Source organism: Plectropomus leopardus, chromosome 13 (assembly GCF_008729295.1).
Source record: "Plectropomus leopardus isolate mb chromosome 13, YSFRI_Pleo_2.0, whole genome shotgun sequence".
Lineage (NCBI taxonomy): Eukaryota > Metazoa > Chordata > Actinopteri > Perciformes > Serranidae > Plectropomus > Plectropomus leopardus.
The window spans coordinates 520,686-591,243 of record NC_056475.1 but is presented as its reverse complement, the minus strand read 5'-3'; the positions used below and the strand labels follow the sequence as shown (position 1 = coordinate 591,243).

Here is a 70,558-nt window from a genome sequence, read left to right as displayed (position 1 = left end):
GTCTTCTGCTTCGTCCATCTGAGTGTTCAAGAGTTTCTGGCTGCTCTTCATGTCCATCTGACCTTCATCAACTCTGGTGTTGATCTCCTGACAGAGGAGCAGTCAGCCTTTCAGAGTGTTACACCAACAGCAGACAAATCTGCAGTGAAACACCTCTACCAGAGTGCTGTGGACAAGGCTTTAGAGAGTCCAAACGGACATCTTGACTTGTTCCTCTTTCCCTGCAGACCAATCAGGATCTCCTACGTGGCCTGCTCACTGGGACAGCAAATAGCTCACGTACCAATCAGGACACAGCTCTGTACATCAAGAGGAATATCAGGGAGAATCCCTGTCCAGCAAGAAGCATCAGTCTGTTCCACTGTCTGAACGAGCTGAGGGACCATTCTCTGGAAGACGAGATCCAACTGTACTTGATTTCAGGACGTCTCTCCACAGACAAACTGTCTCCTGCTCAGTGGTCAGCTCTGGTCTTCATCATACTGTCATCAGAAAAAGATCTGGACTTGTTTGACCTGAAGAAATATTCGGTTTCAGAGGAGGCTTTTCTGAGGCTGCTGCCTGTGGTCAAAGCCTCCAGCAAAGCTCTGTACGTGCACAGATAGTTAAATTGATTATATGGGTTTTTTAAATACAGAAGTGAGTTACTGTTTCATTGTTGTTTTTCCAGGTTGAGTGTTCGTAGGCTTTCAGAGAGAAGCTGTAAAGCTCTGTCTTCAGTTCTCAGCTGCCAGTCCTCTCATCTGAGGGAGCTGGACCTGGGTAGCAATAACCTGCAGGATTCAGGAGTGAAGACATTGTCTGCTGGACTGAAAAGTCCACAGTGTAAGCTGGAAACTCTGAGGTGAGATTAAGTTACACGTATTATTTTTGGTCTACCAGAGAAGAAGCCAAAAAGCCCAACAGTAGCATGTAAGACAGGATCATTGTGGGTCAGTTTGACAGTCTGCTGTAAGTCCTTGGGTCTATATCCAGTTAGTAAAACATTAGAAAGTAAATGAGGCAACAATCTGTACCATTAGGTCTTGCAGCTTGCCTGAGGCGATGTTGAAAGTGAGCTGACATTAATTTAACCCAAACCACGGATGCTGCACTTGTTTTCGCCACCACAGCAAGTCGCCTTTCAAGTAATCTCAAAGGCCTATTGAAAAAACAGCAATGACATTGGGCGCTTTTCCTATCTGAGTTGAAGTTTATCCAACAACTCAATGTAAAAACAACTGTAAGATATTAGAAAAAGCTGCCCCAGTCCACAATCACACACTTTGTATGATCGGGGCCTTTTAGTTCAAGGCTTGGTCTCCTAAAATAGAAAATATTTCTATCTTTTTAACAGGTTATATCAAACCAGCCGCACAGAGGACTGCTGTCAGGAGCTCACTGCTGTTCTCAGCTCAGAGTCCTCCACTCTGAGAGAGTTGGACCTGAGTAACAACAACTTGCAGGATTCTGGATTGATGCAGCTCTGTGCTGGACTGGAAAGTCTGCACTGCAAACTGGAAACTATGAGGTCAGATCTTCAAGTTTGTCTCAATGGATTTGCAGCGTTTAGTTTTTTAAAAGTCCATGCTGGTTTCAGTGTTATATCCAATTTTAGTATCTGGTGTTTTTGATTCCTTCTAGGACCTGAGTTACATTTGGACCCCCTAAGGTCAAATCTTTGGGCCCTCGGTCTGTCCTTCATTCTCATTTTTTTCTTTACCTTTATTGATCCAGACTCAGCATCTGCAGTCTGTCAGCGAGAAGCTGTGAAGCTCTGGCCTCAGTTCTCAGTGCCCAGTCCTCCAGTCTCAGAGAGCTGGACCTGAATGGAAATGACCTGCAGGATTCAGGACTGAAGCTGCTCCTTGCCGGACTGGAGAGTCCACACTGTCAACTGGAGACTCTCAGGTTGGATTAATTTATTCATATGGGTTGTCACACTTTTTGAAAGGGTTGAGTGCCATTGTTGTTTAAGCATATTCTTTGTTATGGGCAACTTATTTTGAACACAGACATCTAATTAGAATTACTGCCTTGCAGTTGTATGCCTTTGCGAACCAGTCAAATTGCAGTTAGTTTCCATTCATGCATAACTGTAATAAATACATATCCCATACTGTCAGCTGCTACACTCACACACTGAGCATGTATATAGCAGGTTGGAAAGCAGGTTTCATGTACAGAGCTGTATTCATGTGAATATTGGACAGTGCACAAAAAAATAACAATGTTTAAAAATCAATGTTGCTGCAAATCATTGCCATGTCCCAGGCTGTAATAAGCAAAAAAATAAAATCAAATCTATTCAGCCTGTAGTTTCTTGAAAATAATCCCCTTTTTTTATCTACAAACAAAGTGGCATAACGACAAAACCCTGTCACTTAAAGGGTTAAAATCCTGAAAATTAGTGAATATTTTCTTTTTATGATTAGGGCTGATAAATTAAAAAAAACAACTGAATAATGTCATGTGCCCAGATACATATGGGTCAAACAGTAAATACTGAATTCTGGCGCTCCTCCACGTTGTGTGGGGATGTAGCTCAGTGGTAGAGCGCATGCTTCGCATGTATGAGGCCCCGGGTTCAATCCCCGGCATCTCCACTTTTTACAGTTCCGGAGCGTCACAGATCACGTGGCCGATCACTTAAAAAAAAGTTGCATTGTTGAGCATCAGTCATTCAACAACATCACTGTCTTACTGTGTTGGTATTAATTGTACAATAATTTAGTCCTTAATCACCCGGATTTAAACACAGAATCAGAAACTTTTCCATATTTACGGTTTTAAATGTTTCTTTATAGCCGCCCTGACTTCACCCGCTTTTATTTTGAAGGTTACACAACCAAACCGGAAATCGCGTTTCCACATTTCTTTGTTCATTTTAGTTTCTGTTTCTCCTTTGGATTCTTATTTTAACTTGGGTTTTGACGGAATTTTGGTCGTACTTTCGTTTCCGATGTCGAAATAAATATTTTCCGTTAACGAAAAAATGGAAATGTAATGGTTCCACTGGGGCTCGAACCCAGGACCTTCTGCGTGTAAAGCAGACGTGATAACCGCTACACTATGGAACCTGCTGGCCTCCCAACACACTGCAACAAGTTTTAAACACGTTTAATACGTATTCTTTCAAAGAAGACGTTTTCATCGCACAAAGTCAGACTATTTCAACATGTTGGTGCTTTTACTGAAAAGAGAGTAAAGTTAAGTAAGAAAAAAATCTGCTTGTTTGTGGAAAACGTGTCAGACTTAAACTAACAATTAACTCCAGCAAGGTTAAATTTCACGCATTTTTCGCACATTTTTACATTGAAGCCAGAGAAAATAAAGTGTACTCACATATTAACGGCTGCAGACGAGCTCCTTTAAACAGGCAACTGAATGAGTTTCATCCCCAAATATTTCCATCAACCAGCAACCAAACTGAGCCAGCAGTTTAACCTTTAACCTTTAACCTTTAACCGCTTCACCTCTGAGCTGATTGGCTCCTGACACACCCCGCTGTCCAATCAGAGGGAACATAAAATATAAGTATTCCCTAAAAAAACAATTAATTCATTTATTTCTGATATAAATAAGACAATAATACATTTTTAAAAAATTGGCAAAAAGAATTAGACAAAGAGAAAAAAAAGCCAAAAAGTTTTTAAGGAAAAAAATCTTCCAAAATTTTAAGAGAGAAACAAAAAGGCAAAAAGTTTTAGACAAAAAGTAAATTGGCAAAAAAAAGAAAGAAAGAATTGTCAAAAAAAAGTTTTGAATTAAAGAAAAAATATTGCCAAATGATTTCTTTAAAAAAAAAAGAAAAAGAAAAATGGCCGAAATTCTTCAAAGTAACTCACTGACACAATAATTTACTCTGAACTTTGGAGGAGGAAAAGCGTCAGTGGAAACTGTCTAAACCAGATCCATGATATAAACTCTGTGCAGCGCTGAGTTACCTGCAGGAAGTGATGTCAGGTGTTGATTAACTAACAGGAAGTGGAGGTGTTGTGGTGGGCGGGGCTTTAAATACTGAGAGGTGTGCTGTACCTGCAGGTGTCATTCAGCAGAGTCAGGAGAGGAGAGGAGGCGTCGCTCTGCAGGTAGGCTCACCTGTCCGTCTCTTTATGTTTATGTTTATGTTTATGTTTATGTTTATGTTTATTCAGAGCTGTAATCAGCATTTTTTAAATACTTTACTGTTTTCAAAAAATGTTCTTTATTTCATTCAGTTCAACAAACAACACAGTCATGCCGTTAAAGGGTTAATCAATCCATCAGTTCATTGGAAAGTACAAGACAAGACCAGACAAGACAAGACAAGACAAAACTGGATAAGATACAATAAGATGTGATAAGATACAACGAGACAAGACAAGACTCAAACAAAACGCTGAGAAGACAAGAAACGAGACACGATAAGACAAGACAAGACAAGACACGAAACAACAAAATGACGAAATGAGACGAGACACAATAAGATCAAGTAAGATGCGATAAGACAAGACGAGGCAAGACACAAACAAAACGCTGAGACGACACGAGACGAGACACAATAAGATAAGACAAGACAAGACACGAAGACAAGACACAATAAGAACAGGTCAGGTCAGGTAAGATAGGATAAGATAAGAAAAGAAAAGATAAGATAAGATAAGATAAGATAAGATAAGATCAGACAAGACAAGACAAGACAAGACAAGACAAGAAACAACGAGATGAGATGAGAAAATATTTGATCAGATAAGAAAAGATAAGATCAGACAAGACGAGATAAGGTAAGACTAGATAAGACTAGATAAGACTGGACAAACCTTTTCTGATCCCTACAGGTTAAGTTCAGTTAATGTTTCAGCACAAAGACAGAAATAAAGCGAGACAAAAACAGAGAGTGACAGATACATAATAAGAGGAGCATTAACTAAAATGAGAGCAGAATAAAATATAAACAGTCAGAGTATTTGGAGGTAAAGGACATGTTTAGGACACGTAAACAGAGGACAGATCTGAGAGGAAGCAGCAGAGATATTACTGACAGTCACATAAAACCCAATCTGTAACCTGAGAGCAGGAAGTATCGTCCTCAGTAAAACAGCGAAAGTCAGACGTGACCTTTAAGATGAAAGGGTGCAGTGTAGTTTCCCTCTGTGACCGAGTGTCACGTGACCCGACGCCCACGCTGTCACTAACTCCAGCTCATTTCCAAGTCAAATCACAGAGCGGTAACCAAATGAGCTGATACAGAGACACAGAAGACAGACACTGTTCTTCAGACACCATGGCCTCCTGTCCTGAGTTTGAGGTGACCGTCCACACCTCACCTGGACCCACCTGTGGAACCTTCAGCTGCCTGTGGATCAACCTGATTGGCTCTCAGGGGGAGACTCCGCCCATCAGCGTGGACGACCACCTGCTGCCCGGATCAGTGAGTTTCACCCCGTTTCCTTTGTTTCAAAGAGGCGCTGTGAAGGATTGAGACTGATACTCAACTTACGGCCAAAATCTGGCCCTGACAGGGCCCCTGACAGGGCCCCTGACAGGGCCTCTGACAGGGCCTCTGACAGGGCCCCTGACAGGGCCTCTGACAGGGCCTCTGACAGGGCCCCTGACAGGGCCTCTGACAGGGCCCCTGACAGGGCCTCTGACAGGGCCCCTGGTGGCCCCATAGACATAAAACAGCATCAAAATAGAGCTTGTTGATCAAAAAAAGAGCCAGAGGAGGATCCCCCACACCCCCGACAGAGGACACAGCTGAGACACTAATGTCCTAAAATCATATAAACGTCCTAAAATCCTAGAAATGTCCTAAAATTGTAGAAATGTCCTAAAACCCCATAAACATCATAAAAACCTATAATCGCCTTTAAATCCATTAAAATTATTAAATCATCAAAATGTCCTAAAATCCAGAGATGTCATAAAATCCTAGAAACATCCTAAAATCCTTGAAATGTCCAGAAAGCCTAGAAATGTGTCAAAATCCTGGAAACATCCTCAAATCCTAGAAATGTCTTAAAATCATAAAAACATCTGATAATCAAAGAAAAGTCCTAAATATAAGAAATGTCCTAAAATCCTGACAATGTCCTAAAATCCTTGAGACATCATCAAAATCTTTAAAATGTCAATCAGAGAAATGTCCATAATTCCTAGATACATCCTAAAATCTTAAAACTGTCCTAAAATCCTTAAAACGTCCTGTCATCCCTGATCACTGTCTCCTGGTTCCCATGGCAGTAAACGTCTCTCTTCAGCAAGTGCTTTTCAGAGTATTTACAGAGGACGATGTCTGTGTCCTGTCCTCACAGTCCTGTGTGGTTCAGGTCCGGGCCAGCGCTCCTCTGGGTCCTCTGGTTCTGGTCCGGCTTCGTCTGGAGGCTCGGACCGGATTCCCAAACCTGGACTGGCACTGCAGCCGGGTGGAGGTCCGCAGGCTGGGCGACGGACACGCTGAAGAGGGAGGACGAGACGGAGACACACCTGAGACAGACCCAGACGCACAGGTGTTCCTGTGCGACCGCTGGCTGCGACCTGCAGGAGGCGCCGTGGAGCTGCGGAGCGAAGACCGTAAGTTAGAAACGTTTTTTATTGTAGAGTAACAATACTCAACTCGCTCTGCTCAGGGGCCACTTTGTGACAGGACAGGGGCCAGTCCCAGACGTGTCTCTATGATGTTAAGACGCTCCCAGGATTTTAGGACACTTCCAGGATTTTAGGACATCTCTAGGGTTTAAGGACATTTCAAGGTTTTGAGGACATTTTGAGAATATGAGGACATTTCAGGGATTTTAGGACATTTCTGAGATTTTATGATGTTTGAGTATTTTAGAACATTTCCAGGATTTTAGGATGTTTCTTGGATTTTAGGACATTTATGGGATTTTAGGACATTTCTGGGATTTTAGGAAGTCTCGGGAATTTCAGAACATTTCCAGGATTTTGGGCTGTGAGTCGAGTTACACTGTTGTGAACATTTTATTCAGTGACTTGAGGAGACGTTAATTATCACGATGATTTCTCTGCAGTGTGTTTGCTGAAGGACGAGACTGAAGAGACGCTGAAGCAGCAGCGACTCAAACAGCTGCAGCACCAACAGAAACTCATCAGGTAAAACACGTTCCGTGTCTCTGGGATCTCCGTTCGTTTGAACAGATAAACACACAAACCTCTCCCCGCTGCAGGTGGCGTTTGTTCGTGGATGGCGCTCCTCACTGTGCAGACCTGAAAAGTTTGTCTGAGCTGGGGTCGAATCTCAGCTACACACACAGGAGGTGACGTCCGCTCATCCTCGTACGCTCTGACCGACGTTACGCGGAGTCTGATCTGTCGTCTGTTTCTGTCCTCAGTCCAGCCGTTAACGTGCACTATCTGAAGGGCTTCGCCGACCGAGCCGAGGCCTGGACCAGTTTCTCGGAGCTGGAGACGCTTTTCTCCCTCAGCGGACGCCAGAACGACACCGCCAGTACGGACGAAAACAACCCACAGACACAACGATATCAGTCGAGAGCGCGTCAGACAGAATAACGTGTCATCTTTGATTCAAACACAACAAACAGGAAGGAACACCTGAGCAAAACTCGCTTCTTGCAGAGGAGCCTTAGCAGATTAACCCTTTAAATCCTGAGCATTTTTTTTTAAAATTGTGGTAAAAAAAGATGAGACATGTCCTCCAAACCGCAAGAAACTAAAAAAGGTTACAAGAAAATTAGTTTTAAATAAAGAGGGGAGGATTTTAAGAAAATTATCCAAAAAAACATGGAAAATTTCCAGAAAACTACATTACATTAATTTTATATTTAGAACTATGTTACAGAAAAAAGAAACTTATATTTCTTCAATTCTAGCACTTTTTGGGACTCTTTTTGTGCTTATTTTATTATAACTTTAAAAAAGATTTTGCAAATTTTTGGGCCATGTCTTGTAAGTTGAAAGAAATCACAGCAGTTTGCTCAGGCTTCAGAGGGTTAATGAGGCGTTTTCCTCTCTCAGGGTTCGTTCGGGCTCACTGGACGGAGGATTGGTATTTCGGCTACCAGAGTCTGAACGGCTGCAACCCTCTGCTGCTGCGTCGGATCTGCCTCCTCCCTCCCAACCTGTACGTCACCTCTGACATGCTCCGCCCCTTCCTGTCTGCAGACTCCTCCCTTGAGCAGGAGCTACAGGTGTGCAGGTTGTTTTCTGTTTTCCGGCCTTTTTTAAAAAAACAGCTGTTCTCTCATGATGTTCTGTCATGTGACAGAGAGGCAACATCTACCTGCTGGACTACGAGGTTCTGGACGGCGTCCCGGCCAACACGATTAACGGGAAGCAGACGTACCAGTCCGCTCCGCTGTGTCTCCTCCACCTGAACCAGCAGGGACAGCTGCTCCCCATCGCCATCCAGGTGAGTTCCAGGGCTGCATTCAGAAAACGTAACGTCTGTTTAAACAGAAACAAGGGTGCGTTAAACATCTTTTCATCATCTTTTCTAGCGAAGCGTCTCAGTGTGATCAGCACTTTAGTCTGCAAGGTTAAAGTTTAAAGAGGAGACACCCACACACACAGAAAAGACACTCGTCTGCTGCAGAACCGTGTACACGGTACACAGCTGTACTAGCAATAAAAAGGAGTCTGTAGCCTATTTTTAGTGGGTTTAACTGTGTTTAAAAAAAAAACTGCATTCACTCATCACTTGCTCTCAAACAATCACACAAATTTTGTAGAAAAGCATGAAATCTGGTATTTCAGGCTGCAACAATCCCAAAAACAGTGTGACATCCTGGAGGTCAGTCCATGTCTGTCCTTGTTCAGCTGCAGCAGACGCCCAGCCCGGAGAACCCGGTCTTCCTGCCCTCTGACCCCGGCTGTGATTGGCTGCTGGCTAAGATTTGGGTTCACAGCGCAGACTTCCAGTGTCACCAGTTGGTCTCCCATTACCTGAGGACTCACATGCTGGGAGAGCTGTGCTGTGTGGCCACGCTGCGCCAGCTGCCCGAGCCACACCCACTGCACCAGGTGAGCCACCGCAACGTCATCCTACATCCTTCATCCAACGTCCTTCATCCTACATCCAACATCCTACATCCACCACCCTTCATCCAACATCCTTCAGCCTACATGCAACATCCTACATCCAACAACCTTCATCCAACATCCTTCAACCTACATCCAACACCCTTCATCCTACATCCTTCAGCCTACATGCAACATCCTACATCCAACAACCTTCATCCAACATCCTTCAACCTACATCCAACACCCTTCATCCTACATCCAACATCCTACATCCTTCATCCTACATCCAACACCCTTCATCCTACATCCAACATCCTTCATCCAACAGCCAACACCCTTTACCCTTCATCCAACATCCCTCTCTCTTCATCCTACATCTCTCACTCTTCATCCAACATTCAACATCCTTTGTCCTACATCCAGCATCCTTCACCCTTCATCCAACACCCCCAATCTACATCCAACATCCTTCATCCTGCATCCAACATCCTTCTTCCTACATATAGCATCCTTCACCCTTCATCCATCATCCCTTACCCTTTATCCAACATCCTATATCCTTCACCCTACACCCAGTATCCAACTTTCAACATCGTTCATACTACATCCTCCACCCTTCATTCTTCATCCAACATCCCTCACCCTTCAACCTTCATTTGTCATCCTTCATCCTTTGTCCCTCACCCTTTATCCATCGTCCATCATCTTTCATCCTTCATCCTTCGTCCGTCGTCCTTCACCCCGTACTCCTGAACACGTGTTTTGAATCAGTGCTGTCTGATTGGCTGTTTTTGTGGACAGCTGCTGATGCCACACATCAGGACGACGCTTCAGATCAACTTCCAGGCGCGAGCGACGCTGCTGACAGCGGGCGGGGTGTTTGACAAGGTATCAGTGACGCAGGTGTCAAGTCTCTGTGAGGGGGCGGTGTGGTGCAGTCATCTGTTGCTGTCTCGTCCCTCCAGGCGACGGCATCTGGCCTTGAGGCGATACCTGTCCTCCTGTCCCGGGCATCACAGAGGATTCATTATCGGTCTCTGTGCGTCCCTGAGGACCTGATGGACCGTGGCGTGGACAAACTGCCACAGAGCTACTACGCCCAGGACGCTCTGAGAGTGTGGGGCGCGCTGCACAGGTAAATACTCCGAGATTTAAATCGCAGGAGGTAATGTCTGTGCTTATGTATGTTTGTGTGTGTTTATGTGTGTTTACGTGTGTTTTTGTGTGTGTTTTTGTGCGTGTTTACGTGGGTTTATGTGTATTTATGTGTTGCAGGTTTGTGGTCCGCTGGGTTGATCTGTATTACGCAGCAGATGATAAGGTCCAGCAGGACTCTGAGCTTCAACACTGGATCACTGACATCAACACGCACGGCTTCGGCCAACACTCAGGTGACCGAAGCGGTCTACAACAGGGAGATTATATCCAAAGGGCCAAATCTGGCCCCTGACAGGGTCCCTGGTGGCTCTCCAACCATTTTCTAATTCTCAATAAAAGTAAGGTGATGGACTCTGTGAACAGTTTTTGTCCTTTCAGTCTCCATAAGGTGTCAGAGACATAAAACAGCATCAAATAGAGCTTGTTGATGAAAAAAAGAGCCAGAGGAGGATCCCCCACACCCCCGACAGAGGACACAGCTGAGACACTGATGTCCTAAAATACTAGAACGTCCTTAAATCCAAGTAATGCCTATAATCCTAGAAACGTGTTTGAGGCTGCTGCAACTGGCTCTTGGTTTCCTGTAATTTTTCCTCAAGTTGCGGCGAGCTTGTCGGCTGCATCTGCACCCTCTCATCCAAATACGGTCACTTCTGGCTCTAAAAATCCAAGATGGCAATCACCAAAATGCCAGAATCAAGGCTTGAAAGCTCAAAGTCACCACAGGCTGACGTCATGATGACTCCGTCCATTATTTCATACAGTCCCTGGGTGAAACAGAGGATGACTCTCGTTGCCCTCTGAGGCAAACCATGTTTTGTGATAATGGGCTCTATAAATAAAATTGACTTGACTTGCGTCCTGTGTGCGCTCCCGCCCTCCAGGTTTCCCTCCATCCTTGAACACCAGAGCAGAAGTGTCCAAGTTTGTCACCATGATCATCTTCTCCTGTTCAGCTTTACACGCTGCCGTTAACTTCTCTCAGGTCAGGACCATCATTGCCCTGATGTCATCACACACACTGTAAAACAAGGAGTTAAAAGATCAGAAGATACGTGTTTTAAAAAACTGTTTTGAGGGTTTCTGAAGTCTGGATAGGTGAAATACGTAGAAACAGGATGTTATTTCCTATATATGACATTTTATCTCCTACCTTTGGGATTTTATCATCCATATGGGATATAATCTCCTAAATATTAGATATTATCTCCTACATACAGAATATTATCTCCTACAAAGGGGATTTAATCTCCTACATACATTTTATCATTTCATATTGAAGAGTCAGATTTTCTCAAATGTGTCTTTGACTGGACAGTTTTTGTTTCATCAACAGAGATATTTTGACATAAATTTAAAGAATTTTAAAGCGAACTATGTTTTCCTCTCTCCTCTCTTTCCGTTGTCCTCCAGCTGGATTTCGCCCTCTGGATGCCGAACTGTCCCGCCTCCATGATGCGCCCCCCTCCGAAGGTCAAAGGCTCGGTGACGGAGGACGACATCTTGTCCTACCTTCCGGATGTGAACTCGACCTGTCGCGTCCTGACGGCGCTGACTCTGCTGTCGCAGCCTGCCGTCAACTTTGTGAGGCCCCACCCACTCCATCCTGCTCGCACGAAAACATCAAACGCACCTCATTTAAAACGTTTGTGCCGTGTGCCAGAGAGCTCAGCGCGCTGCCAATTTAGAAAACATCTTTACCAGTTATATATTTTTCTGTATTAATATATAAACGCTCAGACTTTGCTGACTCCCAGTTGTAAGTTACATTTTCATCACTTTTAGCGTTTTAGCGAGTTTAATTGCTCCTGAATAATTTCTATTTTAACTTGTAATCATTCATTTTTTCTGTTCTCCTGCTGGAGATCAGTAAAGATGAATCTATCTTAAAGTGCATCCGCAAACACGATGATCTCAACATAGCACGGGCTAAACGGCCGCACAGTAACGTTAGCTAACTGTACTTACGGTGAGTCTGCGTGTCTCCCTCTGCAGGCTCCTCTGTGTCACTACAAGGAGGCGGTGTTCAGAGACGGCGCCCGCCGCAGGCTGGTGGAGGAGGTGCAGGCCGAGCTAAAGGCCATTTCTGATGACATCACAGAGCGCAACAGCCAACGGGAGCTGCCGTATCCTTACCTCTGTCCTGGAAACATCGAGAACAGCGTGGCCATTTAAAGCTGCTTCTTATCCAGCAGCAGGGATTACTGTTATCGATGAGATGTGAGCGGCTGGATGTGATTATTAATTATAAATCTTAAATAAGATTCATTCTCTCCAACATTTTGTTTTTTAACTATTGTAAAAGTTAATTACTTTAACTTTCTGTTGAAAAGTAAGTAATCAGCTGTTATGTTGATGTTTTACTTCTTTTCTTCAGTAAATTTTAAAAGCCCTGAAAGGCAAGATGATTTTTTTTAGCAATGCAAAAAAGCAAAAATGTTAGTCCATGCCCTACATACAAGTCGTTATTTCCTACACGCGGGATATTCTCTTCTATGTACAGAATATTACCTCCTACATACTGGATATTATCTCCTACTTACAAGATATTATCTTCTACCTACGAGATATTATTTCTTGCATATCAGATATGATCTTCTGCCAAAGGGATAATATATCCTATATCTGGATTATTATCTCCTACTTTCGTGATATTATCTCCTACATATGGGACCAAATGTCCTACCTATGGGATATGATCTTCTACTTACAAGACATTATCTCCTACATACGGGATATTATCTCCTACGCGCAAGACATTATCTCCTACCCACAGAATATTATCACCTACCTGTGTGGTAATATCACCTACACACAGGACAAAATCTCCTACCTATGAGATTTTATCTCCTACTTAAAACAATGTATTATCCTACTAACAAGATATTATCTCCTACCTACGAAATACTATCTCCCACTTGTTGGATATTGTCTCTTACATACGGGATACTATCGTATACGTATGAGATATTATCTCCTACATACGGAACAGACAATTAAAAAGATAATTCCTCCCGCTCATTTTGACACATTTACAAATCAAACGCCAGATTTTGAACATATGAGCGCCCTCTCACACGTTTACCTGTAATTCATGAAAGTTCAGGTTTGTTTCTTCAGGGTCAAAATCAGCATTTGAGTGTGATTTAAATATGTTTATTTGTTACATGCAGTAGATTTGTTGTGTGTTTCTTCGTATTGGCTTAAAACGTGAAGGCACAACTGTCCAAGATGAAAACATTAATAATACTGCAATGATACTTAATGCACAATACTAAAAACTACAATCAAATGAAAAAAATGGTCCACTGATTTCAAAATAGTGAGTCTTTTTTATAATTACGCGTCTCGTCAAGGAGGACCGCCTCTTGTTCCGACGGCCAAATACTCCGAAAAATGTCTGAAAGTCCATTTGTCCGACAGCTCGGTATACTGCGAGAAGAAAAGTCCTAATTGTTCAGTTGTGAAATGAAGGAAAATGAAATCTTTGATCATATTGAACGTTCGTTGAAACCTGACTGTGAACGGACTGATAACACTGAAATAAAAGGTGAATTTACCAAAGTCAAGAATTTTCCTGTCACCTTTAAATAACACAGAAACATGACATACATTAAAATATTATATTTAACCCTTTAAAACCTGAGCAAATTGGTTTGATTTCTTTCAGAAGTAAAAGCAGTGAGCAACATAGTTTGACACTGCCTAAAAATAGCAAGAAATTAGTAAAAAGGTACAAAAAAATTACCTGAAAAAAAGCAAAAACTAAAACAAACAAGGAAATGACCTGAAAAAAGTGCAGAAAATTACAAAATAAAATAAATAAAAAATATATACTATTTTTTTTCTGCAAAATAATTTCATAATGACTATAAATAAAAATGTTCTCTTTGTTTCTTTTTCTTTTTTCACCATTTTCTTTGGCATCTTTTTTGAAAGAAATCAAACCAAGTTCAGTTTTAACAAAAATAAAGAGGAGCTCATCTTCATCGGGTGTTTCTCTTTCTGTCCTTCGTTTCCTTTTTTCCTCCCACTGATTCAATTTCCAAAGTAAACAAAAAGTATTTCCTTCCTTTGAGGTTTCTCCTTGCTGTTTCCTTGTCCTTTCATCTCCTTCCTCCTTGCCTCCTTGTTTCCTTCCCTCCTAGCTGACAGGATCCACCACCAGCACTTTACACTCCCGCTTGGCGATCTTGTCCAGCGACAGCAGCGTCTTGTCCTGCGGTGGCAGGTAGAGTGGCCGGCCGACCGGAGAGCCAACGGGAGGAGTGATAGCCCGCCGCTCCATGGCGCTGCCCGTCCTGACACACACACACACACACACACACACAGATTGACTCACTAAAGCCTCTAAATGATGTCGTCTAACGCTCAGTTTGTGCCGGCAGTGCGTCCTGGCTGTGACTCGAGGTTGTTTCGTCCTCTGTCGTGCGTTTCAGAGGCGGAGCATTTTTCCCGCCACATATTGTAGACCGGCAGATTTAGTTGATTTCGGTCATTTCTCTGTGATATTTGTGCTTCTCACACCAGTAAGTAAGCAGTGAAGTCAACGCCGCTTTCCACTGTACTCGGACCTCTGGGAAAAAACGACCTCCGACTCAAGTTGCGATTCCAAGTTGGAAACTCGGGATCCGTGTAGAACGAGTAGGTTGAATTGACGTCAAAGCAACAAGGCGGCACACGCGGTGTGTGTTTGCGTTGTGAAACGTGTTTTAACAGCTTTTTAGTGGTTTCATTTCCATTCAGTTGATTTGTGTTTAACAAAAGTTTTTGCAAAATTGCCAAAAAGTTTTCTCCATAAATGTTTTTCTAACAGATGCACTGAAACATATTTAGATCAGAAGGCAGAAAAACCCGGACACGGAATTACTGACTTCAGATTTGCGATGAAACGCAGCACGAATTGTGTCTTTTTGTGTCTGTTTAGTTTGTGTTTATTGAAGTTTCCCTCTTTGTGTTGCTGCAGCCGACAGACAGTTTCTTCTGTTTAAGTTCAGTAATTTACAACACGGATCACAAATTTGTGACCATGTTTCAGTTTTGTAAAATCCTCATGGTTATTTTGTGTCTTTATTCACATTTATATTTATATTCATATATATATTTGCAGGGTGTTTTTGACGGTGAGTAACACCAAAAAAGTGTTTTTGCAGAACATGATGAAGTTGAGCTTTAGGATATAAAATATCAACACTTCATCATTTTATTCTATCAGACATTTGTGCGAAATTTTTCCACAATTAGCATATGAATTCAGGCGGAGAGACAGTGTCCTTTGACCACCAAGTTCTGATTAATTCATATTTGAGCCCAAGTGGACGTTTGTGCCAAATTTGAGGAAATTCCCTAAAGGCGTTCTTGAGATATTGGGTTAAAGAGAATGAGATGGATGCAAGGTCACAGAGACCTCGACTTTGGACCACTGAATTTGCACAGCTCATTATTGAGTCCAAGTGGACGTTTTTGCCAAGTTGTGCCAAGAAATTTCCTCAGTCCGTTCTTGCAGTTTCGCGTCCACAAGAACGAGATGGATGCAAGGTCACAGGAACCGTTGACCACCAAGTTCTAATTAGTTTCTCTTGACTGAAAGAAGATGTTTGTGCCAAATTAAAAAAAAAACAACAAACAATAAAAACTTCCTTAAGGTGTTCGTGAGAAATCAAGTTCACAAGAATGAGATGGATACAAGGTCACGTTGACCTTTGACCACCAAAGTCTGATCAGTTCATCTTTGAGTCCAAGTGGATGTTTGTGCCAAAATTGAAGAAATTCCCTAAAGTTGTTCTTGAGAAAGAGACGGCCGGCTGTAATCATAATACGCTGTAATTGCCAGCGTGGAGGCAGAAAAACACAATAACTACACAATAATACTATCTATCATAGTTTGTTAAATACAAGTACTTTGACTTAATCGTGTCCCCACAGGACTGAAACCAAACCTGCTCAGGATGTTTCTGTCCACCTATTGTCCAAAAATCCCCCAAAATAAATGATTAAAACAAAACAAATTTGCGTATAAAAACAAAAACTTGTGTCATCAGAATTGTCTGAAATGTAAAAATGCCACGACTCGACAGAAGAAAACAGCGTTACGTTTGACTTTTACCTCATGATGTGGGATCGAGACGGCTGCTGGTGGGAGAACGACTGCGATCGACCCAGACTGGCCTGGTGTCGGTCCAGCAGGTCTCGAACCGCCGGGCTGGACGGACTGTTCTTACCTGGACGGTGACGAGAGGACGAGACACGATCAGCACAGAAACCTGATTCACACATTAACATGCTGAAATGTCCCAAACCAGCGACACTCAGCTGGCTTTGCTTTTGGGGGCCACGCTCCAAACTGACAGCAGGCCAGGGGCCCCTCACAGCAGAGCCGAACATGCTTCTAGGATTTTAGGACATTTGTAGTATTTTTGGACTTTATTAGAATTGTAGGCTGTTTCTAGGATTGAAGGGGACTATTAGGATTTGAGGACATTATTAGGATTTGAGAACGTTTCTTGACTTTTAGGATGTCTCTCTGATTTAAGGTGGTTTCTAGGATTATAGGATGCTTTTAGGATTTTAGGACGTTTCCCGAATTTTAGGACATTTCTAGGATTTTAGGTAGTTTCTAGGACTTTACAACATTTTCAAGATTTTAGGACATTTTCCAGGATTTAAGGTTGTTTCTAGGATTATAGCACTTGTCTAGGATTAAAGGGGACTATTGGGATTTTAGGACATTATCGGGATTTGTGGCAATTTCGCAGATTTTAGGATGTTTCTTAGATTTTAGGATGTTTCGCAAAGGACGTGTCACGGATTTTAGGACATTTCTAACATTTTAGGATGTTTCTAGGATTTTAGGACATTTCCAGTATTTTAGGACATTAGGAGCTAGGACCTCTGCCTCTGGCACCTTATGGACACTTAAAGCACAAAAACAATTTACAGTGTCAATCACATTATTTTTATTGTGACTTAGAGAGCGTTTTTTGTAGATACACAGATTACCACACAGATTTTGTTTTAGTCTGAATTAAAATTATTGGTGGACAGACGTTAAGCTCCGTAAAGCTGGACAGATAAAAACTGACACGCTGACAGACGTGATAAAGTCAGCTGAGAATATCCTCCATACCATAATCTGCCCGTCTGCTCTTTGACATTTTCTTCAAAACTAAAATCACAAACAGATGCAAAGTGTTGTCGTTCTTACGTGAGAGCGGGCGGGCGTCCGGCGGCGGGTTGGACACGGAGGCGGTGAACTGCAGCTTCAGCTTCATGTGTTGACTCAGCTGCAGACAGACGGACAGAGACCATGAGACGAGAGGAGGAGGAGTTCAGCGTGTCCCGACTGGCATCAGAGTCCTACCTCGTACAGTCCCGGTTTGAGGATCTGGAAGGCCACGCTGAAGGACAGCGTGCTGCCTTTCCGACAGTGACCGAGGTTACTGAGAGGAGTGTGACAGACCACGGCGGCCAGCGACGCGTCCTCGCCCTGACCTCGACCTCAACACACACACACACACACACACACACACACACACAGGTTCATGTTAAATGATGACGTCACAGCTGAGTGTGATCCTGGCGCTCAGGTGTGCTGCGTTCAGGAGCAGCAGGGTTCTGCTCTGTTTGCATGTTTCATGGTGATAAATCGCTCTGATCTGATCGTTTTAAAGGTGTTTTATCTGGTTGTTTTGGATAATTTGTTTTTGGCCTAACAGATGTTTAGCGGACGTTTTGTAGTCAAAAAATGATTCTGGAAAAACAATAAGAACATAAAAGCATTTCAAAAGCTCGAAGATCACAAGAAAAATCTGAAAATCTACAAAATAAAATCAGCAAATCGATCACTTACACCCTTTCAGCTGCATTAATCAAATCATTTACAGTAAAGCTTCAGATTTTGGGGGTTTAGTGGCGTCTGGCAGTGAGGATTGCAGATTTTAATCAGCTGAAATTTTTCCTCGTTAAAATTCCTTCAGTGTTCATTGTTTAGGAGATTTTTACTGAGAGCTGAAAAATGTTCTTAAATCCTAGAAATGGCCAAAAATTTTAGACAAGTCCTTAAATCCGTCATATGTCCAAAATCCCAGAAACTGTCTAAAACCCTATAAATGTCCGTAAATCATGAAAATGCATGAAGGATCCTAAAATCCTAGAGACGTCATTACGTCCTTGAAACATCCTGAACTACTAAAAATGTACTACAATCCTAAAAATGTCCCAAATCTGGGAAATGTCCAAGATTCTCAGAAACTTTCTAAAATCCTAAAAGTGCCCCATAATCCTAAAAATGTTTGGAGATATATAACAATCTTAAAAATGACTTTTTTTCCAATCCTAGAAATGTCCCAAAATATTGGAAACATGCTAAAATGCTGGGGACATCCTCAAATTCTAGAAAAGTCCTAAAATCCTAGAAATGTACTTAAATCCCAAATATGTCCTAAAATCATAAAAACGTCCTGAAAGTTAAGAAACGTCCTAAAATCCTAGAGACTTATATTTGGCCCCCAAGCAAAGCGAGTTGAGTCCTTGAGTCCATTATCAGTTTTTAACTTTTCGGGTCCAGGACAGACAAACCAAACTCTGGCTCTAAAAAGGGACATTCCTGTTTTCATGTCAGACGCCGTGTGTCTTCTACACACTCAGAAATCTGCAACCTCGACAACAGAAACCTCTAAATCCCCCACACCCGACCTTTACAGGGTGAAGACAAAATGTCTCCAGTTTGTCTTCTCAGAACTGTCCTCACAGCAACACAAAGAGTGAGACGGCACACTGACCCTCCGGAGTCCACACGAGCCGGACGGCCAGGAAGTCCTGCAGGTTGTTGAGCAGGACGTATTTGACCTTGAAGTGTTCCTTCACCCTGACGGTGCTCGGACAGCTCGCCGTCATGACGAAGCGAGGACGGTCCAGACGGATACTCGGCAACCTGAGAGGGGGACAATGTGTCTTACTCCTCCTGCTGGCGTCGCCAAGGTTACCGCTTAAAATGGTTCCTGCTGGCTCTTACCTGTAGTGGGTGTAGATACAGTTGGTGAAAGGCATCTTGGGAGTTGACCACTGCAGCACGGCGACCAGAGGAACCTCCAGCCCCTGGACACAAAACACACTCTGAGAACTGACACACACTTTATGCTTTTAACCAGATTATTCATCAGATTTTAAAAATGTTCGTGTCCGGACCCCGACAGCGAGTTTCAGATTAAAGCCGAACACAAAAACCCTCAAAGTTCATCATGAAACTGAACGCAGCCGTCAACAAACGTCAATAAGACAAACACAAAAGGTCGTGAACCTCGTTGGAGTCGTCTTGCGGCATGTCGTTGAGGTGCAACTGGAACAGGAAGTCGTGCTCCTCCAGGGCGCTGAGCATGCTGGGAAGGCGGCAGGCCAGGCTGTCCACCCTGCAGAAGGACGCCATGCCAACCTCGCCGGACTGGTGGCTGCAGAGCGGGACAGGAAGCAGCAAGAGCGCCGTCAAACTCTCAAACTGCCGAGGACGGCGAGCATTACCTCGCAGTGCGACAATTTAACTGCAGCCAATCAGAATCAAGCATTCGCTCAGACTATGATGTAATGCAGGGACCAGGGGCCAGTCACAGCAGCCCCGTACATGTTACTAGGATTCTAGGACATTTTTAGGATTTCAGGACATTTTTAAGGATTTTAGGACGTTTCTAGTATTTGAGGACAATTCTGTGATTTTAGGACATCAGTGTCTCAGCTGTGTCCCCTGTCGGGGGTGTAGGGGATCCTCCTCTGCCTCTTTTTTTGATCAAGCTCTATTTTGATGCTGTTTTAGGTCTCTGACACCTTATGGAGACTAAAAGGACAAAAACTATTCATTTTATTTTTATTGTCAATTAGAAAACAGTTGGGGGGCCACCAGGCACCCTGTCAGGGGCCAGATTTGGCCCACGGGCCGTGGGTTGAGTATCACTGATGTAAATGTGTACGTACCACACGTTGTCCACCAGCAGCACGGAGCCATCTGGCATCATGGGAAGGTAGGAGGCGTTGAGGTTCGGTAAAATCCGAACTTCCCGAACACTCACCTCCTCCTGAGACGACTCGTTCAGCACTGAGACAAACACAGAATTAGGAAAATAAAAGTTCAGATGTGTGGGATAAAATACATTTTCTGATTTGACTTTTTCAGTCAAACCTCAAAACCTCTGAGGAGCACTTTAGTGATGAACAGAGACAAACGTGATCGCTGACTGGATGAAGAGAGAAGGTTCAGGTTTCGGTCATTTCCTGTCTTCACCACAATAAAATCGTCTCCTCCACCGCGTTACACCACGAAGCCGCCGGCTGCCGTGAATATCGATAACAACACACATGAGGCATGACCTCTGACCTTTGAGGACGGCGAGGTGTCTCCCGGAGACGGTCATCTGTTTGCAGCGGACGGTGGGAGGTGGCAGGACGGTCAGAGTGGTGCTCACTGTGGACGGACGGAGACACAAATCAACCAACCGACGATTATTATCGTCATCTATAATCACTCAGTCTGTGAAATGCTGCACAAATAACAGCACTTTTAAAATTAAGGGTTCCAAAAAGGTTCTTCCTGAGGGGCCGATGTTCCACCCAGAACCATTTGACTCTGAGGAACCCTTTTGTGAAGAAAGGGCTCTGCAAGGGTTCTTTTAAAATGAAACCACAGGAATATAAAGGGGTTCTCAGAAGAACCAAGAAAACATCATAAAGTCCCAGAATGTCCTAAAATCATAGAAACATGAAAAAATTCTAGAATCTCCTTAAAATTCGAATAATGTCTTAAAATCCATGTTTGTCATAAAAAACAAGAAATGTCCTAAAGTAGTAGAACTGTCCTCAATTCAGAAAAACGTCCTAAAATCCTAGAAATATCCTAAAATCCAACAAAAGCCCTAAAATCCTAAAAAACAGCTTTAAATCTTACAAATGTCCTAAAATCCACGCTTGTCAACCTTGAAACCTTTTAAAATCCTATTAACATCCTAAAGTCCTAAAAATGTGTGTGTGTTGTACCCTGAGCCTTGAAGGTGTTCAGGTCGTGTCTGAAGGTGTGTGTCGGCTCTCGTTGCTGCAGGACGCTCAGGTAGCCGAGCTCCTGCACCTCGGCTTTCTCCGCCTCCTTCTTCCAAACTGTGACCATCACCTGAAATCACACACACACACACACACACACACACACACACACACACAGAAGAAAAAACACATAATAGTTCACACACAAAATGAACATTTGTATTTCAGTTTCTGTGTTACCTGGAAACGAGGATCCAAAAAGCTGAACGTTTCACATTTAACAGCAAAACTTAATCAGATTATCTGTTAACGGACTGAATAATCCAGGTCTCGTGTGTCCTGTCGATGATCAGTACTTAGCAAAAATATTTAACACTGTGTGGATATGAGTATCCTCTGGGGACAAACTTGTGTTTTAGGGGGAGGGACATACGACTTTAAATGGCTGTTTTTGTATTTATTGTACTGCTGGTTTTTAAAGAAAACTCACCCACCAAACCCCGAAGGTCTTATTTTCTTAAATTATCTTATTTTTTTAAATGGCGATTTTATTTTTTTTTTAAAACATTTTGCCAATTTTTTAAAGAATAAATGTTGGGAATTTTATTTTGATTTAAAAGAAAAATTCTCTGAAGAATTTCAACATTTATCACAGCCAGAAATTGTAATTTAAAAAAAAAAAATCTAAAATCGGACAAATTTGAAATTTCGAAATTTGAGTTGAGCATCTCTGCTGCACATTGAGGACCTGTCATTCTTGGGACACTAATTCTTTCCAGTTTCCAAACTTTACCAACAAACTGATGGAGGCAGACAGACTGACAGATGATCCTCCTGACCTTGACTTTCAGGGTGCTGACCGGGAGTTTGTCCAGAGACACGGTGAGGGGGAAGATCACTTCATCGGTCAAAACCACCGGCTCGTCCAGAGGAGACTGACGGGGACACAGAGACACACAGACAGTGAACTCATACAGCCACAACTCCAAATTTTTATAATCCAGCCAAATGATGTTGAGATATTGCACCAGATAATCGAAAACTTTGATCTTTGATAAGTCAGGAGGGCACAAAAGTCTGCAGGATTCGTCTTCTGGGGATTATGACTGTTTGCCCAATACTTCACAGCAATCTGTCCAAGAGATGTTGAAATTTTTTATGAATAATGGAAAACATTGACCTTTTGAGCTTTCTTGGGCACCAAAGTCAGTAGGGTTCATCCTCTGGGGATCATAAATGTCTTTACAAATGTTCATAGCAATTAATCCAATAGTTGTTGAGATATTTAATTGGATAATGGAAAATTCTGACCTGCCGGTGACACTAAAGGATATGTCAGGTGGGCACCAGTGTATGTAGGATTAGTCCTCTGGGGACTATATCTGGGGGTATATTTCAACCTCTGAGGATCATGAATGTGTTCCCAAAATTTCACAGCAATCCATCCAAAAGATGTCAAAATATTTCCATTGATGATGGAAAACTTTGACCTGATAAAACCTCCTGAGCACCAAAGTCAGAAGGATTCGTCCTCTGGAGATCATGAATGTCTGTACAAAAACTTATAATCCAAAAGAAGTTGAGATATTTCACTGGATGATGGAAACTCTGACTTGCTGGTGACAGTCAGGGGTAGGGAGGATAGGAAGAGCACGAAAGTCAGTAGGATTCATTCTCTGGGGATCATGTATGTGAGCACAAAATTTCATATTAAATTTTTATAATTGTTGAGATATTTCTTTGATTAATGGAAAGCGTTTTGACCTGCAGGTAACACTGAAAGATGAGTCGAAAGGCGACCTCTGAGGATCCTGAAAGTTTAACCAAAATTTCACAGCAATCCGCCCCATAGTCGCAGAGATATTGAGGTTCGCCCTCATTGTGAGTATCGTTGCCAGTGTACCTGAACAGGCGCCCTGCGGAACTCCCTCGCCGCTGTCCCAGATGAGTTGTGGATGAGCAGCGGCTTGCAGTCCCTGAAGCTCCGACAGCGGGAGTCCACCCTGCTGCCGAGCGCCGCGATGGCCGCCTCCGCTGCGGCGATGTAGTCCTCCTCGCCGTCGTCATTGGCCTCGTCCCCGCTGCTCTGGTAGTCGTGGTGATGCTGGTGGTGGTTCCCACGATGGCGGCTACTTTCACCCGGACTGACGCTGGCCACGGCGCACAGAGAGCCGGCCAGCTCCCTCCACGCCCGGCTGCTTGCAGACTCCGTCCCAAAGCCGGCGGCAGTGCCGTCTGCGCCCCCTGTTGGAAAATCATGTGAACGCACAGCAAAAAAATCTGTAAAAAGGAATACAAAAAAAATTTCCTGATAAATATGCAGACAGGAAAAATTAAAAAACATATGTAACATATGTAAACAAATGTATTTTTCTGAATTATTTAAATATATACTTATTATAATTATAAATATAGTTTTCCCATTTATTTATTTTTAATTTTGCCCATTTTAAAAACAATTATTTTTAAAGTTATTTTCTTGTCACCTCTTAGGAATATCGTGCAGTTTGTGGGACACTTCTTGCCAAGTTGCTCGTTTCCCCCATTTTCAAAAGAAATCAAACCAATTAACTCATCTGAATGCAAGAAAACTGGTGTCAGTCCAGGTTCTGAAGGGTTAAACCCGTCAATACTGTATCATTAATCTGAGTATTTTTTAACCAAATTTCATATACACAAATCCATATCTAGGCCCTCTTTTTTATTGTTTAAGCTCGAAACCGAATAATATATCAACTCTCTCCTCCCAGAGCGAAATCAAAATGATTCATTTGATTTCCATCGTTTTTTATTTAAATCGATATTCCTGAGAGAATAACAAAATCTCTCTGTGTTTGTCTCCTCCTCCTCCTCCTCTTACCGGGGCCGGGCTCGGTCGGCGTCGCCCCTGCAGCGTCCCTGCAGCGGAGCACCAGCAGGAAGCGCACCGTCTCTCCCAGGTACAGGTGGCTCCTGCGGGGCAGCGTCCGGTAGCGGGCCGGGTCCGACAGATCCGTGATGGGCACCGCCGGGAAATACATGAAATACTCGCACTGAGACTCCATCATCTGCACCATGGCGACGACCGGAGGAGGCTGAGGAGGAGGAGCAGCAGCAGCAGCAGCAGGAGGAGGAGGAGGAGGAGGAGGAGGAGGACCGGAGTCAACCACGGACACAATACACACTTCCTGTCCACATTTTCAAAGTAAAAGCACGGACAGTTATCGGGGTTAAACATAGAGATAAGAGCACGGCGCCCCGCAGAGGACACTTTATTAACTGACACAGTCAGACTGCACCACAGACGCTATATACATCTTAATATAAATTAAAACATAAAGGAAACATATAACTGATATTCCCTACTGTGCCTACTTTTTGCTTATAACCCTCTTTGTTTTTCTGTTTTTATATGCTGATTTTCTTTTGTAGTATGTGTGTATATATATACACTCCCTGTCCACATTTTCAAAGTAAAAGCACGGACAGTTATCGGGGTTAAACATAGAGATAAGAGCACTAATAATAGTTATTATTATTAATTATTTTTTTATCAATACTATTCCCATTATGTTATTTTTGTTGTAGTTGTCCTAGTAATCACTATTTTGTTTTGCTGATTAGGTATTATCTATCTATCTATCTGTCTATCTGTCTATCTATCTAAAAAAGGTTCAGGATAACTAAAGATCCAGGGTGCATTAAAAGGCATAAAAATGTGACCTGATTACCTCATTAGAAAAACAAACAAACACACACAAACAACAAAAAAATAACATGCATGCTTTTTTCTTTTTGTTTTTTTCACTGGCGATTCACATTTTTGTTTGTTTTTTTTTATTTGATGATTTAAGAGAATTAGACAATTTTCTTGTCAAATGTTTGGGTAATTATTAAAATGGGAAACTGAGAGAAAACCTCTTATTTTTAAGAGAAAATTGTGAGCGGGGGTCAGTCAGAAACGGGGGATCCTGCGGATTATCTGGCAACCCAAAGCGCGAAGTGGTTCTCAGGCTGGTTTTAGCGAACATTAGGGCCCCAGACCGTCGGTGTTATGAGTCGAGTCGGTCGTGAGTTACGTCGGTTGTTCGCTCGGCTAAAGACGTCAGGTCGACGGTTGGGAGACGGGTCTGTTTTGACAAGTTACATTAGTGTAGTCTCTACTGCCGCCATTTTTGTTTAAATTCGGAAAAAAAACGCGGGACGTAACCTCCGGTAGAAAGTCAGTTACAGCCAGTGTAAAGTAAAACTTTTTATTCTGAACTTGTTTTCCGAAAATGGAGGACTCCAGGTCACCTGAAGAAAAGTAAAAATGTGAGTGAGAACATGAAGTTGCATGTTTGTAACTTAGGTCACATTCAGTGTTAGCTAACATGTTTAAGTTCACATTTAACATTAGCTAACATGTTTAAGTTCACATTTAACATTAGCTAACATGTTTAGTTCACATTTTAACATTAGCTAACATGTTTAAGTTCACATTTAACATTAGCTAACATGTTTACGTTCACATTTAACATTAGCTAACATGTTTAAGTTCACATTTAACATTAGCTAACATGTTTACGTTCACATTTAACATTAGCTAACATGTTTACGTTCACATTTAACATTAGCTAACATGTTTACGTTCACATTTAACATTAGCTAACATGTTTACATTCACATTTAACATTAGCTAACATGTTTAACTTTTCATGTAACATTAGCTAACATGTTTACATTCACATTTAACATTAGCTAACATGTTTATATTCACATTTAACATTAGCTAACATGTTTAAGTTCACATTTAACATTAGCTAACATGTTTAAGTTCACATTTAACATTAGCTAACATGTTTATATTCACATTTAACATTAGCTAACATGTTTAACTTTTCATGTAACATTAGCTAACATGTTTACATTCACATTTAACATTAGCTAACATGTTTATGTTCACATTTAACATTAGCTATCATGTTTAAGTTCACATTTAACATTAGCTAACATGTTTATATTCACATTTAACATTAGCTAACATGTTTAACTTTTCATGTAACATTAGCTAACATGTTTACATTCACATTTAACATTAGCTAACATGTTTAAGTTCACATTTAACATTAGCTATCATGTTTAAGTTCACATTTAACATTAGCTATCATGTTTAAGTTCACATTTAACATTAGCTAACATGTTTAAGTTCACATTTAACATTAGCTAACATGTTTAAGTTCACATTTAACATTAGCTATCATGTTTAAGTTCACATTTAACATTAGCTAACATGTTTAAGTTCACATTTAACATTAGCTAACATGTTTATATTCACATTTAACATTAGCTAACATGTTTACATTCACATTTAACATTAGCTAACATGTTTAACTTTTCATGTAACATAGCTAACATGTTTACATTCACATTTAACATTAGCTAACATGTTTATACTCACATTTAACATTAGCTAACATGTTTAAGTTCACATTTAACATTAGCTAACATGTTTATATTCACATTTAACATTAGCTAACATGTTTAAGTTCACATTTAACATTAGCTATCATGTTTAAGTTCACATTTAACATTAGCTAACATGTTTAAGTTCACATTTAACATTAGCTAACATGTTTAAGTTCACATTTAACATTAGCTAACATGTTTAAGTTCACATTTAACATTAGCTAACATGTTTACATTTAACATTAGCTAACATTTTACGTTCACATTAACATTAGCTAACATGTTTAAGTTCACATTTAACATTAGCTAACATGTTTACATTCACATTTAACATTAGCTAACATGTTTAAGTTCACATTTAACATTAGCTAACATGTTTACGTTCACATTTAACATTAGCTAACATGTTTACGTTCACATTTAACATTAGCTAACATGTTTACGTTCACATTTAACATTAGCTAACATGTTTACATTCACATTTAACATTAGCTAACATGTTTAACTTTTCATGTAACATTAGCTAACATGTTTACATTCACATTTAACATTAGCTAACATGTTTATTCACATTTAACATTAGCTAACATGTTTAAGTTCACATTTAACATTAGCTAACATGTTTAAGTTCACATTTAACATTAGCTAACATGTTTATATTCACATTTAACATTAGCTAACATGTTTAACTTTTCATGTAACATAGCTAACATGTTTACATTCACATTTAACATTAGCTAACATGTTTATGTTCACATTTAACATTAGCTATCATGTTTAAGTTCACATTTAACATTAGCTAACATGTTTATATTCACATTTAACATTAGCTAACATGTTTAACTTTTCATGTAACATTAGCTAACATGTTTACATTCACATTTAACATTAGCTAACATGTTTAAGTTCACATTTAACATTAGCTATCATGTTTAAGTTCACATTTAACATTAGCTATCATGTTTAAGTTCACATTTAATTAGCTAACATTTTAGCTTTAACATTAGCTAACATGTTTAAGTTCACATTTAACATTAGCTAACATGTTTAAGTTCACATTTAACATTAGCTATCATGTTTAAGTTCACAACATTTTAACATTTAGCTAACATGTTTATATTCACATTTAACATTAGCTAACATGTTTAAGTTCACATTTAACACTAGCTAACATGTTTATATTCACATTTAACATTAGCTAACATGTTTAAGTTCACATTTAACATTAGCTAACATGTTTATTCACATTTAACATTAGCTATCATGTTTACATTCACATTTAACATTAGCTATCATGTTTAAGTTCACATTTAACATTAGCTAACATGTTTATATTCACATTTAACATTAGCTATCATGTTTAAGTTCACATTTAACATTAGCTAACATGTTTATATTCACATTTAACATTAGCTAACATGTTTAACTTTTCATGTAACATTAGCTAATATATTTTACATTCACATTTAACATTAGCTAACATGTTCGACTTTTCATGTAATGTTAGCTAACATGTTCAGCTTTTCATGTAATGTTAGCTAACATGTTAAAGTTCACATTTAACATTAGCTAACATGTTTATATTCACATTTAACATTAGCTAACATGTTTATATTCACATTTAACATTAGCTAACATGTTTACATTCACATTTAACATTAGCTAACATATTTAACATTTTCATGTAACATAGCTAAACATGTTTACATTCACATTTAACATTAGCTAACATGTTTATACTCACATTTAACATTAGCTAACATGTTTAAGTTCACATTTAACATTAGCTAACATGTTTATATTCACATTTAACATTAGCTAACATGTTTAACTTTTCATGTAACATTAGCTAATATGTTTACATTCACATTTAACATTAGCTAACATGTTCGACTTTTCATGTAATGTTAGCTAACATGTTCTGCTTTTCATGTAATGTTAGCTAACATGTTAAAGTTCACATTTAACATTAGCTAACATGTTTATATCACATTTAACATTAGCTAACATGTTTATATTCACATTTAACATTAGCTAACATGTTTATATTCACATTTAACATTAGCTAACATGTTTAAGTTCACATTTAACATTAGCTAACATGTTTATATTCACATTTAACATTAGCTAACATGTTTAAGTTCACATTTAACATTAGCTAACATGTTTATATTCACATTTAACATTAGCTAACATGTTTACATTCACATTTAACATTAACTGACATGTTTGAATTCTAATTAAATGTTAGCTTACATATTTAAAGAAATATTTAATGTTACCTGACATTAAATTAACTTGACAATAGCTAACATATATGAATAAACATTTAATGTTAAGTAACATGTTTAGCTCACTTTTAACATTAGCGAACATGTTGAAATTATAATTTAACGTTAAGTTACATATTTAGATAGATATTTAACATTAATTGACATGTTTGTATTTAGTTAACATTTAATGTTAGCAAAACATTTACATTGTGCATTGTATGACCTTCATAAGTATTATACTCATTCCTCTTACAATAAGGCAAGTTTACTATTGACAAAGTAAATGACAACTTAAGGGAAAAAACTATGTTGGATCTTGGAGGAAAAACTTAAATTGTAAGGAACTGGTGCCGTTAGTAATTCTATCATAATTTAATACATAAATAAAGTAATAATATAATAATATAACAATATAGCATAGACCTACTATGTGCAATGTTACATATCATATGTCTGAAAAGCTGTAAGATGTTTATCAGTGATCTGTTAGCTTCATATTTTCAGAATTACCCAGAGTACATGTATGTGATATTTTTGTGAAATCTGTTATCAGGCAGCAGCAGCAGCAGTTGCAGTGGCAGGAGACTGGAGACAGGTGGAGCTACAGGCTCTCAGGGAAGTGCTCAGTGGTTATGGCTGTAGGTTCATGAACTGGTTAAAATATCATGAGTCAATCAGAAAGTTTTGGAGAAATTGTTAAGATACAGTATGTTACAGGTAAGTGTATATTCATCATATAGTTAATATAAACACTGTCTGCTGTCAATTTTACAAGTTTTCTTAAGTATTTAGAAAATGTGATATACAACAGAATGTAGGTCTATGACCTTCTTCAAGAGTTTTAAACACATTTTTTTACAATACTGATCCGAACAGATAATGCTCTGCCTATGTCGTGTGCGCAGGTGTGAGACAATGAATCACCTGTGAGTGTGTTTCTTAACAAATAATGACAGTAACTGGTGTACCACCCATCCTCATATAAGAAAGAGAAAACAAGCGTCGTCTCATTTCACAACATTTTCTGAAAGAGTCTTAAAAAATAAAAGAAAATACAATTTCATGCCATAAAAACAACATACAACATTACAGCAACACAACAAAGCCAGACAGACTTCAGCTATCTGTCTTTTCCCCCATTCAGGTCTGTGTTGTTCACTCTAACTGCACAAAGAAGTCCAAAAATAAGTAATCGCTCATGTAGAAATGACTTCACATCAATGACTCCAGTATGGATAAAGTATATAAAAAATAAGAAATAAAATATAAAATTAATATAGTAAAAAGAATAAAATAAAACAAAACTCCAATAATAAATTAAATTTAAAATTTAAATCATCCAAGAAGCTAAAATACCACCATACAGTAAAAGACAGTAAACCAAATCAATAATAAATATCAGTTAATAAAAGTCCCGTCCCCACACGTGTGTCACCATAATCTAACCCACAATCATCACAGTAACTCTCAGGCCCATAAACAAAGCTCCTGTGGTGTTTTTGCTGTGAGCTTTATATCAATATTAAATATGAATGTCCTCAGCAGGACATGAGTCCAGAGGACATTTATGTGTCCAAACAGCATCCTGTTGGCCTTTAAACGACTACACGTTCAAACGGCCGCCGAACGAAGATTTACTCCGTTTAACGTCAAATACGAATCAAACCAAAGTGAGGTCGGCCCACGATCACGGCGGAGTGAAATCCGTCGACCTTTCTGAACGATGTTTTCATTTCATTTCATGATTTCATTTTCATTTTCTGCTTCAGAGAGCGTTTTCCCCCTGAGGACCTGAACCCAGATGAAGACCAGCATTTATCCTCTCCCTCACTGCTTCAGGGCTTTTTATGGAGGTCGTGCACGTGCCGAACTTAGAGTGAACACGCTCACAGCTGATTGGACAGATTCAGATCAGCTGATCTGGACCCCAAAATCAGCTTTAAAGTTAACTTAAAAGTTTCCTCCAGAGTGCTCGCCAAGGTAAGTTCTTTAAATCAAAAATGTTTTGTGAAAAAACATCTGCACATATAAAAATAACAGTATTAATAGGGAGGCACAAGACAACAAAATCAACATTAAAAAGCAGCTTAAAAGTTACACAAGTGTCATCCAGATTGCTGGCTAAGATAGGTTCTTCCAATCAAAAAATGTTTGTGAAAAAAATGCGATTTACGACTTTGAATGGAAGGCCTAAACCCAGATGACGGTCAGCAGTGCTCTCCAAATGGCAACTCATTAGCACCCTCACTGGTAAGTTGATGAAATAACATTTTTGACCTCTCATGAATCTATTCAATAGTGGTAACTTATGTAGCCAGCTTCAGCCAATGTTGATAAGAAAATAGGTAGTTAGATTGTAGTTAGTAAGGTAAGGTAAGCAACACCTTTCTAGCTTCCTTAACTAGATGTACCGTTACATTTACCTCAAACTAATTCCTCATTTTTTGTTTTTGTTGGCATACAAAGTTTATCTTTAGCCCTAAGATTTACTAATAAAGTTACCAACACTTAGTTGCAGCCGTATTACTGCGTCTGATTACAGTGACTTATAATAATACATTTTATTTATGGGCACCTTTCAGGACACTCAAGATTACCTTTCATAAAACAACAGCAATAAAACAACATAAAATCACATACGAATACATAAAAGTTATGGACAGCTCAGCTAGATGCCATGGGTAGCTTGTGTCTTGCATGGCTGTTTCTTGTTTATGCACTCATAACTAAGGATTGGTATCATTTTTAATAAATTATGATATCAGTACCTTTAAAGTGATACTGATACCAGTAGAGTACTTGATTCAATACCCATAATGTGAATGGAGTGGCTTGTATACTTTAAAACTTTAAGATAGAGGGAGCACATTATAGCAGTTGTTTTATGGCACCTGAAGATTACTGCACCCAGTTTACCAACACAACACCTCTCAATATCCTCTTAAAACAACCCAGCTGGCCACCAATGGTGTTAGACTTAGATATTTTGTTGGATTTGGGTTGTGACGTGTGGTTACCAAAGAAATTTAAGCTACTGCTGCCCCGGCTGCTGTGAGCTTTGCCCTGGATAAAGTTGTGACAGTCTGCCTGACCTATTGACTGTATATAAAGATGGACGACTCGCCCCCACTTCTCCCTGCTAATATGTTTGAGTGAGGCTGAATTATGCACGGTGATTATTATTATGGTGATATCCAGGGTGGGGGAGCTTCCTCCAAAACACCCGTCCAACCAAATCATGAGCAGCCTCATTGAATGTGAATGCATGGATTGGCTGCCACAGCTGTCAATCATGGCAGAAAATCCCCTTTTTGTAGAATTAAATGCTGCTTAAAACCAAGCTTACATAAAAACAAACACTTGAACAAACATCAGGGTGATGAGAACTACCTTCAGTGACAGAGACCATCTTTGGGAAAAATTTATTTGGCGTGAATTTTGAGTTCTTAGTTTGGTCTGTGCCCATTAACCAACATGGAGTGGCAGGCTTTATGACCTATACTGCAGTCAGACACCAGGGGGCGATCCAGATTTAAAAGCTACACACTGGGGGAGCTGTCATGTTGTCCATCTTTATATACAGTCTATAGCGTGACCGCACACACACAGTAACGGGGCTATTTGTTAGCATCACACAGCTTTTCATCAACGCTATAAACTAAACTTTTCTTTGCTGCTTCCGGTTTCCTCATGGCGTGGCATTGAATGTTGGCTGCTGCTGCACCTGTGTAGCTTGTGCTCAGCAGGCAGACGCTGAACTGACTGTTCTCCAAAAGCATTAAGTCTTCTGATACGGCAGGGAGACAGGATCAGACCCCCAATGCAAAAAGGATCAAATTCAGGTATCATTTGACTGTAGATGTTTGGATACTACTTAGCAGTGAGTTATTTTGGTCAGTACCTTAAAGGTATCAAGTACCAAGTTATTACATATATAATTTGTTAAGCAGGACATTAATGGCAGGTGATAAGATATGCAGCATAGATGTGGATGATCACAGTAAAAAGTTTTGCAGGTAGCCTATTGCTTAACTTTTTTGAAGAGCCGAAGACTGCCCATTCAAGGAAACCCTTTGACCCAACTTTCTTGGCTTTAATCAAGCACATGTGGGCATTCCTTTGTGCTCACTTGTGCATGTTTACATGAATCCTATCATAAGGTAATATTACAATGTGAGTAATTAGGACCATGGAACACAAGACAAATATTAATGCATACATACTGTAAATGTATTCTGTATTATGGAAACAGTCAATCATCAGAATCATCAGAAAAAAACTGTTATACTGAATTTAAGTGTAGTCACCAAGATAATCACTGCATATTATGCATTAATATGTCCCCATATTTACTGCAGATATACCTGATGCTGCTGTCTGTCCCTCTGGAAACCATTCAAACAGATCGACAGCACATTTGTCTGGAATAGCTACGTGAACAATGTAACCACGTGGCAGTGAGATCAAAGTGTCTTCTTCAACGGATCTGATGGTACTGAAAACACCAAAGCACTGTCCAGAAACGTCCAAAGAGCGAAAAGCAGCAGAACTTGTTTTACCTGGACATGAAAACTTTGAAGACTGGGTCTGCTTAGCGAAGGTGAGTCTACCTGTTGGCCTGATAGCTATAGGCTACCCAGCCAACAACAGGCAAGCATTATTTTCCGTTTTTCCATCTGTCCGTGCGTCTGTCCCATCCCTGTGATAACAATATCTCAAAAACCCCTTGAAGGAGTTTCTTCAAATATGGCATGAACGTGTACTTGGACTTAGAGATGAGCTAATTGGATTTCGGTGGTCATAGGTAGGGATGTAACGATTCACTCAACTCACGACTTTATACCATGAGAATATTACTCCAGAGATCTAGGTGGTGTAGTGCCAGTGAAATTAATGCTTCTGCAGGAGTTCATACCCTCCAAGCTGTTTTGAGGAACTTCATGTATAAATTTATATGCCGGCTTGGTGGCTCTGAGAATGAGATAATAGTACCTCTATCCAACATAAGGTATAACACAACACGTCACCAGTCCCAGCTGTGGAGACACTGGTGTAGATGTCTCTTTGTTGGCATTGATTGAACTATTTTTATGACATGATTTTACTTTATATATTATATGTGATGTTTTGTCTTTTAATTTAACCCTGAGTTTGAAAAAAAAGGATTGATTGATACGATTCATGATACTGGGCTCACGATTACAGAAAAATTATAACTGAAAAATATTCTGTTAATTATTTCAAACAAAAATTACACAAAATACTGCAATTTCTCTTCTTTTCTATGTGAAATTTAAGAATCCCTTTTTATTTCTGAGGTAGGGTATAAACACAAACAATGTAATGAATGCATTTCTGTACATTCAAAATGTTCTCTGCTGTTAAAAAAAAGCCCTTTCACTGGGACAGAGGTGGCTGGTATGGAAAGACTTGCTTTTTCTAGAGGGGAAAGCAGAGAGGGCGAGTTTGAAGAGCTAAGTTGACCATTTCCCACTCCTGGTTGATAATTCGGGCTCTCTCTTTGGCTCTTGTACTCTTGTGGGTGAGCGGGGTTGCAAATGTGCTTGTCAGTGTGGCTTGGACATGTAGTTTTTGATATTTTTTGGCCGTTTAGTTGTTTTTTTTTTGTTTTTGTCGTTAAGGAGTAACGTATGTAGGCAGGGCAGATCGGAGCTCCTCACTATGATGCTGGCTCACATGCTGCATCATGTTAGTTGTACTATTTGTGTAGTTCAACTTCCTCTTGCAATATTTGCAGACTGTTTTTGTCTTTTGTTGTCTTCTCATCTATTTCTTTTTGACTTGAGGAAGCTCAAATGCCACCACACTCCAGACTTATTTATGTGGTCGAGGTCACGGACATGATGTAAGATGTTGAACACATAGTGACGTAGCACGTTGAGCAGGCAAAGGCATAATTAGATTACTCCCTCTGCTCGTCAAAAAGTGTCTTGTGGTTCATTTTTCATTTCACTGATTTGAATCTCACACATACTTTTTATTGATTTTTAACTGCCTAGTGGTGCATCGTTATATCCGTAGTCATAGGACAAATTTAGTACAAACGTCCGCTTGGACTCATGAATGAACCAATTACAAATTGGTGGTTGAAGGGCAGAAGTCAAGGTCACTGCAACTTCATGAAATAAGTTTTTGGCCATAACTTAAGAATGCATTTGCTAAAATTTCACACAAATGTCTAAAAAGATAAAATAGTGAATAATTATTTAACACAACTAGTCTTTGGCTTTGAGAACATCATGCATTTATTGAACATTAACTCTGATATTTATTTTTAACACTGAATGTCTTTACTTTAAAAGCAATTTAACTGAAAAACAATGAAACATGACAGAAAATAAAAGTGAAATAAATTTTTAATCTATCGTTTGCATATTGAGGATGTCAAATGCTTATTTGCATACAGTAGTATGTGGATGATTCATGCAAAAGGAGGATAGGGGGTTGGGTTAAGTGTTCATTATATTCCTAAAAGAAATCAAAGCAGTTTTGGTAAATTAAATGTAACAGAAATATCCCAAACAAAGTCTTTGTATGAGAGCTATGGGGTAAAATTAGTGATTCTGGCAACTGTGGACAGGGGCTGCAGCAAAATACATTTTATCTACGCACAAATAGGACCACCTAAAAAAAAATCAACACCACTCTAAGTTTAGGTTTACACTATAGTTTGACTATTTTCACCGCTCAACTAGAGAAATCATGATTGAAGATTAAATCTGCTTAATCACCCAGCCCTACATCTGACATTGCATTTAATCATTTAATTTAATTTCTGCTTGCCCAATTGGACAACTGCATGAATCATTCTAATATCCTGAAAACAGAGTTCACTGACCCTGGGAAAGCGTTTAATTCGAGCCCTGCTCTATCTTCCACTATCTCGTCTGTTGTATCTGTTGGACTCAGTCAAGCAAACCAACTCTGTGATGTCACAGGCTATAGCACTGCCATATTTCGCACTCTTGCTACAAAAGATATAATAGAACTTCTTTTTTCTTTTTTATACTTAAGTCAATCATGTTTGTGGTATAATTGTTTATTAGAGTGGAAATCCATTTAGTTAAACATGTTTAACTAATCAAATCAATGTACATACCTTAAATGAAGCAATTGAAAATAATACCTGAATAATTCAAAGGAACCAGAGGTGAGACCTCAGCCTTGGCTGGGATGACTGATAGTTTCAATTGACAACACAGATAGTACATGAGGACTGATCTGATGGTCTGATCTCTGATGCCATAGATGAGAGTGCTCAGACATCTGGGTAAAAGGATAATGCAAACATAAAGAACACTCATGATACGGAATACGGCCAATCTGTCATTGACTTTTGAAATAGCTTTACCCAAGGGGTTGTGTATAGTTGACATGAGACTGAGGCCCAGCTGCACCAGATGCAGCAGCAGTGTGTTACGAGCCTTTCGGGCTGAATCTTTGTCTGTGGAGGCCGACCTGGCTGCTATCAGCACACCAATATAGGAGGTAATGACTGCCAAACCAGATGATACAAACAGAAAATAAGTGTAGGCTTTGTCATATTCATCAGAGACTGGACCAAGAGGCAGGTTTTCTTTGTTACAAAAATCTTTCATCTGCAGTCTCTCCAGTTCCTCAAATGGAAAATTTAACAGTGAAAGAACTCCAGTGAGAATATTAAGTGAACTGAAGGCCCAAATCACAATGATAGACACAGCTGTGTTTCTGATGGTGATGATGGTAGAGTGCCTCAGTGGGTAGCACACCGCCACATATCTCTCCAGAGACATCACCATCAGTGTGAGAGGAGAGATTTCATTTGTGAGATCAGCGAGCAGGATAAGAACACCACATACAGGATATGTTAGTGTTAATCTACAAGCAGCCAGTAGGTACAGTAATTGACTCACTGCCATCTGCATAGTGTCTCCTAAAAGAAGATTAAACAGAAGAATGTAACGGGAGGTCTCACGAAACACAGTTTTACTCCTCAAAGTGAATAACATCACCCCATTAATTAAGAGAAAGACACAGCAGGGCACTGTAATTGGTGCAGAAAACAACACAATTTCCAGAATTCCTCGCTTTGGAAGTCCAACAGTGATGTTTGTCAGAGATGAAGTTGTATTATGGACATGTTAGTGGAGACATTAATTGAACCCCCTAAAACTGAGATGGAAAAAAGGATGGAACATGGAAAGTTTTTATACACATAGATAATTAATCTGAAACATCTGGAAATGATATTTAAGACATTACACAATCCCATCAACATCTTGATCCATATCCATATCCATAACAGAAAGTTATCCACATACATTTTTTCCAGTGCTTACGGTTAACAGGCTGGAGGACCATGCCTGATACCATGTGAGCAGAATTGGTCTGCTGAGTATTTGCTTTTCCACACCTGCTTTTCAAGCACTCCATCATCCCACCCACTTCACGTGATAACCATCACACATCACACAGACAAACAGCATAGCAATTGTTCATTTGAAAGACTCATTGGTGATGTAATCTTTTCAAATGTATATCTCAATGTAAACTTTTTTTTGTAAGTACACATTCAATGCATGTTTAGCAATGTTTTCCACCTTTTTTTTTATCTGCGCTCAGTAGGTGTTTGGGAACTGTGGAAAGTGGTTTTTTTGAGTTTTGAAAGTGAAAATCTTTCTATTCTTGCTTGATATACAACTTCTTTGTGTCGACAGTCCAGGGTCTTGGTTGTTGTATTTTGCCTTCATATGCTTCACACATGTTTAATGGGAGACGGGTGTCGACTGCAGTGGGCCAGTCTAATACATGCATTCTTTTACGATGAAGCCACGCTGTTGAAGCACATGCAAAATGTGTCTCATTGTCTCGTTGGAATAAGCAGGGACATCCATAAAAAAAGACATCACCTGGATGGCAGCATTCGTTGCTCCAAAACCTGTATTTTCTTTTCAATATTCATTCTGCCTTCACAGATTTAAATGTGGGCTCGTCAGCTTTGACTCTTACATGCAAGAATTTCCCCAGATTATCTAAATCTTTTCATGACATAATGGATTTTAAATCGAGAAATCCATAAATTCTTCGCAACTGTGCATTGAAAAAAGGTTTTTTCTTAAACTGTTGGACTGTTTGCCCATGCAGTTTTTCAAAAAGTGACCATCCTTGCTTGTAAATGACTGAACCTTTTGAGGATGCCTCCTTCATACCAGTAATGCTACTTTAATCTGTTTCCAATTTACCTGGTTACCTTTTTGCAATGGCAATTTTTGATACTTCCACAACTTGCCCAGTCTTTTGTTGCTGCTGGCTGAACTTTTTGCAAATTCAGAATGAGTGTATATCTACAACAAAACCCCCAAAACAATAGTTTATCAGTGTGAACATTAAATATCTTGTCTTTGTACTGTATTCAATTAAATATAGATCAAAAAGGATTTGCAAATCATTGCATTTAGTTTTTATTCACATTTTACATTGCATCACAACTTTTTGGGAATTTGGTTTTGAAAAACCCTTTGTTAACACCTTATTTTTAAATTCTTATGTAGTCACACATGTATTCTTTCTCTAACCCAGTTGCTTAATCTGTCAGATCTATCTGGGCTGTTTGAATGCATTTACCATGAATGCCAGTGTATAGGTGTGCTACAGTTTTAGAGGTGGCTGATTTGACCATGGAGCTGTAAGTCACTGCTGACTTGGTCAAGTCAAGTCAAGTCAGTTTTTATTTATAGAGCCCATTATCACAAAACATGGTTTGCCTCAGAGGGCTTTACAGTGTACGACATCCCTCTGCCCTTAGACCCTCACATCACCCGAGGAAAAAACTCCCCAAAAAGAACCCCTGTAACGGGGAAAAAAAAAGAGGAAGAAACCTCAGGAAGAGCGGTAGAGGATAGTGAGGGATCCCTCTTCCAGGACAGACAGACGAGCAATAGATGTCGTAAATAGCAAATGAAATACAATCATGGCAGAAAAAGGAAAGAGAGAGAGAGGGGGGGGGGGGGGGGGGGGGGGGCACAGCAATAATAGAAACAGATGCATGTCATATTAGGTGTGGAATTAGTAATTGCTCTCTATGATGATGTTGATAGAGATGATAACAGTCTCATGCATATGTTGAAAGGGAGGTGTCCAAAGGCAAGATCACAGCATCGGCGCAACCAGGACCAGACCACGATCAGGGCGAGCGGGGGGCACAGAATCAGTACAGCCACAGCACGAGCACAACCAAAGGCAGGGTCGCGGCATCAGCACAGCTATCACCACGGTCAGGCACAGTCAAGGTTACGGCCAGGATCCAGGGAAACTAGGAAACAAGGGAGCAGGAATGCTCCCGAGAGGCAACGGGATTAGCGTAGTGCAGTTCAACAGACCCAGGCTCTGTGATCGAGAGCCCCAGGTAGTGAGAGTACCACATGGCTATCACAGAGCTAAGCTAAGCTTGCACATGGCAATGCAGTTTACAGACATGCATGATTTCTGATGGCGGCATTGAGAGAAGGAAAGGAGCTCAGCATATCAGAGGAAGTCCCCCGGCAGGTTAAACCTATGTCAGCCTAACTATGGGCTGGTCCAGGCAGCCTGAGCCAGCCCTAATTATAAGCTTTATCAAAGAGGAAGGTCTTAAGTCTACCCTTAAAAGTTGAAACGGTGTCTGCCTCCCTGACCGAAAATGGAAGATGGTTCCATAGGAGAGGAGCGTGGTAGCTGAAGGCTCTGGTTCCTAACCTACTTTTGGAAATTTTGGGAACCACAAGTAACCCTGCGTTTTCAGAGCACAGTGATCTTGAGGGTTGGTAAGGAACTATGAGCTGTGACAGATAGGATGGAGCCTGACCATTTAGAGCTTTGTAAGTAAGGAGGAGGATTTTAAATTCAATCCTGGATTTCACAGGGAGCCAGTGCAGAGAAGCTAAAACAGGAGAAATATGATCCCTTTTCTTGCTTCCCGTTAAAACACGAGCAGCAGCGTTCTGCACCAGTTGGAGAGACCTAAGAGATTTGTTGGGGCAACCAAATCATAGGGAATTACAGTTATCCAGCCTAGAGGTGACAAATGCATGTACTAATTTTTCAGCATCTGTTTGGGAGAGGATATGTCTAATTTTTGCGATGTTACGCAAGTGAAAGAAAGCCGTCCTTGAAGTTTGTTTTTATATGGGAGGCAAAGGATAAATCCTGGTCAAATAAAACTCCGAGGTTCCTTACAGTTGTGCTAGAGGCCAAGGTAATGATATCTAGAGAAATTATTGTTGGAAAAGGAGCTTCTGAGGTGTTTTGGGCCAAGAACAATAACTTCAGTTTTGTCTGAATTCAACATCAGGAAATTACGGCTCATCCAGACTTTTACATCCTTAAGACATGTTTGAAGTCTAGATAGCTGATCAGTTTCATCTGGTTTCATAGATAGATATAATTGCGTATCATCAGCATAACAATGGAAATTTAAGGAATGTTTTCTAATTATGTTTGCCTAAAGGAAGCATATATAAAGTGAAAAGGATTGGTCCAAGCACCGAACCTTGTGGCACTCCAAAGCAGACCTTTGTATGTGCGAGAGGGTTGATCATTGATGTGAACAAATTGGTCACAGATAGTTTTAGAATGTGCCTTTCGGGCAACCAGGTGCTTGTGGGCACTGTATTGGCTACCTCTGATAAGGCGTATATTAGTTATGTTATATATTAATATTTAGTGAGCCTAGCAATAAAGTAAGAATCATTTAATACATATTCAGTGAAAATAAAGTGTGATTGTCAGAATATGTAGTGTGAACATAGTGTGACCCTGTGGATAGAGTCTGCTGTTTCTGTACTGTGTTTAAACTCTGTTGACTGTTAAATAATATCTTAAATAATTCAGAAAAGCAGGCTATCAAGTCAAATTCAGTCTCAGGTGATCTTTACAATTATTAAATTATGATTTTTTTCTTTCAAACAAACATTGGGAGGAAAACCTTGGAATATTATTTCCATATTTTTACATATCAGTGTAACATACAAAACTAGTTAAAAGATTGGTTGTGCTGTCCAACTACTATTTCAGTAGTTTTGGGGCTTCCATTAGGGACCTTGAGGACCCACCTGAGTCACACTGATGAAAATGACCTGCCAGCTCAATATTTCTTTCTAGCTGGGGTGATGTGTTTTTTATGTCAATACTGAGAAGATAACCAGTTATTCTTTCCTCTCAGTAAATGATACGTACTTAGGTTTCACTTAGTATCAATTGCAGATTTATTCAATGTAAAAGGTCACCACAAAGGATGTGCTTGTGTATGCCGATGGGGTGGTGGCTGGGCCTCCACAGAGGCTTTGAGGTATATTCAAGCTCTCCATGTGTAAGACAAGTAACTTCATAAGAGCACTGAGTGTATTCAAATACTATACTATATATTCATGTTCATTATGGAAGAGTATTGTATAATCTGTAAGTGTATGCCATCTGCATGTTCACTGAAACTGATGGTTTCGGAGAGATATTTTTGTTTGTTATTACTATTGTATTGTGATCTTAATTTGCAGTGCCAGTTACTTAGATGAAATACTACATAAGGTGTAAGGTGTACGAAATCATATGGACATTTGTTTCCCTTCACCTCTGTACATCTTGTAGAGCTACAGTGAGGAGAAAGTAATACAGAGGAAATTTTGCACAAACAAGACCCTAACTTGGAAGATACCCATTTGATTTTAATTACCCAGATTACTGAAGCCTGATATTACCTTCATCTTAAATTTAGAATGCAGCTTTTACATAATAAATAGTGTAGTTTTTATCCCCCATCTCCATCACTGAAAAAGCATAAGGAAGTGAGGTCTACACAGCCACTTTAGACAGGAGAATTCCAGTGACCAAAACCAGTTTGGGTGTAAATATGGACATGTATTGTTTTCAGACAGACTCGCCAAATGCTAGTGTGAGACCTCAGGTTCAGCTAGGACGACTGAGAGTTTCTGGCGACACCATAGATGGAACATGAGGATGGGTCTGATGGTCTGGTCTCTGATGCCATAGATGAGGGCACTGAGACATCTTGGAAACATGACAATGAACACATAAACAACTATGTGAATGTGCACCTCTGTTATCTTATCCAAGACCTGTGACATAGCTCTGAGCACTGGGTTGGTTATAGTTGAAGAGAGACTGAGGCCCAGCTGCAACAACAGTGTGTTTCGAGCTTTCTTAACCAACGCTTTGTCCGTGGAGGCCGACCTGGCTGCTATCATCACACCAATATAGGAGGAAGCAACTGCCACACTGGCTGGTACAAACATAAAATAAGTGTACCCTTTGTCATATTCATCAGACATTGGACCAAGACGCATGTGTTTTTTGGCACCAAACATTTTCATCTGCAGTCTCTCCAGGTTTTCAAATGGAAACTCTACCAGTAAAAGGACTTGAGTGAGGATATTTAGTGAACTGAAGGCCCAAAGCACAATGATAGACACAGCTGTGTTTCTGTTAGAAATGATGGTAGAGTGCCTCAGTGGGTAGCACACCGCCACATATCTCTCCAGAGACATCACCATCAGTGTGAGAGGAGAGATTTCATTTGCAAGACTAGCGAGCATGGTGAGAACACCACATACAGGATATGTCAAACTAAATCTACAAGCTTCCAGTAGGAACCTTTCCAATTTGCAGTGGGCAAAACAAGATGAGATAGAACTTTTTTTTTATCCTGAGGGAAATTACTATGCAGCAGTTGCATTACAAAGTTAGAGGAATGCAGAAAAAAAACATGCAATAGAGTACAAGGACTTAAATAACAGCAAAATAAAGCAAATGTAAAGCAAATATAGCATATTATCTATAGCAAATATAAACTCAAAGTAAAACATTTTTGGAGGTCTAAACATGCTCAAAAACTCATGAAAGTTGGTACGCTCATCCGGCCTGGCGAGGTAGTTTCACCAACAATTCCGAAACTTGGTACACTTATTTATCATGCCCAGATGCACAAAAAGCCTCCTGGGCCCACCCCCGAAACTGAACTGAAAATCAAACTTTTTGGTGATGCTTTATGAGTTATTGAGAGTTGATATTAAGTTGTAAACAGAAGTGTGTTTAAGAGCCTGTTTGATTGATTGACAGATACCTCAGGCTAAAATTACAGTTCCTTCCCTTTGCCCAAAATTGGATTTGACATTTAATGGCCATGTGACATATCCCATACTAACAAGAATGTATTTGAATGTATAGCTGTAGATTGTCACTTTTCTACATTATTTTTATTATCATAATGCTTTAATATCTAATGCCCCAAACAAAGCAGAAATCATAAGTAGGTGCAAGTCAGTGAAAGTAAGACTTCTGCTAACTTCTCCAAACAATAAGGCGTGTTGTTCTGGAAATGTTGTTTTAGTTTGGTGAATTACTCTGAGGTATCACAGAGAGTAATCCCCACAGCGAACCCAATCCCCAGACAGCCATTACTTACTATCATGTCTTCATTAAATATTGATATAATTCAGGCCTCCTGTGGATGTTAATAAGTATTGTTAACGGAGAGGGGATGATGTGTATGTTTTGATGAGACAAAGCAAAGTTTAACAAGTCCAAAGTAAATGGAGCAAAGTTCAGGTTCCAATGTGTGCCCTCAAAAGTTAACTTTGATCTTAAATGTCTGAACTAATATTCAAGCAAACAGTAACACTGTTTTTGGACAGTCCACCTATAAATTAGTTGAAATTCAACATTTCAGCTGTTTTGCTGTGCCAGTAGGTGTTTATTGAGTAGAGGTGATACTTTTAAAAATAATTTATTTTAACTTGAACTTTTCACTTAACCTGTGCTCCACAGCCTTGGTGCACAGTTCAACAAGATTACCCCAAATATTTAAGTATGTTTGTGAATTGTCACTTAAAGTCGTTATATATTCTGATAATCATTTCAGAATATAGCAAAAGTTTAATTGTTTAAACGTAACCATTATGCTTTTGAAATATTACATTTTTTCTCAACCTATATGAAGGTGGACTATCCAAATAAATGGCAACTGCAGTACATGGATGCATAGTTAGGTATACTTTCCAAAGTAGCTCCAAACTATTCTCTTGATAACTCACTTAGACACATTAAATATTCAAACCTTTACTCATTAATGTTTTTAGTAAATATTGACATGATTAGTGATTCCTGTGGGAATTAATTAGGAATGTTGTGGATAGCGGATGACGCGTATCTCTGAGGAGAAAAAGTATGGCAAAGTTTAACAAGTTAGTCAGTAATGTCTAATGTAAATAAAACATTGTGACTTACTCCGGTGTCTGAACCCAGTGCTTGTTAGGTCAGTACCATGGTTACCCTTTAAGCTGCCTTTTAGCAAAATTTTTAATATTTGAAAATCAAGGTGTTTTCTGGGTGTGAAGTTGGGCTGCAACAAAAAGAAACATCTCATCTGCGCTACCTGTTTTTTCTCTTTGTGTGCCAACATGGTGCAGTGGTGTTGTACTGTGCATGCTCACTTTGGGCCTGCGTCCATTTAACCTTTTTTTTTTTTTGCAAACATCTTTTTCATTTTTCAGTTGTTCCCTATGAGGAGTGGGATGGGTGTCTGTGGCTGCATGGGGCTGCCTTTATAAAAAGCGCTGCACCTGGCATCTTTTTTCTGCTTCCTGTGCTTCTAGTTGAAAATGTCTGAACTTTTCAAAAAGGTGCTGTAGCATCACATTAGCTAATTAGCTTATATTAATCTTGACATATTGTTGTCTTAGAAACAAATCCACATACAGCACATCATAAAAACAGCTGCTGGGAGCGCTGTTTTATGACGCACTGAGATTAAGCACCATGCCACCACTTTTCTGCTGCAGAAAAGCACGATGTGGGCTCAGACCCTTGTAGAACATGCTGGTGTCTTCAAGGGATGCAACACTGGGGTTCAGAAGGCAGGCTTTCAGGACAAAATGAGAAAATGTCCTAATGAGGAGTATGTAATTGCACATTATACCTTTTCAGAGCACGCCAGACTCTGACATAATTTCTAACACTTTTTTTCTGACCCAACTGATGGTGGAAATTTGTCTGTAAAGTGATATGAATCGCAGTATTTAATATAAGCAACAAATAAAAATAATACATCAGAATTCAATGAAGTTGGAAATTGGAACGTCAAGGATAAAAAGTATCACATGACTAGGGTATTGGAAAAAAATGGCAGAGAGATGACATATTCCTAAACTAAACCATGCAGACATAATGGTGTCACATGGTGTCATTAAACGGGTGTAAGGACAGAGCTCATATATTGCATGAAAACGTGGTCTTACCTTGCAGACAAGCTCTGCTCACATGGAGGCCACCACAGACCATAACCTGCGAACTGTCTGCAGAGGGAAAATGTCTTTGTGTGATTTCAGATTTGTCATGTGAACTCAACAGGCATGTCAGCTGATGTTGGATCTTTGTTGTTGCACAAATATAAATGAGAAGAAAATAACTGTGTGTTACATTGGTTAATGTCTTCATTGCTTGTCTAAAATGTTGATTGCAAATCAATCTTTGAACAATGTCACAGCTGGGCAGCAGCATCAGAGCTTACTGGAAAGATTGTTGTTTTCCACTGTGACTACAGTGCCGTGCTGTGTCTTTCTCTTCATTAATGGGGTGATGATGTTATTCACCTTGAGGAGTAAAACTGTGTTTCGTGAGACCTCCCGTTACATTCTTCTGTTTAACCTCCTTTTTGCAGACACTGTACAGATGGCATTAAGTCAGTTACTGTACCTACTGGCTGCTTGTAGATTAACACTAACATATCCTGTATGTGGTGTTCTTACCATGCTCGCTGATCTCACAAATGAAATCTCTCCTCTCACACTGATGGTGATGTCTCTGGAGAGATATGTGGCGGTGTGCTACCCACTGAGGCACTCTACCATCATCACCATCAGAAACACAGCTGTGTCTATCATTGTGATTTGGGCCTTCAGTTCACTAAATATTCTCATACGAGTTGTGTTACTGTTAGATTTTCCATTTGAGGAACTGGAGAGCCTGCAGATGACAGATTTTTGCTCCCAAATATCCATGTTTCTTGACCCAGTGTCTGATTATTATGACAAAGCCTACACTTGTTTTCTGTTTGTATCATCTGGTTTGGCAGTCATAAGCTCCTATATTGGTGTGCTGATAGCAGCCAGGTCAGCCTCCACAGACAAAGATTCAGCCCGAAGAGTTCGTAACACACTGCTGCTGCATCTGGTGCAGCTGGGCCTCAGTCTTGTGTCGACTTTGCACAGCCTAATGATCGTAGCTATTGCGAGAATTGCAAAAAGGATAGTATTTGTGCGTGTCCAGAATGCTTTTTATGTGTGTATTTTCATCTTCCCCAGATGTCTGAGTTCTCTCATTTATGGCATAAGAGATCAGACCATCAGACCCATCCTCATGTACCATCTGTGCTGTCGGCTGAAACTCTCAGTCTTTCCAGCAAAGGCTCATGTCTCATCCTTGTCTTAATGAAATGGATAAAACTTTGTATGTGCTTGTAAAAGTAGTATATACTGTATATATCTGACGCATAATAAGAAGTGTTTCCTTAATTTAGCGAAAAAATGATTAAATACTTCTTAAGAAGGAGAAAAACTTAAGAACTTCTATTGCAAGTCTAGCATTTTAATGACCCTAAGGACAGAAACAGCCTCATGAGTGTAGACTTTGGATATCTCACTATTATTTTCCTCTTGGACATAAGTCAGCCATTGGTACCACCCATCTTTCCATTTGAATGGACAAACGTAGGGATTGGGTTGGAGTAGGTGGACATTGGTTTAAATTGGTTTTCATGTTATGTATACAGCAGAGTTTTCAAAGTTGATGACTATAAGTTATGTTATGTAAGGTCCCACAAGGCTCTGCTACCCCTTGGCCGTGGTTGTCACTCTAGTGCTGCCATACTATTGTATTGCTGATTATACCCAGTTGTCTTATTTAGTCTTGAAAATCATATTAATATTGCTGTCATCAAATGGCCTCTAACTTCTTTCATCTAAATACTGAGAAGACCACAGCAGACTACTGACAACAAATTTAAAACATTCGGGCAGAATTTATTTTGTTTTTTTTAATTGAATTTTCAATATATAGCTATACTACTATACTATAGCAAGCTACATAACACATCATTTTTCAACTATAATCTTTGAATGAACAACGACCTATTAACATTTATAAACAAAACATTTAATTCCTGTTTCTATACTGTCATCTTCACTGTGGCGACACTACACAAAATCCTATCATGGAGATTTGTGGTTAGTGAAGTGGAGAATTTATCTGATGCAGTGATGCATATTGATGTAGCAGGTTCTAAATCTGATGAACCGTCAGGTAACAAAATAAGAGTAAAAATAAATAGCAATCAATGTTTCACACCTTTATATTATGATTATCTGCAGGGAATAGGCCAAAGAAGTTATGTATATCTGTGAGTGAATATTGTTGATTTTATACCTTTGTCTGGGCAATATATCCTCCAGTATACACTGAATGCCTAATTATTCAAGTTGCAAAATTTCCCCCAAAATGTTATAAGCATGGATAAAAAAAAAACCCCACATATGTCATGGCCATCGAGTTTATTCACGTAGGATTACATTTTGAAATTTGATACCAGTGATGAGTATATTTTTGAAAGTTGGCAGAAAGTCACAGTAAGTGTTGATATACAGTACAACAGCACTGGAACTTTTAGGTCTGCATGTACCTCTCCACTTTACAGCTGTTAAAACCGTTAATTAGGCCCATTAACGGTTGCTAGTTATCTAACGTTACCGTAGGTTGCAGTGGAACAGGCTGATCTGTAGGCCTATTGTAAGCCCCTCTTGAGCTGCTGTATGGCAGGTAAAAAAAGTTGTGGGGGGAACTTCCACTCTTTTGGAGCTCATGCATGTGTGGGAGTTTTGGTGAAGAAAAATAAAAGGGCAGCAGTTGCTGTTGGAGCGTTCTCACCATCTTCTGTCCTGTTAAATGTTATTTTAGTTATCCAGTTAAGCGGAACTAGGACACTCGATTACATTGGTGGTAGTGGAGTTCTTCAACAAGCCACGGTGACGGCTTTTCTGTGGATGTGTGGAGCTGTTACCCTTGCTGTTGTTTTTAGGTTAGTCTCCTCAGCATAGCTAGCCGTTAACCCCCACATAGTGCTTCAAGACTGCCCAGCTACGCTACGAACATGTAGCACGGAGACGAAGACCCTTTTAAACCTGGCATGGGGATGTTTGACAGATATCCGCCCAGCAGGGACTCTAAGGTGGACCTGCCCTCTTTGTTCACTGGCGACAGAAGGCAGATTTTCCTCAGCTGGGTGAGGAAGCTGGAAGTGGCCGGAGGCGCGAGTGCTGGAGGCGGCGGAGACTTCCGTTATGAGCCGGAGAGGATTCCTCCTTCTCGCCTCGGTAGACCAAGAGGGTCACACCGTATACAGCAGGCTGTTACGGTTGGTCTTCAGTAACATCTGTGCCTAGCAAACACAAAGTGGCAAGCTAGTTTGCACGAAAATGCTTATGTTGTTAGGCAACAGCTGTTATTTTCAGCGGTTGTGGAACTGTTTTTCTTTGCTGGGCAAAAAAAAATCCCTAGCTGAATAAAAAAAAAAAATCATAATCTATAGTTGCTTATTACTGTTAACTAATAAATGATGCTTGTTGAACTGTTGAATAAAAGCAATGTCACACTCAAGATCATACTGTTGTACTGTATATCATCATGGTTGTGATCATCTTCCTACAACCAAATTACAGCTGCAGTGATATACAGTACAACAGCATGACCTTGAGAGTGAAATTGCGTAAATGTGGCTTTGGCATGATAGAGTCTTAACTTGGATTTGTTGATGCAACGATGAATTTTGTTTACTGACACATTTTCCAAAGTGTGTCTGAACCCATGCAATAATATTCTTTAAATGATCATGCCGGTTTTTATGCCGTGCAGTCTGAGGGGTCAGGGGTCACTGGCATTCAGTGCTGGTTTTCTGTCTTGTCACTGACATGCAGAAATTTCTCCAGATTCTCTGAATCTTTTGGAGACATTATGGATTGTTGACAGAGAAATCCTAAAGTCTTTGCAGATGTATATTGAGAAACCTTATTTTTTTTTAACTTTTGGAGTACTGGTCCACACATTTTTTCACAAACTGAGCCTTTTGAGGATGCCTTTCAGTCATGATACTTAAATGTTACCAGTTATCTGTAACAGGTGTTTATGTGAGCATTACACAAGTTTCCCAGACCTTTGTTGCTCCTGTGACACTTTTTTTTAGAAACATGTTCAAACAACAAATTCGGAACGAGTGTATTTACAAAAAAACCCAACATTTTTCTGCTTTAAAAACAAACACCTTGTCTTTCTTCTGTATTCAGTTCATTTTAGGTCGAAAAGGATTTGCAAAACTTTGCATTCTATTTTAAGTTTTACACAGCGTTTCCACTTTTTCAGAACTAGGTTTGTAGAAGGGAGATTACATCACCTATTACTAAGCTGTGATATGGTGTCATATGAAAAAAAAAATTTAAGGCGGGAAAAAGCTGATATACAGCATGTAGAACAGGTAGAACCCTGCAGATCAGCTCCGCTAACATGGTGACGAGCACAGACGATGGATGGACAATTTAACTCAACAGGTATCTGTGCTTAATGGATGTTGGATTTTCATTGTTCTCAACATTGCAAATGTGCTTTTATATAACAATGGCTTTAACGGGTTAACTTGGCATGTCTTCAATGCTTCTGAAAGATGTCCTATGCAGTTCAATTTCAGACCAATATCACTGTTGGACGAGACTTACTGCAAAGAGTTAAACTTGCCACTCTGACATGTCCAACATGGAATGCAACATATGACCAGTGTATTGGAAAAAAGATGTGATGGTGTTACATGGTATTTTATTCATTTGTTTATTTTTAAAAGCGTTTTTAAGATGTTTTGATTGAGATTTTATGCAAACTGTGTGTAGTGTATCGAGCTGGTCAGAGGAGAATTTCTGTCACCACTTGGGACAGACAATGAAGTTCATCTATCTATCTTTCTATCTATGGTATGGTAAAGTGGGTGTTTGGACACAGCTCATGTATAATGTGAGGGTAGGCTAAAATTGCAGACAAGCTCTGCTCACATGGAAACCACCACAGACCATAACCTGCTAACTGACTGCAGAGGGAAAATGTCTTTGTGTGATTTCAGGATTTTCATGTGAACTCAACAGGCACGTCTGCTGATGTTGGATCTTTGTTGTTGCAGTAATACAAACTAAAAGAAAATGATGAAAATGTTCAGGTTCCTTTATTTATTTGGTTAATGTCTTCATTGCTTGTCTAAAATGTTGATTGCAAATCAATCTTTGAACAATGTCACAGCTGGGCAGCAGCATCAGAGCTTACTGGAAAGATTGTTGTTTTCCACTGTGACTACAGTGCCGTGCTGTGTCTTTCTCTTCATTAATGGGGTGATGTTATTCACCTTGAGGAGTAAAACTGTGTTTCGTGAGACGTCCCGTTACATTCTTCTGTTTAACCTCCTTTTTGCAGACACTGTACAGATGGCATTAAGTCAGTTACTGTACCTACTGGCTGCTTGTAGATTAACACTAACATATCCTGTATGTGGTGTTCTTACCATGCTCGCTGATCTCACAATCAAAAATCTCTCCTCTCACACTGATGGTGATGTCTCTGGAGAGATATGTGGCGGTGTGCTACCCACTGAGGCACTCTACCATCGTCACCATCAGAAACACAGCTGTGTCTATCATTGTGATTTGGGCCTTCAGTTCACTAAATATTCTCATACGACTTTTGCTTCTGTTAGATTTTCCATTTGAGGAACTGGAGAGCCTGCAGATGACAGATTTTTGCATCAAAGTCTCTATGTATCTTGACCCAGTGTCCGATGATATGACAAAGCATACACTTATTTTCTGTTTGTATCATCTGGTTTGGCAGTCATAAGCTCCTATATTGGTGTGCTGATAGCAGCCAGGTCAGCCTCCACAGACAAAGATTCAGCCCGAAGAGTTCGTAACACACTGCTGCTGCATCTGGTGCAGCTGGGCCTCAGTCTTGTGTCGACTTTGCACAGCCTAATGATCGTAGCTATTGCGAGAATTGCAAAAAGGATAGTATTTGTACGTGTCCAGACTGTTTTTTATGTGTGTATTTTCATCTTCCCCAGATGTCTGAGTTCTCTCATTTATGGCATAAGAGATCAGACCATCAGACCCATCCTCATGTACCATCTGTGCTGTCGGCTGAAACTCTCAGTCTTTCCAGCAAAGGCTCATGTCTTACCCTGAGATCCATGAAATTAATCTCTCTATATGTTTATGTTTGTCATCTGGCTGGTCTTTGTAAGACAGCATATCCAGTGTTTATAACAGCGTATAAACTCATTTTTATCTTCAGAGTAGGCCATAATGCCCCTCAGAGTGAATATTACCAGATTTATTTCACCTGTGAATGAATGTATTTGAGTTATTTAACCTGTAACCTCCTCACAAAATGAGTGACTGACATACACATGATATTGATTTTTGGATAACGTTGTACAATGAAACTGAGATATGTCGATTAATGATTCCTCATGACCTCTCTATATAGGTCAGTTGTTTTTTGTTTTTTTAAATGGACTTCCAGAGTGTGGTAGGACCAAAAAAACTCTGGACTAACCTGAATGAACTGAACTTGAATGACCTGAAAAGAAAAAAGAACAAAAGCAGAAGTGAAAACATCTATTCGGGGACCAGTTAACTAAAGTGCTACTCTCATTTGTCCCAGCCTAGGCTCAGGTGTCATCCTAAGATCCAACCGATAAAAGCCAACAAAAGGTGTTCGCCACAGTTATTAAGGATTTCTCCAAGTTGTGGTCATTTCACTGAGAATTGAATTCTTTCCATATGTGTCATTCAGTTCATCATAGAGTTCAATTTCAAGTGGGGAGACTATTTACAGTTAACACATTCATTCTTTGATTAAAATGAAAGCTAAGTTGTGGTACCATAATAACGTGACATTATATGACATGCATAAAAGCTTTTTGCTGATGTGGTATTTTTTCTTCCCATGTAGGCCAGAATAACACAAAGTGGATTGTTAGCTGGTTTGACACATTGCTGGTTGTCGCCCTGCTAAACTCATCTGCTGGCAGGAGATAAGAGCCTGGATGGGTTAGGCTGCCCCCGTCTCTGCACCCAGAATGCACTTTTAAACAAATTTACCCATTCTCCCACTATCCACACAGACGTTTTCTCTCTGTATAACTGCCAGTGAGATGTGCCTGACAGATTCAGGCTACGGTCAAAAACTCTAAATAATCTCCTTTCCTAACCGCTTTTCCTTAATATCCTTTATATGGTCATGTTGGTTTTTAATGCAGTGCAGCCTGAGGGGTCAAAGTTCACCTGCATTCAGCTTTGGTTTTCAGTTTTGTCCCTTACATGCAGAGATTTCTACAGATCCTCTGATATTATGGATTGTAGATGGTGAAATCCATACGTTACGTGCACCTGTGCTTTGAGAGTCGTTGTTGTTAAATTGTAGGACTGGGGCGACCCCTAGCTCACCTGGTAATAGTGTGCACCCAGGATCGGTTCCAGTCCGAGCTGTGGCCCTTGCTGTGTGTCACCCCCCCTCTTCCTCCCATATTTCCCGTCTTCTTCAGCGCTATCATTAAAGGCATAAAAAAACCCCAAATAATCTTAAAAAACAGTTACACAGTTTTTGACCGTCCCTGCTTGTGAATAAGTGAACTTTTTGAAGGTGCTAATTTCAAACTGAATAATTAATCTGTTACCAGTTAACCTGTGAAATGTTTCCAACAGCGTCAGAGAAACACTGATTTGTAATTTAATTTCCAAAGTTAGTCTTCGTACCTACAGGAAAAAAAAATGTTTGTACATCAATCTGAGGAGAGAAGCTGCTGAGCAGTTTTCATGTGGAGCTAAAACAATGTCCAACCATATTAAAATAATGTATAAAAACATGATTTTCAGGAGGAACAGAGATAAAGAAGGGGTCTGACAATCACCAGCTGTTTACAGGGGTAACTCTTTATTTATTTGGTTATTTAATATTTATTATCATTTATTCTTTCAGAGTTTATCTTTCTTTTTTTCCCGTAAATGATAATGTGAATTTGTAGATATTTGATTTTGGATATGTGAGTCTATGCCTATATGTTTCATAAATTAGAGTGTAGGTTTAAATGAATAAGGAAGGAGTTTAATAAAAATTCAATTACTTTAAAAAGTTTGTGCTTTTTCTCACTTCTTTTCCAATATGTAAATTAAGTCATCAAGTGTTTAACCATTTTTTTCGTTATTTTAATTTTCATTGGTAGGTGTGGAAAGAGCTGCGCCGTGGAAAACTGTCCTATGTTTGTCTGATTTTTTTTTTCTTTGTGTGAGTCTTCATCTGCTGCAGTTTTGAATTTTCCTGACTACCGCACCGGAAAAGAAGACAAAGGTCTGTGTCTCAAAAATCGGTATTACACGTGTTGCAGTGCTGTACTGTGAAAAAAATGTACAAAAGTGCAAATGTTTCAGTCCATGTTGGACCTTCCTGGGTGCAGAATTCTGCTCTGTTGATTATGTTTTTCATTTGTCATTAAATATTGCTTTTTTGTCTGTCTGCTTGTTTGTAAAATAATTTTTCAGTTTTTTTTCATGTTCAAAATAAATCGATTTAGCACTGGGGCACTTTAATTGTTTTTTTTATTTTTTTATACTGTACCGTTTTATCTTTTTGTTATGTTTTGTGTGGTGTCTGAAGACTATGTTGAATGGATGTCTTTCACCTTATACTGCAAACTAAATCTACCTACTGGTACAAATAAAGGAAGATGAACCTGAACTAAATCAAATCAAAAGAGGAAAAAAATCAGAATCAGAGATACTTTATTGATCCCTGGATGGGAAATTGCTGTTTGTTACAGTTGCTCTGAGGCCCACAGAGAGAATTACAGCAGGAGAAATAAGCACCAGAAATAAGATAAGATAAGATAAGATAAGATAAGATAAGATAAGATAAGATAAGATAAGATACGATACGATACGATACGATACGATACGATACGATACGATAAGATAAGATAACATAAGATAACATAAGATAACATAAGATAACATAACATACACCACACCAAAGCAAACCAAACCTGGACGCAGTTTGTCTCCGGTACGGCAGGTGGCGATATAAGAAACATCCTCGCGCCGCCGCGGTGATGACGTATGAAGTGCGTGCTGACGGCTGCTGCTCGGCAGATTTTCCCTCCTCGTTGACGAAGCTCTCCGGTCCCACCGATGTTCAGCTAAACTCACTTTTATCGGTGAACATTTGGGAGTCGCTGGCTTTCACACTGCGGGAGGGAGGTCAACACTGAACCGGACACCGAGAACATCGCCGTTAACGGTAAATAAGCGTCAAAATAACGGCCGCTCTTTGTCCGCGGCGCTTTTGTTTTGCTAACGTTTGCCTAGCAATGCTAAGGATGTTAGCGGCTAGCTAACGTTAGCTTGACGCAGGTGACTTTTAACGAGCAGAAAGTCGTCGTTTGTCCGGTAACGGCGTGAGTTTGAGTTGATTTCACAGCCTCGCGATAATAAGAACCAGTCAAGTAATCGTTAGTTTCGTTTTTGCGGTTAAATAACGAAGCTAACGTGCTAGCTGAAACGGAAATGATGCTATCGGTGTGTCACAGTTAGCTGCGCGAGGTGGCTCGGTTTATAACCGGTCCGCTCTGGATGTGACTCGCTGATGTTGAGTCTCTGGGTTGGTTTGACTCGTCTAACCTAACCTCGCCTGACTCGCAGGGGCGACTGTATGTCGTGTGTTGGATTGACGTGACGGCGCTGTCATCCCGGTGTGCTGCACGTGGAGCTGACGTCAGGGGGGTCTGTCTGCAGGGTCGGTGCTCCGTCTACCTGCTGGGGTTCACACCTGGTTCACAGGTGGAATAGACATAAACATATTCACTCTGATGCTGAGCGTAAAGCTCCGGTGTTTGTACTTAGGGACTGTTCTGTATTTATCGGAGGAGGGGTGAAGCTCCCTCCTGAGTCGGTCTGTTACCATGATGTTAAAAAAGTCGAATAATTGTGTCGGTCCGACTGAGACAAGACTTTTAAAATCGACGTAAACATGTTAGCCTGACTGAAGTAAAGTCGGTCTAAAACACCCAAATAACTTGACAGGAAGTGGATTTCCTCCGTCATGTAAACACCTCAGTCTGAGTGAACTGGACTCGATGCTCTGAGCGTGATGTCCTCGGGTCACCGCAAAACATATTTTAACCATCTGAGTGAATAAAATAAATAAAAAGAACAGCTAGTATTTTCTTTGTTAAAAATTGTTAAAAACGTAATTAATTTTAGATATAAAAGATAATTATTTTATAATATTTTTTCTGAATTTTTTTTCCTATTTCTCCCTTTCTCTCTTTTTTTTTGAAAAATCAATTTATTTTCTCGTTAACTTTTCCTAATTTTTCAGCCAATTTGCTCAGGTTTCAAAGGTTTAAACCATGTCAGAGGTGTCTGAATGTAGCAAAAGAGACTGATGTCTGTCCAGGTTTCAAAGGGTTAAGTGAATCTTTTCTCTTTAGCTCCCACAGCAGCTGATGCAGGCAGCAGAGGAGCAGCAGCTCCACCTTTCACTGCAGTAAAATGGCCTAAATTGGCTTTGAAATAGTGGAGTTTGGTGTTTTTGATATAACGGCTTAAATTCCCCGTCAGTATTGGCTGTCTGACAGCGAGGTAAGGTGCTGAAAATATTCTAAATTTAACATACACTAACTGATTTAGATTTTTTTAGGTGTCTTCAAACTCATCAATGAAGACGGAGTTTGCTCTCAGAGTTGTTTGATTATTTCTTCATGACGCAGTGGTTCTCTACCACAAAGTTATTGTAAATAGACAGTTGTGATTGTGACTGGGTCGATAGCTTAGACTGGATCAATAATATAGGTTTATAGCAGCGAGCTGAGAGGGGGCAGATCTTCATTTTACTCCCGTGAACGGTGGAGCTGCTGCTGTACCGCCGCTCTAGAAGCTAAAGAGGAGACAACATTCAAATACAGTCAACACTTAGATTCAGACTGAGTTTTTTAGGTGGTTAAAATATGTTTTGCTGCAGCTCTGTCCACAGCAGGACATCGCTTAGCTTCTGTATCTCTATAATACTGGTGACAAATACAAAATTATTAAATAAACAACAGCTACGGTCATATAATGAAGTGAAATTAAGTCCTGTATAAATCATCAAGTCATTCATATTGTGCAGTGAAATTTCCAAACTGAGAACATGTGAGAAATGTGACCTTAGAGCAGTTTGTGACGATGTTTGTGTTTGTCCCTGAACAGAAGACTTATGCGGTCCTACTAGCAGGGCAACATGTTCAACAAGTCATTTGGCACTCCCTTCGGTGGAGGGACGGGGGGGTTCGGCACCTCATCGACCTTTGGACAGCAAAGTAAGTCCTTTCATTTATCTGTTTAGTTATCTGTTGATTGGTTTCACCCCTTAGGGCCTGCTGTAATATAACACACATATCGCTCTGTGCACAAAATGCACTTTTAAAAAACAAGCTTTAAAAAGCTACTGTACAGTGACATGATTTTTGACTTTCACTGAGATCATTCTTTTAACCAACATCAGCCCTAATCAGAAATATCAAATATTCTTAAATTTAAGAATTTTAACCCCTTAAATGCCAGGTTTTTGTCATGATGCTACTTTATTTTTAGATGAATAAAAACTAAACACAAAAATTAATTCTGTTCAGTGTCCTCCATGCTGAGTGTGTGAGTGTAGCTGCTGACAGTCTGGGATATGTCAGTGATAAGCAGCTACATTGATTGTGACAGGTCACCTAGTGGAAATAGCTGGACTACATTTAGGACACATGCATCAACACACACACAATTATCAGAAAAATGAAATAAAATGATGGAAAGTGCCTAAAATGCACCTAACAGTCCCTGAGGGTTGAATGTCACACCTGCGGCAGCGGCGGGTCGACTCCCGAGAATTCTGATGGTCCGTTCGAGCTGCTTAAACATCCAAATTTTGGGGCTAATAGATAAAACGTGTTGATGTTCAGGTTCAGTCTGCTGTCGCTGAAACAGAGTGAGACAGTTTCTAAAGTTTCGTCCTCTCTTTAATGACCTGCAGGCACAGGCTTCGGAACGACCGGAGGATTTGGGACATCTGCGTTCGGGACCACCGCCAATACCGGAGGACTGTTCGGCGCCACGCAGAACAAACCTGGTTAGTCAGCTCTTGTTTCATTGGCTCAGAGCAGTCACGTGTTTGTGTTGTCGTCTGGATCGGCGTTGAAGACGCGTGAATAAAATATTCAACTCTGATGTGTCCTTGTCTCTTGGCTGCAGGCGGTCTGTTCGGCTCCAGCACGTTCAGCCAGCCGGCCACGTCCTCCACCAGCACCGGCTTCGGCTTCGGCGCAGCGACCGGCACCTCCACCAGCCTGTTCGGCAACACGGGGACGGGCACCAGCGGCGGACTCTTCTCCCAGCAGAGCAATGCCTTCGGCGCCAACAAACCCACCTCGTTTGGAAGTGAGAACCCTCCACACAGTTCACAGCTGGGACCAGCGTCCCGCAGGGACCCCACTAACAGCTCAGTGTTATCAGGAGAACATAAGTTTGACTTTTCCTAAAACATCGCAAATATATTTCTTTAAATTTAAATTAAGAATCGCCAGAAGTAAACGCTGACAGTTTTTCTTAAAAAATCACCAGGTGATGATGCGGTGCGATCCTGTCACAGAAAAATGTGTTTGAACAGAAGATGTTGTGCAGAAGAAAACCTCATCGTTTCCACATGAAGCAGCTCGTGCAGATCTGCCAAAACTCTGAAATTAGTTTTTTTCTTTGAAAGCTTTTTACCAACAAAGAAACTTTTAATAGACACTAACAAAACATGTTAACTGAGTCAGTCCCGCTGTGGTTGTGTCTCCCTCCCCGTCGTGTCCTTCAGGCTTCGGGACGAGCACCAGCAGCGGCGGGCTGTTTGGCTCCACCAACACCACCTCCAACCCTTTCGGAGGAGCCAACTCTCTGTTCGGAGGCTCGGGCTTCACCGCCGCGCAGCAGCAGCCGGGAACCACCGTCAAATTCAACGTGAGTCCCCGAGCTGCAGAGAAACCAAAGACGGGCGCCAGAGAGCTGCACACAGTCCACAAGCGGAAACGATAATTATGTTTGTTGATTTCTTTCATCATTAATGACTCGTTTCCTTTTCCTTCAGCCTCCAACAGGAAGTGACACGATGGTGAAAGCAGGCGTGACCACGAGCATCAACACCAAACACCAGTGCATCACGGCCATGAAGGAGTACGAGAACAAATCCCTGGAGGTCAGTTTGTGTTCCCGCCGCTGCTGTCGGATTATTGTCGAATTATGATCATTTTAAGTGTAGTTCTCTGGACATTTTTCTGCAGCTCTTAAAAAATAATTTTCTAGATCGACTATTTTTTTGCAATTTGAAGGACAATGCAAGTTGCTTGTTGCCTTTTCCTCCGTGTTTATTTAAATTTTAATGTTTTTATTTTATTTCACCAGAAAAACCTCATGGGATTAAAAATCTCTTTTTCCCAGAGTGTCCTGGCCAGCCCCAAAACAGAAACACAAAATCAAAACATACATTGTTTTTTAAAAAGGAATTGCACCTATTTTCTCGGGGCTCAAAGGTTTATAAACTTACGAAAGGCGTCTGAACGCAGCACGATAAAAAAGATGTCGGTCCAGGTTTCAAAGGGTTAAACTATCAGTGTTTGAAAGAGGTAATCGGCTGAAATCTGCGTTGTTTTCCTCCTGGAGAAATGAGACGCCGTTCATACGGAGATCAGATTAATAATCGTGACGTTTGATGCAAGAATACATTTATAATTTATTTATTTCAGAAGAGGCACTAAACATTAACCCACATTCAGGAAGTTAGAGTTTAGTTTTCTTTTTCCAGGAGTCGCATCAGATCTCAAAATAACTGAAAACATATATTTCTTTTATATTTTACAGATGTTTTTTTCTTATTTTAGGAATGCAAAATATCGGATTTTTAACCGATATCTTAAATCCTAATAAATATTACAACTAATTTGGCCAGAACGGATAAATCCACTTTTTCCCGCCTAAATTCAGGGCATGGAAACAATAAAAATTTACAAAAGGAGCAGTCTATAACAACCTACGACTCATGACTTACGGCTGTCGTGTCCCTGCAGGAGCTGAGGCTGGAGGACTACCAGGCGGGCAGGAAGGGACCCACCAACCCGATGGCTGCGGGGACCGGCGGTCTGTTCGGCGCGCCCACGGCCACTTCCAGCGCCGCCACCGGCCTGTTCGGCTCCACCGCCCCAAACACCAACTTCTCCTTCGGGCAGAACAAGAGCACGTTTGGAGCCGCACGTGAGTGGAGACGTTTGTCCTCAGGCCTTTGAGCCCGGTGTCCTCTGTGTGATTATGGGCTGCCTCAGACCTGAGGTAACCGTGGTGACAGAAACGCTGCGATATCTTTGGTCGTGGCTCTAAAACGGCGGTGTTACGTCGCAACGAGAGAGGTTCAGCCGTCATCGTGCGATCAAAGACAGCCGGGGATCAAACTCTCGTTAAGACCTGCGTCTACTGACCGACCAATTGAAATGCAGCATGAAATGACGCACTGATCAGCGCCGCTCTGATAAATGCTAATAGATGATGAGAAATACTTCGAGCTCTTGTTGCAAAAATTGTCGTGCTAAGTTTGCCTCTTTTCTTCAGCCACGATCGCGTTCTCCTCCCCCTCTTACATATATTTATAAGAATTATAAACAGACTTTTGTGGACATTTCTCCATGGTTGAGATAATTTCAAATCATTTCCCCACAGCTAATTTTCAAGTTAAGTCGCCACCTTTTGCTGATTTTTATTGCCTGCTCATGAAAGGCGACTGATGTCGGTCCAGGTTTAAAGGGTCAACGTCAGCTCAACGTCAGAGCGACTCACGCCGAGTCGCATGTGTAGAAATCATTTCCTTCATCACCCCTGAATGTGAATCAGTCAGTGAGGTGAAGTGACGCTATGTGTGTGTGTGTGTGTGTGTGTGTGTGTGTGTGTGTGCGCGCGTGTGTGTTCTCTCAGCAGCTGCCGGTGGTTTCGGTGCGACCACAGGCGGTCTGTTCGGTCAGCAGCCGCCACAGCAGGCCAACAGCCTCTTCAAGCCGTTCGGTCAGACGACGACCACGCAGAGCAGCGGCTTCTCCTTCGGAAACACCAACACCATGGGCCAGGCCAACACCAGCAGCATCGTGAGCCGCTCTCTGTCCCTCCACACGCAGACTTTAAAGGGTTAAAGGGCTGAAAGAGGCTCCAGATACACAGAGATACATTTTAACGAGCTCTCTGAATCACTGTCAGACGTCCTGTTTAAGTCACTGTGCAAAGAAACGTCACTAAAGTACGAGCAAACAAAGGTGACTCGCAATTTGGTAAATTGGCTTCATTTTTAAGAGAAAAAATTACACCCCAAATTACCAAAAAGTGCAAAAAGTGAAAAAAAACCCCAAAAAACAAGACTCAGGAAAAGGGCTTAAAAATATGAAAACAGATACAATAACTAACAGAATTTTAAGTACATAGTTCTGATCATTATGAATATATTTTTCTGTACTTTTTTCCTCTTGAAATGTTTCCCAAGCTTTATTAAAAAGGATTTTCTGAAGTTCTAGAGTTCGAGTTTTTAGATGTGTTAAAAGTGTCTGAATTTGGTAAATTTGACACGAGAGACAAAATGTTTAAATTTTCCTCGTTTCCTAAAACTCAGCAGCGTTTTGGTTAAACTGATTATTAAATGTGATTTGAAGCTTCCTGCAGAGAAATGAAAAACAGAAGAGCAGATTTCTTTCACGCAGCGTTTTTGAGAGTCTGGAGGATGTTTTTGGTTATTTAGTCACGGCGCTCCTCTCCTGTCTCACAGGGTCTGTTTGGAAACACGGCGGCGTCTCAGTCGAGCGGGTTGTTTGGCGCCGCTCAGACGAGCACCGCCACGGGCTTCGGGACGGGCACCGGGCTGTTCGGCCAGACCAACACTGGATTTGGAAACGTGGGCACACAGGTACCAAACAGACACATGAGGCCGGTTTCTCAGTAACTGACACCAAATCACACACCTGCAACAGTCATGGAAGCTACAGATAGCAACGCCCAAACCTGGAAAAGTTTTAAATATACCCTGAAAGTATTGGAAAAGTCATTGAATTTTTCTTCCAAACCTGTATAACACATGATGTGTTCAAGGATTGTAGGAAATTTGAGTATCAAACAAAAATTTCTGCTTTTATAGTTTTCTGCTGTGATAAGTGGTGCCATTTTTGTGATTTTTAAAGAAAACCTGCCTTTAAAACCTACAAGCCCAATTTTTTTTCTTTAGAAATTGCCAAAAAATATTAAAGAAAAAAAAAGAGAAAGTCTCCTTTCAGAGAAAGTCCTGGAAAGTTATTGATAAAAGTGTGAATGAACCTTGCATGGAAAGTGAAAAGTGGTTCATTCGGCTCGACTCGGAGCGTCTGACGAGGAGATGAGTTCAGAAACACTCGAAGTACAAACTGAGAAGTTTCTACACTTCAGATCAGCGCTCGACTGAAACGTGGACCGTCACACCGGGAACTGTAGTGTATTCACGTGTGTGTCTGTGTGTGTGTGTCTGTGTGTGTCTGTGTGTGTCTGTGTGTGTGTGTCTGTGTGTGTCTGTGTGTGTCTGTCTGTGTGTGTGTGTGTCTGTCTGTGTGTGTGTGTCTGTCTGTGTCTGTGTGTGTGTGTGTCTGTGTGTGTGTGTGTGTGTGTGTGTGTGTGTGTCTGTCTGTCTGTGTGTGTGTGTGTGTCTGTCTGTGTGTGTCTGTGTGTCTGTCTGTCTGTGTGTGTGTGTGTGTGTGTGTGTGTGTGTGTGTGTGTCTGTGTCTGTGTCTGTGTCTGTGTCTGTGTGTGTGTGTGTGTGTGTTACAGCAGAGTTTATTCGGTAATAAGACGGCCGGGTTCGGCACCACCACCACCAGCGCTCCGTCCTTTGGCACCGGTACCGGTCTGTTTGGGAACAAGCCGGCTCTGACTCTGGGGACGGGGACCAACACGTCGTCCTTCGGTGAGAACGGAGAGAAGTGAAACCCGTCAGCGGCTCGTCAGTAACTCCGATCACTGACGGGTGTCTGTAATTCTCTCGGTGCAGGTTTTGGTGCGAACCCTGCAGCAGGGAGTCTGTTTGGAAACAAGCCGGCCACCGGAGGACTGGGGACCGCACTGGGAACCAGCTTTGGAGCAGGTACTGGAGGAACCGCCTCATCAGGACACAGGAACTGAAATATTCCCCCAAAAAACCCAAAACAGACATATACACGCATTCTTCTCACCACGGCCCTGAGGAGCTGAAAAACCTGCCGCTACTTCAGTCATCATAAAATCAGCTTTTCACTTTCACACCAGAGAATAATTATTATTAATTATTAATTATTATTGTTCCAGCTTCAACCCTTTTTCACCAACAGTTTATTAATTCAAGCAGCGGAGCAAAAAAAAAAGCATTTATCTTAATTGATTATTGGTTAAATTGACCATTATTAATTAATTGTTTGGGGGTTTTTTTTAAAGCATAAAGCTTATTTTATACCAACATTTGTCCTTAAAGCTCCCAGCAGCATATTGAATATAATCAGATTAATCAATCAACACATTTCACATGATTAAATTCTTCCGATTAATCGACCGATTAATCAATCAGCGATTAATTGTTATCATCCCTAATATTCTGTTTGGAACATTCCCCAAAATGTCCTGACGCACCACAGCTGCAGAACGGTCCCTAACCAGCAGCCTCGTTACAAACTGCTCGTTTAACGTTGTTCTGCTCGTTCAGAGACCAAACACACAATGAGGGGCCTTAAAATACACTCTTAAATCCACCTCACCTCTGTGTGTGTGTGTGTGTGTGTGTGTGTGTGTGTGTGTGTGTGTGTGTGTGTGTGTGTGTGTGTGTGTGTGTGTGTGTGTGTGTGTGTGTTTTCAGCAGTGGGCGCTGGACAGACGTCTCTGTTTGGGAATAACCAGAACAAACTGGGCACCACACTGGGAACAATGGGAACGTTCGGAGCGACCGGATTCAGCAGCGGAACCAGCAGCCTCGGCTTCGGAGCTCAGCAGCAGCCTGTTGGTGAGCAGCAGCTGTGTGTTCGTCTGTCTCTGTCTGTCTCTGTCTGTGTTTGTCTGTGTTTGTCTGTGTTTGTCTGTGTTTGTCTGTCTCTGTCTCTGTCTCTGTCTCTGTGTGTCTCTGTCTGTCTCTGTGTGTCTCTGTCTGTCTCTGTGTGTCTCTGTGTGTCTCTGTCTGTCTCTGTCTGTCTCTGCCTCTGTGTGTCTCTGTGTGTCTCTGTCTGTCTCTGTCTGTCTCTGCCTCTGTGTGTCTCTGTCTGTCTCTGTCTGTCTCTGCCTCTGTGTGTCTCTGTGTGTCTCTGTCTGTCTCTGTGTGTCTCTGTGTGTCTCTGTCTCTGTGTGTCTCTGTCTGTCTCTGTGTGTCTCTGTCTGTCTCTGTGTGTCTCTGTCTCTGTGTGTCTCTGTCTGTCTCTGTGTGTCTCTGTATGTCTCTGTGTGTCTCTGTCTCTGTGTGTCTCTGTATGTCTCTGTGTGTCTCTGTCACCTGTGTGAGTGTTTCATACAAAGGTTAACATCTTTTATCTGATGTGTTTACTTTATGCTTCTCGTTATTCTCAGTCACCGAGTCGTCCCGTCAGATGAAATGTCCCCGTGTCTCTTTGTGTAGTTGTGACTGAAGTCTGTTGCTTTTATTCTGACGTCTCTCAGGACAGGTTTTTGACTTTTATTTAATTTCAATGTTTCTCCTCCAGCGCTCACAGATCCAAACGGGGCGGCCGCCCAGCAGGCCATGCTGCAGCAGCAGCTCAGCGTCCTGGCCTACTCTCCGTACGGAGACTCGCCGCTGTTCAGAAACCCGCTGTCAGACCCCAAAAAGAAGGAGGAGGTGAGACACACGGCACACGTAACACCTAACATGTAACACACACCCTCCCTCTGCAGGAGCTGAAGCAGCGTCATGTCTTTGTCACCACTGTTTGACGACTGTATTCAAGGGATTGTTGATTTGTGTAGATATAAAAACATATAAATATAGATCCAGATATCCCTTTATCTAATAATCCATCTATCTATCTATTAATGTACAATATTTTCTAAAGCTTGACTTTGAAAAGTGCAATTTGTGCACCGAGCGATACGAGTGTGTGTAATATTAAAGCGGGCCCTAAAGGGTTAAAGCTGTTGAAAATAATATAATGATCAAAATCACAATTGTGACCTTTTTCGTGACTCTCATCAGTACATTTTTAATCATAGCAGCTGTAGAGTTTTTTGTTTCTATTAGTGATAACTGATTACAAACAACCACTAATATTTATACTATAAGATCATTTTTAAAAATCTGTTTATAAGAGACGAGAGCGTAATTACAGTATCAAAGTAGAGTTTGTGGATACACAGCATGTTTCCACGGTTACCGCACAGATCTGCTGCTTCAGTGTCCAAAACGTTTGAGTGTCCAATCGCAGCCTCTCTGTTCTGACAGCGCCTGAAACCGACCAATCCGACGGCCCAGAAGGCTCTGACCACGCCCACCCACTACAAGCTGACGCCCCGCCCTGCGACCAGAGTCCGCCCCAAAGCGCTGACTTCATCGGGGGCGTCCAAGTCGCAGCTGTTCGACGGCCTGGACGACGACGAGCCCTCGCTCACCAACGGAGCCTTCATACCCAGGTACCCGTCGGTCGCCATGGCAACAGCGTTTGGGACAACTAAATATACCCTAAAAATATGGAAGAGTCCTGGAATTTTAATAACATGATGTGTTCAAGGACTGTTGGAAATGTGATATTCAACAGTGATTTCAATGAATGCAGTTTCACATGCCCTCTGCTTTTTGCACCACCCTCTCCTCTCTCAAAAATAACAAACAGTCCCTAAGTTAAATTCACATGCTCAGTTCTGATCCGTTCTGAATTCGTTACCTCTGAAGTGATTTAGCTGAAAAAGCTGTTTTAAAGTGATGAAAAAGAGCCGATAACGAGCAGCCATGGTCATTTCAGAGAATGTTTGGTCTTAAAAATTTGCCTCAGTGTCCTGGAAATGTGTTGGTCAGTGTGTGTGTGTGTGTGTGTGTGTGTGTGTGTGTGTGTGTGTGTGTGTGTGTGTGTGTGTGTGTGTGTGTGTTCACAGGAAGAGCATCAAGAAGCTGGTGCTGAAGAACCTGAACAGCAGTCAGTACAGCAGCCCGGTCAACAAAGACACGGACGACCTCGCCTCACCTCCAGAGTACCCGCAGAACGGACACAGGTACACACACACACACACACACACACACACACACACACGTCTCATCACCATGGTAACGTGGTGGATTCAGCCTTCTTGTTTGCTGGTTAGTTGTGTGTTAATGTGTCCTCCTGCTCCTCGCTGTCCTCCTCCCTGCAGCCACATGGAGGAGGAGGAGGAGGAGGCGGCGGGACCCAGCGGTCGGCCCGACGACGACCCCGAGGTCACCCAGTTCTACGTCAACCCCATCGCCAAGCCGATCCCGCAGGGCCGCGCCCAGACCAGCCTGCAGGACACCATCAGCGACCTCAACATGCACAAAGCTGCACGCAACGGGCTGGAGGTCAGCGGGCTCCTCCGAACCGTCCAATCAGGTTCTGTCCGGTTCTGATGTTCCTCTGAGGGTCAACTCTGGTGTCTCTGTGTCCACAGCTGAGCAGCGAGGACGTGTCGGCGTCTCTGGGGGACGAGTCTCTGCAGGAGGACAGAGAGGAGGAGCAGCAGGAGTCCCAGCAGTCTCCGCACCCCGCAGGTCAGAAACAAACTCACGTGTTGACCTGCGACGAGTCCAAGTCGTCTCCAGAGAGACAAACCAGCCGCCGCTTCAGAACGCCAGGCTGTCTGCAGCCCCTTCAGAGAATCAGGGTCCTGGAAAACCTGGAAAATTTGAGGAAAAAAAACTTTTTCCTATAAGATCACAAAAAAGAAAATCACCTTTTTTTTGCTTTAAAGATCAACAATAATTAAACAAAGTTTTTCTCTTTACAGTCAAGTTTTGAAAGAAAAAGATGTGAGGTGTTTCCATATTAAAAATTGAGAAAAAGATTTTTTTATAATCTAATACAAAAAAACAGCCATTTAAAGTTGTCTGCTCCTCTTCTAAAAATCACTCAAAATGATCTGACACGCCTCCCCCTTCTGGCACCGCCCCCTCGCCGCCGTGTTTGATTATTAGTTATTATTATATTTAAATATTAATTTCTAATCCTGCTCTGAATTTATTATTCTTTTAAATAATATATTTTTTCAAAGCTGTTACATAGTGATGAAAAAGAGCCGATGGTGTTCCAGTCAATGTCTGGTCTTTAAGAAAAGTCCTGGAGAAGTCCTGGAAGGTTGTCGGTGAAAACGTGTGTGAACTCTGAGACAGTAGGAGTAAAGAAAGCCTGTGTGTGTGTGTGTGTGTGTGTGTGTGTGTGTGTGTGTGTCGTCAGGCGTCGTGCTGAGCCGTGTGGGTTACTACACCATCCCCTCCATGGACGAGCTGGCCGACATGCTGGATGAGAGCGGCGAGTGTGTGGTGGAGAACTTCACCATCGGCAGGAAAGGTAACCGCCATTTTCCTCCTGACCTCAAACTTTAACCACGGTTACATTTTTAAAAGTCGTTTACGAGTCTCGCCGCTTTCTAACCTGATTGGACGACGTGTCGCCGCTCTGCTCTGATTGGCTCCGGCAGGCTACGGCTCCATCTTCTTCCCCGGCGAGGTGAACGTGACGGGGCTGAACCTCGACGACATCGTGCACTTCAGACGCAAAGAGGTCATCGTGTACCCCGACGACAAGAACAAGCCGGCCGAGGGGGAGGGGCTGAACAGGTAAGCCCGCCATCCGTCGGTCTGCAGGAAGCTCGCGTCGCCCCGTCACGTTTTATTAATCCACTTCCTGTCCTCGTCTGTTGTTGGCGGCAGGCGGGCGGAGGTGACTCTGGACGGCGTTTGGCCGAACGACAAGACGACGTGCACCCAGATCAGGAGCCCCGAGCGTCTGAGCGACATGAACTACGAGGGGCGTTTGGAGAAGGCGTCCCGCCGACAGGGAGCCCGCTTCCTGGAGTACCGACCCGAGACCGGGTCCTGGGTGTTCGAGGTCAGTCCCTGCTGCACGCCGCCGGCGTGAGAGCGCTGCAGCACAGAGCTTTTATTTTGAAATGTGGTTTCCTGCCGTAGGGTGAGACAGGTTTTTATTTTTCCTACAGAACAAGGACCCTTTTCTTTTCTTCTGATTTTTTTTTTAAATGTGCTTCTGAAATGTTTGTGAAAATGTTTAAAATCAAAGGAAGGAAAAAAATGCTAGAAATTGCAAAAAATTTAACGTAATTTAATGAAAGAGAACATTAAAAAAAGAAAAGAAAACATGCCCTCTGTGCATTTGGAGAGCAGGATTTCTTTAAAAATAACCAAACACTTTTACAAATGTTCAAAAATAAAAGAAACAAGGCAAAAAAAAAAAACTTGCTTGAAATTTTAGAAGATAAAAAACTCACAGAACCTCTTATGTGGGTTTGGAAAGCAAGATTGAACATTTGTACAAATATTAAAACTCATTTTTAAACAATTGAAAAAAAATAAACGGCCAAATTTAGTAAAAAAAAAAAAAGTGTTTTGTTTTAAGCCTGTGTCGCTGAGCCGCTCAGGTGTAACTGACTCCGCCCCCCTCTCTCTCAGGTGGCCCATTTCTCCAAATATGGCCTCCAGGACTCTGACGAGGAGGACGACGTCCCGCCAAAAGCCGACCCCAAGAAGCTGAAGACGATGATGTCACTTCCTGCCTCCAGGCTGCAGCAGCTGCCCGCCTCCCAGCAGCAGGTGGCGCCTCAGGCTCAGGTAGAGCGGCCTGCGCCCACCAACACTCTTCATCCTCATCTTCATCATCCTCACTGACCTCAGCAGCGTTTCATCAGCACTCAGAACAAGTTTAGCTTCGATTTTAGCAATAAAAACGGAGGCAAAGAGAATTTCCTTTTTGGGGTTAAAGTGCGAGCCGCTTCTTTCAGTTTTTCTTCGTTTGCACTGACGGCTGCCGTCGTCTCGCAAACACGGGAATTCATTTCTATCTTCAGCGATGCGGCCGCATCACTAACGGCTCTGCAGCGAGTCTCTCCTGTCAGACACAAAATGACCCGTCTGATGGCGGCTGCTTTCCGCCGGCTGAAGCCGTCTCCCGCGTCTCAGAGTGAGACGTTTGTCTCCGGCCCGGCAGCGTGTCGAGTGTCTGACATGTTGTCGTGTTTGAGGTTTGATCCAGATCTGACGCCGTAAAGCCAAACCAGCTCCGAACGACTGACGCGACTGTGGCCTGTTTGGAAACGTACTTTGCTTTTTTTGAAACTGGTCGTGAAGGACAAACTGTATTTGGTGATGAAAAGGATTTCTGTCCCTGCGGGCTGTCTCTGCAGTCAGCAGAGGGACAGAACGGACGGGCTGCTTTCGGGTTTGCTGCTGCTCGGCCTTTTGGTTTCATGTTTTAATTAAAAAAATGTCTTTAATGAAATTTAGTAGACTTTGCAAACGCAGTGGTGGAGCTGTTTGGGGTTATTTTGAGCGTTCGGGGTTTCAGAGTCAGAATCTTTGGCTGCTGGATTGAAGTTTTTGTTGAGGTGAAATCGTGGAGGGATGAGAGGGGAGCGAAATGTTCGGTGTGTCAGAGAAGTTCGAGCCCGGCCGCGCCGTCACTGCGAACACGGCGAGGTTTGCAGTTTTGCTGCCGTCGGTCCCGTTTCTTTTGTTCTTTTTTCTTTTTTAAATCAGACTACAGTCTGAATTTTAGGGATGTGATTAGTTTTGTGTTTTTATTGAATAGGAGACATTTCCTGAAACTGCAGCGTAGTTTTTTCACTCTGCTGAACCAACAGGAAACAGTTCGACCTCGAGCAGCTTTTTTCTGGATCTTCTGCTGCTTCAGTTTGAGCTCAAACACACATTTAACTCTTTAACTCTCACATGTCTCTCAGAACATAACTCTCAGAAATAACTGAAAATAACTGAGCACGAGTCTCTGAGTCCAGAGACGTCTCCGAGAGCGTCTGTTCTTGTATCCGATGAGTTTTCATTATAACGAACTTTATTTAAAGGTTATTTCATGTTCAGCACGTTCACAGTCGAACATTTTAGACTCCGGATTTATGACTAAAAATGTGCTAATTAGTTAATGAAAGAAAAGTGAATAAAGTTACTGAAGATGAGTTTTAATCTTTGGTCTGTAAACTTTGTGCTAACATTAAAATTCAGCAGCTGACAGCCGAGGTTTGGTTTGTTTACTTTGTTCTTTTGGTAAATTAATCTCTGATGATAAAACAATAGAGTTTATTATATATATTTATTATATATTACATGATTTTTTTTATCTGGATCAGATTATGAATTTAGGAAATACTGAGCAGATCAGACAGTCGAGTCAGCAGCCCGACGAGCGTCAGGAGAAGATGAATGAAAAGTGGTTTTCATGAAAAGTTTAAATGTATAAAACTGATGTTCAGACTGAAGAGTTTAGACAGATAAAAAAACTCAACTTTATTTAAAAAAACTTCATACACACGTGCAGCTCAAAGTGGTTCACAGAGCATAATTATAACAAAAAAACAAAAACAGACAACAGTTAATACGAAATTTAAAGACTCAACATTTACACCATTAAATGTTGAAGGTGAAGATTTTGGGAAATATAAAAATGACTCAAAAACCAATAAAAATGGCAAATTTTGAAAAACTAAAAGAAGTAAAAGCACAAAATGTAAAACATTTTTTAAACTAAAATAAAAATCAAAACTTAAAAATACGAGAGATGTGGAAACTAAAATTACAACAATAAAATGTCATAAAAAGAATTTTTAACAAATCCAAATTTAAACAAAATGTTTGAAATGATTTTTTTGACTAAAATTAACTAAAAAAAACAGTTTACAATAACATGTTAAAAATAAAAAACAAACTTGAAAAATTAGAAATAACAACAGTACATTAAAAATGATAAAAAACAAAAATTTAGTTTATAAACAAGTAATTAAATGTTTTTATAAATAAAAGTAATAAACTGACATAAAATGATTTTTAAAGACTAAAAATTACAGTAAACAACAGAATTTTTAATTAAATGGAAGTCAATAAAAAAATAGAAGTTTATATAAAAACAGTCAGAAACTCTGATTTTATATTTCGTCAGAACGAAGTGAAGAAGTCCGCCGTCCTCGCCGCGTCCACGTGTTCGACCTCCTGACTGACTCTGTGTTTGTGTCTTCAGTCCACCGTGGTCGTGGATCTTCCGGGCGGCGTGGCGGAGTTGGACAGCGACATGGCCGACATCACCCAGAGCTTCCCGACAGAGAGCATGCTGGGAGGAGAGGAGGACGGCGAGCTGCCGGCGGTGGCGGACGCAGATGCGACGGCGAGCGGGAAGCTCGGAGGTTTGATCTCCTCTGAGCACGACGGCGTCTCGGCGTCCGGCCACATGGCGTCCTCGCTGGGGATCAACCCGCACACGCTCCAGGTAGAGTGACGTCCTCGCCCGCAGACAGGAAGTTAATTCGCCAGAATAAAAGCGCTGTTAAATGTTGTCGTGTTCCGTCCTCAGA

The 70,558-nt window shown here is 41.0% G+C and overlaps 5 protein-coding genes, 2 non-coding genes and 2 pseudogenes across 10 annotated transcripts; 5 read left to right on the top strand and 4 right to left on the bottom strand.

The window, feature by feature from the left end:
• Positions 1-1,900, top strand: part of LOC121952984 — a 2,554-nt pseudogene extending 654 nt beyond the window's left edge.
• Positions 1,901-2,513: 613 nt separating this feature from the next.
• trnaa-cgc lies at positions 2,514-2,585 on the top strand. The gene has a single exon. It is a non-coding gene; the product is annotated as a tRNA-Ala (tRNA).
• A 401-nt stretch (positions 2,586-2,986) lies between these two features.
• Positions 2,987-3,059, bottom strand: trnav-uac. The gene has a single exon. It is a non-coding gene; the product is annotated as a tRNA-Val (tRNA).
• Positions 3,060-4,042: 983 nt separating this feature from the next.
• zgc:152891 (uncharacterized protein LOC767741 homolog) lies at positions 4,043-13,688 on the top strand. Of its 4 annotated transcripts, XM_042500045.1 has the most exons (15): positions 4,043-4,070; positions 5,175-5,392; positions 6,276-6,534; positions 6,993-7,074; positions 7,149-7,238; positions 7,314-7,429; positions 7,957-8,129; positions 8,207-8,350; positions 8,758-8,961; positions 9,733-9,849; positions 9,927-10,096; positions 10,237-10,352; positions 11,004-11,104; positions 11,533-11,703; positions 12,115-13,688. In XM_042500045.1, the coding sequence occupies exons 2-15, from the start codon at positions 5,246-5,248 to the stop codon at positions 12,292-12,294; spliced, it is 2,070 nt and encodes a 689-aa protein (XP_042355979.1). In that variant the 5' UTR covers positions 4,043-4,070; positions 5,175-5,245; the 3' UTR covers positions 12,295-13,688. The 4 variants fall into 4 exon arrangements, with proteins under 4 accessions (XP_042355979.1, XP_042355980.1, XP_042355981.1 ...); XM_042500046.1 differs by lacking the exon at positions 4,043-4,070 and having other exon boundaries at positions 4,684-5,392; positions 6,291-6,534; XM_042500047.1 differs by lacking the exon at positions 4,043-4,070 and having other exon boundaries at positions 4,684-5,392; positions 9,763-9,849.
• A 446-nt stretch (positions 13,689-14,134) lies between these two features.
• On the bottom strand, positions 14,135-24,207 carry LOC121952953 (trafficking protein particle complex subunit 14-like). The gene is made up of 13 exons (XM_042499839.1): positions 23,999-24,207; positions 23,042-23,382; positions 21,978-22,073; positions 21,139-21,268; positions 20,483-20,569; positions 20,083-20,203; positions 19,418-19,565; positions 19,133-19,215; positions 18,900-19,051; positions 17,480-17,616; positions 17,324-17,402; positions 16,226-16,340; positions 14,135-14,420 (listed from the first exon to the last, which is right to left on the bottom strand). The coding sequence occupies exons 1-13, from the start codon at positions 24,192-24,194 to the stop codon at positions 14,264-14,266; spliced, it is 1,842 nt and encodes a 613-aa protein (XP_042355773.1). The 5' UTR covers positions 24,195-24,207; the 3' UTR covers positions 14,135-14,263.
• Positions 24,208-35,959: 11,752 nt separating this feature from the next.
• On the bottom strand, positions 35,960-36,919 carry LOC121952690 (odorant receptor 131-2-like). Its single transcript, XM_042499497.1, has one exon. The coding sequence runs from the start codon at positions 36,845-36,847 to the stop codon at positions 35,960-35,962; it is 888 nt and encodes a 295-aa protein (XP_042355431.1). The 5' UTR covers positions 36,848-36,919.
• Positions 36,920-41,758: 4,839 nt separating this feature from the next.
• LOC121952687 (odorant receptor 131-2-like) lies at positions 41,759-47,429 on the bottom strand. The gene is made up of 2 exons (XM_042499495.1): positions 47,410-47,429; positions 41,759-42,482 (listed from the first exon to the last, which is right to left on the bottom strand). The coding sequence occupies exons 1-2, from the start codon at positions 47,427-47,429 to the stop codon at positions 41,759-41,761; spliced, it is 744 nt and encodes a 247-aa protein (XP_042355429.1).
• A 2,747-nt stretch (positions 47,430-50,176) lies between these two features.
• Positions 50,177-51,148, top strand: LOC121952685 (annotated as a pseudogene).
• A 3,024-nt stretch (positions 51,149-54,172) lies between these two features.
• Positions 54,173-69,230, top strand: nup98 (nucleoporin 98 and 96 precursor). Its single transcript, XM_042499101.1, has 21 exons — positions 54,173-54,260; positions 56,210-56,319; positions 57,021-57,116; positions 57,239-57,424; positions 57,846-57,988; positions 58,116-58,223; positions 59,092-59,275; positions 59,987-60,153; positions 60,822-60,959; positions 61,847-61,982; positions 62,067-62,159; positions 62,901-63,044; positions 63,733-63,866; positions 64,467-64,654; positions 65,114-65,230; positions 65,369-65,552; positions 65,642-65,741; positions 66,424-66,537; positions 66,668-66,806; positions 66,900-67,077; positions 67,656-69,230. The coding sequence occupies exons 2-21, from the start codon at positions 56,241-56,243 to the stop codon at positions 67,869-67,871; spliced, it is 2,844 nt and encodes a 947-aa protein (XP_042355035.1). The 5' UTR covers positions 54,173-54,260; positions 56,210-56,240; the 3' UTR covers positions 67,872-69,230.
• The last annotated feature ends 1,328 nt before the right edge of the window (positions 69,231-70,558 follow it).

Bases quoted from the DNA above. Each gene is read 5' to 3' on its own strand.
- zgc:152891 (XM_042500045.1), top strand. From the start codon at position 5,246: ATGGCCTCCTGTCCTGAGTTTGAGGTGACCGTCCACACCTCACCTGGA. The intron at 8,962-9,732 runs GTGAGCCACCGC...GTTTTGAATCAG, and splicing joins AGCCACACCCACTGCACCAG to TGCTGTCTGATTGGCTGTTT. The intron at 11,704-12,114 runs GTGAGGCCCCAC...CTCCCTCTGCAG, and splicing joins CGCAGCCTGCCGTCAACTTT to GCTCCTCTGTGTCACTACAA.
- LOC121952953 (XM_042499839.1), bottom strand. From the start codon at position 24,194: ATGGTGCAGATGATGGAGTCTCAGTGCGAGTATTTCATGTATTTCCCG. The intron at 23,383-23,998 runs GTAAGAGGAGGA...ATTTTCCAACAG, and splicing joins GCCGACCGAGCCCGGCCCCG to GGGGCGCAGACGGCACTGCC. The intron at 20,570-21,138 runs GTACAACACACA...GTCCGTCCACAG, and splicing joins GAACACCTTCAAGGCTCAGG to TGAGCACCACTCTGACCGTC.
- LOC121952690 (XM_042499497.1), bottom strand. From the start codon at position 36,847: ATGTTATTCACTTTGAGGAGTAAAACTGTGTTTCGTGAGACCTCCCGT.
- LOC121952687 (XM_042499495.1), bottom strand. From the start codon at position 47,429: ATGGCCATGACATATGTGGG. The intron at 42,483-47,409 runs GTTTTTTTTTTA...CAAATTGGAAAG, and splicing joins ATGGCCATGACATATGTGGG to GTTCCTACTGGAAGCTTGTA.
- nup98 (XM_042499101.1), top strand. From the start codon at position 56,241: ATGTTCAACAAGTCATTTGGCACTCCCTTCGGTGGAGGGACGGGGGGG. The intron at 60,960-61,846 runs GTACCAAACAGA...TGTGTGTTACAG, and splicing joins TTGGAAACGTGGGCACACAG to CAGAGTTTATTCGGTAATAA. The intron at 65,553-65,641 runs GTCAGCGGGCTC...CTGTGTCCACAG, and splicing joins CTGCACGCAACGGGCTGGAG to CTGAGCAGCGAGGACGTGTC.